Source organism: Sminthopsis crassicaudata, chromosome 4, assembly GCF_048593235.1.
Source record: "Sminthopsis crassicaudata isolate SCR6 chromosome 4, ASM4859323v1, whole genome shotgun sequence".
NCBI classification, from domain to species: domain Eukaryota; kingdom Metazoa; phylum Chordata; class Mammalia; order Dasyuromorphia; family Dasyuridae; genus Sminthopsis; species Sminthopsis crassicaudata.
The window spans coordinates 216,865,232-216,932,835 of NC_133620.1; the positions used below are offsets into that span (position 1 = coordinate 216,865,232).

General features: G+C 32.3%; 1 long non-coding RNA gene across 1 annotated transcript; it reads left to right on the plus strand.

Moving 5' to 3' along the window:
- Nucleotides 1-22,259: 22,259 nt before the first annotated feature.
- On the plus strand, nucleotides 22,260-58,965 carry LOC141541227 (uncharacterized). Its single transcript, XR_012481699.1, has 6 exons — nucleotides 22,260-22,403; nucleotides 22,920-23,013; nucleotides 35,172-35,360; nucleotides 46,926-46,997; nucleotides 57,063-57,106; nucleotides 58,463-58,965. It is a non-coding gene; the product is annotated as an uncharacterized LOC141541227 (long non-coding RNA).
- The last annotated feature ends 8,639 nt before the right edge of the window (nucleotides 58,966-67,604 follow it).

Here is a 67,604-nt window from a genome sequence, read left to right on the forward strand (position 1 = left end):
TTAAATTTTAGCTGAGAATTCATTTTCCACTAATCCTTTTTGATGGCTTTAATTGACCACCAAGCTATAGTGGTCTTCTACTGGAAAAGCAAAGAAAATAAACACAAGTTTAAGGATAAATACACATGTGATGAAAATATCTTAAACTGTATTTAGGACAGCTATAGTAAAATATTTTTTATAGTTGTTTGATCCTTTTTAAAATATCTTTAATGATTAGGTTTGTTATATGTAGAATATATATATTAAAAAGATCAATGTTTCTTCCCTTAAGTTCTAGGGTCTGGGAGCAAGGAGTATCTAAGGCTGGCCAGGGGTGGTCAGATAAGAGGTCTGTAAGGAGCCAAATAGAGAAATCAGGGCTAACTGTCTGGAGTAGAGAAAGCGTATACAGCAAAGATGAAATATTTCCTTTTTTCTGAAAAAAACTAAAGAAAGCTGTCAGTATATAACCAGGCTACATGAATAACAGACTATAATGACATATACAAAAGATTAAATTTAGTGTTGAAAATAAACTTACAGCAAACTTAATATGACATGAAACACTTAACATCATAATGATGCATAGTCATTACAAATATGGTAAGTATTTTACACTAAAGAAAAAATTACACTATTCTTATGGAAACAAAGCACTTCTGAGGTCAGATAGAAAAAGCAGGTGTGGAGAAAAGGGAGATGAAAATTCATAGAACCAGACCTCCCCTACTTCCATACTATTAATTGGGCAGGATTAGATTTTTTTTTTCTTCCAAAGTAGATCTAATCTTAAAAAGATTGCAGTCTCATTTGGAACCAAGGAAAACCTAACACTGTTGTCTGCAGCAGCTGCAGCTTATTTCATGTAGTGACCAAATCTGTCAAATAAAGGATCCCAGGACACAGGCTGCAGGGATTGCTCTTCAGCCCTTTAACGAAAAATTAAAAAAAAAAAAAAAAAGGTGGCTGACCTCTGAAAGATGGTCCTGTGATTTTTGACTAAAATGACAGGGTATGCCTCTTTATAATAAGCCACACAATCATTGAAAAGCTTTCTAGTGGTACTCTAACATCCAGAAGTTGTTGGAACCAGTGATGGTCTGGAAGGAAAAAAGAGGAAACTAGAAGAGCAGGATACAGAAATAACGTGTCCTAGAGAATATAATTGTCCGATTTAATCATGCTGCTTTCTTAACACGTAAGAATTAAGAAAATGGGAGTTGTGAGTAAATCAGTCTAATCCTCAATTACTAAGCATTTATTAAGCCCATACTATGTAACAGACACTGTGGGTTGGTAGTACAGGAAAATTCCTGTTCCCAAGGAGCTTATAGTCTAATAGGGAAGAGAAAAACAAATAACTATGTATAAATAAGATATAAACAGGATAAATTGGAGATGAAGGGTAAAGGAAGGAAAATGAGAAAGGAAAAGTCTTACTGTAGAAGATGGGATTTTAAGTGGGACTTCAAAGCTAGAAAAAGAACAATAACTAATTTAAGGACATAGAATATGGTGGGAGAGAATAACTCAGAGAGGATAGGGTAGACTAGGGTTAAGCAGCTGAAGAGCAGCATTAAGACATTATACTCATAGGCAGTAAAAGAAGGCAATTGAACTAGCACGGTGGAAATAGAGTATGAAAATGAAAGACCAAAGATACATTTGCTCTATGTTAAATTTTTGTCTGTGGTCAGCTTGCATTTCTTCCCTTCTTTCCATAAAACCTAGTAAGCTCCACTTAATTGTTGTTAGGTCCTACCCCTTAATTTCTCATTCTTGCCCTTTTCTTCCTGAAGAAGTAGAAATGGCTAATTCAGCTGCAGTGAGCACAGGCAAGAACAAACTGTGCTGGCCTTGCTAACTTGTGACCTACAAAAAGAACTTGCAAAAAAGGGGATTCAACATTCCCTCTGGTCATATATGAAGACCATTTAGGAGAAATAAAATGGGGATGTTTAGATTATCCATAATGGAAAAATAAAATTGATTAAATGCATATTATACAAATTATGGCATGCGGCTAGATAGGGACTCTTCCATCTGTGTAATCACAAGGCAACATCCATCTCCTGCTACCATTCTTATCTCCCCAACTGATGCAAAGAATTTAAATTGTAAAGAGTATCAGTTTACTCTTTCATCTCTTTCTATATTTCTTCCCCTAGAGAAAATTTTAAACACTGACTATTTATTTTCTAACATAAGCTCCAGTTTTACCAAGGCTAATCCCTCTAATTTTACAAAACAGTTCTATTTCATTGTGTTTCCTCCAAAAAATTTCACTTTCATTCATTCACCTTCTTCCACTCTGTCACTTGTTTTCAGTTTTTTCTTGACTACTAGTTCCTTCTCTGCTGCCAACAAATATGTCCTTGCCTTCTCCATCATCAAAAGATTCTTGCTTGATCCTTGCTGTCACCCTATATCTCTTCTGCCCTTTGTGGTTAAACTTCTTATAAAAACTTTCTAGAAGACTGTCTCCATTTTCTCTACTTTCACTCTTTTATTAAACCTTTACAATCTGACTTTTGATTTCAACCCTTCACTAAAACATCTTGCCAAATCCAATGACTTTTTCTCTATCTTCATTTTTATTGACCTCTGTAGCCATTGATACTCTTAGTCATCTTTTTTTTTTTTTTGAAACTTTCTTTCTTCATCTATTTTTTGATAACATTACTCTTTCTTAGTTTTTCCTCATACCCATTAGGCTACTTTTTTTTTTGGATTCTCATCTAGTTCAAATCCTCTGACTTGTTGGGATCTCATAAGATTCTTCCTAGTGACTCTTCTCTTTTTTCTCTCTACCACTTCACTTGGTGAGCTCATCAAGCTCCCATGGAATTAATTACTATCTCTTTGGCGATGATCCTTAAATTTACCTATCCTGCAGTGATCCTGTAGTAGTTGATCTTCAGTTCAATATGTTCAAAATTGAACCCAACACTTTTCCCCTAAACCATCCCCATTCTTTGTTTTTTGTGATTATAGAGAGTAATACCATCCTCCCAGCACTTTAGGCTTACAATAGATTCTCATCAACTCTCATCTCCTGTAGCCAATCTGTGGCCAAGGTTTGTTAATTTTACCTTTTCAATAACTCTTAAATTTTCTCCCCTATGTCCTCTGACATTGCTGTTAAAATACTGCAAGCCTTCATTGTCTTTCATCTGAATATTACAATAGCCTACTGATGAATCTGACAGTCTTTCTCTCCCCACCCTAGTCCATTCTCCATTCAGCCAACAAGATGATTTCAATAAACTTCAGTGTTTCTGTTACCACCAGATTAAATTGCAAAATCTTCTGTTTGACGTTCAAATTTCTTCATAACTTACACACTTTTTTGCCTTTCTATAAAAATATAGAAAACCTGGGTAATTTGTTAGCACACTGGAAAGAACACTAGTCATCAAATTGACTTGGGTATAAAACTTTACTTTAGTCCTTCTTTTATAAACTTGCATAAGAGTCATTCTTAACTTGTTTGACCTCAGTTTTCTTATCTGGAAAATATAAGGGTACAACTAGATGGACTCAGAGGTTTCTTCTATCTCTAAACTTATCATTTCATGAAGCAAAGCAAATCCAATATACATAATGACTACAACAAGAAAAAAAGGAAAGAACCTAAAATAAAAAGAACCTTCAAACTATGAAATTATAATGAACAAATGTGACCTGAAAAAAAAGTGCAAAACATGTGTCTCCCTCTTTAGAAGAGATGGTAGACTTTACTATTGCATTGTATATATTGTCAAACTTGGTTGATATGCTGATTAGTTTTGCTGAATTGGTATTTTAAAACTTGCTTTATTCTTTGTTATAAGAGATAGCTCTCTAGGGGGAGAAAAGGGGGAAGGATGTATTGGGAAATTAAGTTGATGTAAAAATAAAACTTAGCATTTTTTAAAAATAGGAAACAAAGCAATTTAACTCTTTATGGTTCTGTTTGGTAACTAGCACAGAAGCAGATCTTGTCTTACTGAGAAAGTCTGACAATACTGAGGCCTAAAGAGATAAATGATTTGTCTAATGGATTGAATTAGCAATACTAGAAAATAAAGCAATTGGCTACTTTTAAGGAAAGAAGTCTCATATATTTAAAAGGAGAATTGGAAGAGTAAGGGAAAGGAAGTGCTATGTGAGGAAATGAAAAAAATTGCAACTTTTTCCCTTGAGAATTCAAAATTCATAGTTTTCTATTTCTTAAACATAAATTCATTAATCCAGTCAACTGAAAAATAATCCAAACATACACAATGATGAATAACTTCAAATTTGTTTCAAATGTGACCTAAATTATTTTTCTTTTTCTAATTCAGAGTGTTAGGATTGGTTTGTTCAATGCTCAAACTCATGTCAGAATAAAGTTAATGTTGAATCCGGGTTTTTTTTGCAAAGCATTTTAAGGTCCTTTTGTTTTTATTGTTAAATATATTTGGGAAGTGAGAAGTGTGAAACAAACAGCATTCTTTATATTATCTTTGGATATGCTTAAGGGAGAAACTGAATAATCATTATTCTTAAGAAAAAATTATTTCTTAAGTTTCTATAATTATCGGGTACTATGCTCAGCACTGGGACTACAAAGAAAGGAAAAACAAAACAAAACCAAAACATCATCCCTGACCTTAAAGAGCTCTGTTTTAATAGGGAAGAAAAGATGCAAAACCTATATACATATAAAAAAAAATATATATATGTATATATATATATACATATATAATTTATATGAAGTAATTTTGCATGGAAGAGTTATTCAGTAAATATTTTAGTTGAAGTTTATCTCATACATTCACCCTTTACCATACATTGTAAATTGCTCATAGATGAATGTCGTATGAAGGCTCTGAATCACACTTGACTGGGCAATAGAAGACAGACAGCTGAAGCACTATCATCACACGTAGACCTGTAAGAAATCAGCACTACCCTTCCCTCTTCTCCCCCCCCCCCCTTCCCCATATCTATTTCTGAAATGTTGTCAAGTAAGGTCTTTCTCTGCCTCTAGCAACATTCTTCACCCCTCACCCTGGTCCCACACTTGACTAGTTGATAATCTGGAGAATATGTTGACCTACTCACCACAAAGTTGCCAAGCTTCAAAATCCTATTTGAACTGACATACGCAACACATTTCTGTAATTTTCAGCTAATGTTTGCATCCATGGAAATGTTTGACCCTTGCAAGACGTCAGTATAGAACCTTCACTAGAAAATTTGATTGTTGTTCCCCTGGGGAGTTACATAGAGAGTAAATCTGGCCTTGATGTATTTTTTATAACGATGAACTGCTGTCTTTGCTAAATTACCAATTTCTTGAGAGGGGTAAGGATAGGGGGTGGGGCAGGAGCCGGTACAAACTAGTTAAATATAAGTATCCTCTAAGCAGTTAGTGGCAAATATGCCCCATTTCTTTCATAAACTTTGCTTGAAAATGCCACCAATGCCAAATGCTGACTGAACAGAAAAGCTTCTGTTGAAGCTTTTGCTGTATTAGTTTGCAATTTATATTACAAGGGATTATGGGTTTGTGTTTTTTTATTCTTCTCATAGAATAAAGCAGTAAAATCCTAAGAAATCACAAGAAATAAAATGTTTACAAAAAGAAATAAAAATGAAAGATCTAAGAGCAAAAAAATTCCCTTTATCAAGTGAACCTCTAACTAGAGAACACTTTGAGTTTTCAAGGAGTTTAAGAATATTAATGTACTTGATGGTTACAAAAGCTGAAGAGGTTCCTTTTTTGGGGGGAACCTCTCTTTTCTCCATTCTCTCCATTCTCAGGTGGAGAATTACTCTATGTATATAATGCTACAACTGCTGTCCTTAAAAATCCTCTTGCAATTATTCCATATGTTCTGTTAATTTGTGTGTGTGTGTGTATTATCTCTCTGTTAGAAAGTAAACTTTTTGAGGTTAGAGACTTTCATTTTTGTCTCTTTGTTGAAAGTATCTAGCATAGCACCTTGCTCATAGTAAAAGCTTAATGAGTGATTGTTGATTGTTTTGTGGATTGATAAAGAATGCAGAAAAAACCCAATTTGTCATATATGCACCTTTGTAGCACAAATCTCTATCAATGTCTCAATTACAGAAGCTTCTCATGCCTAAGAACCTGTCATAGAATTAGGTGACAAAACTGTAAAAAGGGCTGTTACTGAGATTGAAGAACAAAAGACTGACCTGAAATTTGAATTTACTTTACACACCTGATCTATTTCTCCCAAGAGTTCTTGTTTCCTGATGAAGTGAGCTGTGAGGCACACCTATGATTTTCTGGGCTGCTGTCTCGGTGTTATGCATGTTGCCATTCTTATATTTCTCTTTAGCAATGATAAGAAGAAAAGCTACCTAGGGCTTAAGGCAAAGTGAGTAAAGGAAAGACGGAGGTTCAGATTAATAAACTCAGAGAATCTTTATTTCATGTTGCCTTCAAGCTCTCTAAACCCCTGGGTTGGATCTGCTGCAGCAGTAATGAGATGAACATATGTTTCATTTGACTCTGTGCTTGAATTTGGTGATGTATCAAGCAGGGTTTCAAAGAATGCAGTATCTATATATTTGCTTGCACAGTCTGATTCTTTCAGACATAACCTTACTGTGGTCAAACCCTTGGGTCTGTGAGCCTAAAAAATAATCATTTAATAATTTTGCTTGTTTTGATGCAGAAAAAGAGAGAGGCAAAGCAAACTCTATGCTAGAATATTTTTTGTCAATTTTGCAATGACATCTAGAAGTATATTTAATACACACTGAAGTATAAGATCAAAAACTATTCCCTAAGAGATAAATGGCCAAAGGATATGAATAGTTTATGAAAATAATTTCAAACTATTAATAACCATAAAAAGGATGCTCTAAATCACTAAAATAAGAGAAATGCAAATCAAAATAACCCTGAGGTTTTATTTTGTACCTAACAAATTGTCAAAGATAACAAAAAAAATGATAATAGTTAATGATGGGGGAGGATTGTGAGTCATCCAATAAGCATTTATTATGTATCCACTACAACAAGCAATAGGCTAAGCTCTGGGGATACAAAGAAAGGCAAAAGACAGTTTCTGCTTTCAAAGAGCTCATGATCTAATGAGGTAGTTAATATAAAAGATCAGCCATGATGTTCTGGTGAATTCATAACAGGAAAAAAATTCATATCAGGAAAAAAAACCACATGCACACATACACACACACACAACACACACACATATATAAAACATTTAAAATTTTTAATATGTATTATTAACATTTTCACCATCATGTTCATAAGTCCAGTTAACAAAAAGGAACAAATCAAACTGATTTTTAATATTTGCTTCCAAGGTATAAATGCTTACCCTAGAAATTTAACAATCACTTCTTGTGACTTGGTTCAACTGCTTTCAGCAAAACTCTAAATCAACTATGCACTATGTTTTATGAAAAGGTGAAGAAAAATAATTTCTGGATAACTAATCATCTTATTAATTGTCTAATTGACTAAAGAGGTCAGTGACACTCTTTAATGCCAAAGATCCATTCCTCATGGACCCATTCAAAGCTTATATGATTTTGGAAGAGTGTTCCTGAGGCTGGCGATTGATTCTGATTGATTAACAAGTAATGAGAGAGGATGAATATTATAATGAGAGATGGATCTATTCTACACTCTGGACTTCTGATCTTATCTTCTACTTCTAAATCACTCCCAGCCCAGAGCAATCTAATCAAAGAATTTATCCCCAACCAACCCTGAATAGAACACTTTGGGCTTCCCCAACTGGCTGGGATCTGAATAAAATAGAGGAGAAAGTTAATTTAATCTCATTCTCAGCAATGTCTTTCAGATGCTGGCTTGACCTAGTAGGGAATAAAGTTTTAGAAGGACAAATCCTGTGGTTCCCCAATATTAAAAATTATTTAATAACAATCTGTTTCAGTATGCAAATTAGTAATTATCAATAAGGAGAAACATTAAGGAACATCAGGAAAAGTTTATAATAAAGTATGTTATTTTATTTGGGACTTGAAGACAATCCCTTTCCAGGGAAACCAGGAAGTACAGATGAAGAGAGACAGGTACATTAATGTGATTTTTCTTGGAGCTATAATTTTATTATAACCATTTTGGAAAGCAATTTAAAATGATGCAAATAAAGCAGCTAAATGTCCATAAGTTTGACCTAGAGATTTCATTGCTAGGCATATATACACCAACGAGATTGTTGATAAGAAGAAATGCTCCATATATATAGAAATATTTACCGCAACTTTCTTGTGCTAACAAAGAAAACAAGTTGGGATCAAATATCAATTGGGGATAAACTAAATGAATTGCAAAATATAAATGTAAAATATTGTTATATAAGAATCAATGAATACAATGAGTATGGAGAAAAATGTAAAACTTTATTTCCCTTTCTTCTCTTCCCCTCACTTCTTCCCCTTTCCTTCTCTCTTTTTTTTTAAAAAATATTTCTGTTTTTGCCTCACTCTTTTGTAGTTGTCACTCTTTGTTTTCCATTATAAATTAGATAGGATTCTGAGAAGGGGAGGGGAAGAATCCTGAAAAATGTATGTAAAGTCAAAATAAAAAGTCAGGACTAAAAATAATTTTAAACAAAGAATGTAAGTTCCTTGAGGGCAGGGATTAGTTCACTTAATGTATAATATATTCTTAGTTGTTTATTAAAGTTCCTGCTACATGTGCTTTTTTCCTTTCAAAAAAAAAAAAAGAATCCCATTATATATACATGATGGGACAGAGAGATATCTTAGTTAAAATCATTGGAAAGACTAGAGTAGAAGTTACAAGTAGCTCCTTTTAGTTTTCAAATATTTTAGTCCTAAGATTTGGTATCTTTTATCCACATGAATATTTTTTTCTTCCAATACATGGGATGCCATTCACTAGTTGATATGGTTCATATAATTTATCATCTGGTAGTCTTCTGGCAATAAGCAAGAACCTCTCTTATTTTCCCAATTTAGGCTGGTTTTCATCGCAGAGTTTTAGCTATATATTTTTTTTAGTACTTGAGTGGGATGGTTAAGGAGCAGAGGTCATCATATAGAGGAAAGTTTAGCCTATAGAAAGGAGTGGGGACAGGGACAGTGGACATTCTAAAGGCAGATGAAATTGCATTGGGAGGAAGAGCGTAGTATGTTCTCTAGTAAATCCAGTTTTCATCATATGTGGAAAAGCTAAGTTCTGGGAAAGGACTAGAATGGGTTATCCTAAAGAACAGCATTTTGTGTGAGGGATATTAAACAACACAGGGCAATGAAAAACTATGAAGTGGGACGGGGTGGTTGAAGGAATGATTTCTGGACTATGGTGGAGAGGAAGTACATCTCTTGATATTAGCATCATGAGTAATAAACACAGTTTGCAGACACAATTCATGGCTTTTCATAGATTTGAAAGCTTTTTAGCTAAGAAGGACCTACCAGAAATTCCATATTGCTTTATACTGTTAGAGAACAAATGTTTGCTACTATGCCACAAGTAAGCACCTCAGAGTAAGGCATTACAAGATGACAGACCTAAATGATGTGGAAAAAGACAAACTCAGTTTGAAGAAAAATAACTTTTCTTTGATAGTATTTGTTTTGGTTTTCTAGGATACAAAAAAAATCACAGGTTATTTTGAAAAGGGGGAAATTTTAACTCTGGTTTTGAGGGCTGTAGATAAGGGATTTAACCTCTCTGTACCCCTGTTTCTTTATCTGTAAGATGTGGATGATATTCTTTATGCTATGTACCTTTCAAGATTTTCTTGAGGCAAACACTTTTTAGATCACAAAGATATGTGTATTTTTTCTTTTCCCATTGGGATCATGAAGGCTTACCTTGACTTTTTTCCCCCTAAGGCAATTGGGGTTAAGTGACTTGCCCAGGATCACACAGCTAGGGCATGTTAAGTGTCTGAGACCAGATTTGAACTCAGGTCCTCCTGATTTCAGGGCTGGTATTCTATCCACTGCACCACCTAGCTGCCGAATTCCCTTGACTTTTAAAAATGAGTTCTTCCTTCTGCTTAGAAAGATAGCAGATGCTACAGCAATTCAAAAATATTCTATAAAAGCAATTCAAGGATCCACCACAATAGTGGTGACTGAGACTTAAACTATGCATTTTCATTTATATATAATTTATTATCTGATTTAAAATTACATTTGATTTAAAATTACAGGCACTACTACTGTCTACTCCAATTACAACTTCACCGTGCATTAGTTGAGTTGTGAATTGCTATGGTCAAAAAGTCAGCTTCCTATTTAAAATTTTTTAGAGATGAGCCTAATCTAAGCAAGCCTATCCTCTGATGAGAGACAGTTTTCACTAAACATGTGCTTGAAGCTTTTATAGTCAAGTAGAATATTTCAAAGTTGTCACTTTATGAACATATTCTCCTTGAATTGTACAAATAGCTTACATTGATAAAGTACATTCTATTTGACTAAGCATTTAATAAATATTATCTATTCATCCTTCCTAGTATTCATAATGGATATGTGCTATTATTTATCTTGTTGTACATAATAAGGAAACTGAGGATTAAAGACAAAGTAGCTTGCATATAGTCAGCCATCAGTTATATGTCAGAGGTTATATTCAACTCAGACCTCTCCTGACTCTAAAAGCCTTGCTCCTTGCACTAAACTATGTTTCCCTCAAGTCAGAAGAGTAAGATTTGTCAATTTGAATTAAGATTTAGGTCTGAAAAAGTTTGAAATTATCCTAAAACTTGAGAAATAAAAAACATTGTAAAACATTTTACATTTTAGCACTACCCCCTCCCCATAGATGGGATCATAAAAAAAAAAAAGAAACATCTGAACAGCAATACCATTTCAGAACATTAAACAAAATTTGCTTGTCAAATCAGCATCACACCTCATCAGAACAGATGGGAACATAGAATATATTTGGTGATGAAAATTACTACTATTACTTAGCTTTTACAGAATTTTTTAAAAAGTAGATCTGAACTTGGAATTCAGAGAAGATCCAATCATTTGGGATTTTTGGGAGGTACATTAACTCTCTTATACCACTAGGCTTCCATTTCATCTACTAAAAGGAATAATTTACTAAATGGACACAAGTGGCTCCTAAAACAGTTTGCCCTGTTGGAGAGGAAGATTTCCCACCCCCTTTTATCAGTAAAATGAAGACCAGTTAATGACTTGAAGTTATTAAAATAGTATCTTCCTTTTAGAATTTGAGGGTCCTATTCTGTCCAAGAATATGTGAAGATTGCAGAACGAACTTGGAAAAATGTAACATGACAGCAAGCAAACACCAAAGTTTGCACGTTAAAAAGGTCCAAATTAAATGTAAGTTTCTTCACTTGTTCTGGTTTTCCATCTGGGAGATAGCACTGATAATGTGCTACTGGCTTCATGCATTATTAACTAATTAATTAGTTCCTACACTTTGAAAATCTTTGAAATTAAACCTGCTTATGTAAAAGAGCTAAATTTGCAGTTTAAGGGAAGAAAGCACTCAGACCCACATTGGCATTTGCCTTTGCTTTCCTTATAATTATAGCTTTGATCCCATTTAAATTTCAAGGCATTTACACAACAACATACTCATACATCCTTTGGAAAATGTCCCCTTAGGAATTGAAATGTATTTGTTATTATACTCTACCTTTGAGGAAAACACGTTTTGAACTTAATTTACTCCAATAGGTCAGGAGCTCAGCCAGGGAATGAATGTTATTAGGTATGGAAGAAGTAGAAATCATGAGGTTATATATCTATTCATGCATTTATAGATAGATTGATTGACTATAAAGGGTGCTCTGTATACTAAGAAACAAGCTTTCTTTAGAAAAGCTTTTCTAAAATCTTTAAACTACCTAAGAGGAGAAAGAAAACATCCAGCTTTGCTAATGTTAGTTAACTATAAGAACATGTAATAAGACCAACTAGAAGACAACACACTATTATTTGCTGTTTTAAAAGCTTATTACATGATCAAAGAAGGCTTTGTCCTGTCTGCTACTGGAATTTCAGGTTGGCATTGCAAGAACTTGACATGCACATATAATTATATCTTTTAAAACAAAAGCAATAAATTCATTCCTAAGAGTTAGAAGAAAAAAAAAAAACACTGTGCTCAAAACCAGTTGTTTAGACAAACTATTCTTCCTAATTAACAAAAGAACCACAAACCACATTAACAAAACCACAGCCATGCAATAAAGAAAATCTGTGATTCCTTGTGCCCCCAGGGTCGTCTTCCAGACTTCTCCAAATCACTATAATTAAGAATCAATTGACAACTTAACTTCTCATTGGCTATTATTGCCTTGCAAAAATTATTGAATCAATTAACAGGCCTAATATAAGGCTCAAATTTAAAGGGGACATATAAAAGCCATTGCACAAATCTCCCTGAAAACGATGGTATTTTGGCAATTAAGGGAAAAACACACATGCACACCAAGCTTATTAAATTGCATTACCCTAGATATTTCTGCAGTTTTACTGTTAAAAAAAAAAAGTAAGATGGTTTTAAAATCCACAATAAAACCTCCATTTTGGGAAATGGTAAATTTGTTACCTGAACTATACCTGTTTGTTGTTATATTTGTATATGTTATAAGTGTTTAATTATACAATTATGGAGGTTTTGGGGGCTGTGAATGGAAGAGATAATAAAAAGATTGTGGTGTATAAATATATGTGTATATATATATATGTGTGTGTGTGTGTGTGTGTGTGCAATACATATATATATATATATGTATAAACACATGCAAATGTAAACATATATTTGTATCTATACATCTCTCTTATTTCTCTCTCTCTGTCTCTCTGTCTCCATCTCTTCCTCTTTAAAGCTTGCTTCATAACAGCTCAGATACCACCAACTATAAGGGCCCTTTCTTGATTTTCCTCATCTCTATCCTAATAGTATGACTTACTTCTTCCTAGATTCTTTTTCTAGTACCTTATATATAATGTATATTTTATATATATATTTTATATAGTTATCTATGTATATCATAAAATATACCTTGATACTCTGCTTCTACAGCCAATAATATAAGCATCTGGAAGGCAAAGATGTTTTTCCTTGTGTTCTTTATTATTATTTTGAGAATCTAGAGTATTATTTGTATGTAGATTATGTTAATTAATCTTTGTTAAGCTAATTTGAATTTCCAGAATGACTATATACATTGGCAAGTAGAGCTCTTCTACATAGGGACAATTGCTTACAAGAATATTCAATCATCTCACTGTATCAATTTGAAAAGTATTTGAAACACTGGATAGGAAGGTACATCAGTGGCAATTGAATGGTCAGTAGTTCAACTAGTAGCTTCTTGGTGTAATTTTGTCTTAACCACCTCTGAGAATAGAATTGGATTTTCAACCAAATAAAGCAGATTCTAATTTCCCTTCAGAAGCCATTGATTTTTCTACCTCAAAATTCTTCCATTGATGTAACTTACAAAATATTGTAATAGTATTTAAAGTAAATTGGCTTTGGAGTCAAAAAAATACCTGGATTCAAATTTCTTTTACATAATTACCAATTATATGACCATAAAAGTCAAATCAATCAATCAAGATGCATTCATTAAGTGTCCTGAACTATATTCTATTTGTTAAGGAATGAAACAAACTGTGTACTTAAACATTTTACATGTTAGAAGATTAGGCATTTTCTTTCTCTGTTTTTATTGCATTAAATATTTTCTCTTTTGTGTTTTTTTGGTCTTTTTAAAAAGCATTTCCTCCCAATATTTGCACATATTTCCTGATTTGTCATGCTGTACAAGAAAAATCATATTTAAAAGGGGAAAAACATGCAAAAGAAAAAAAGCAAACAAACAATAACAACAACAACAAAAAGTGAATATACTATTCAGTTATCCACATTCAGTGCCCATAATGCTCTCTCTACATGCAGATTACTCTTTCCATCACAAAGTCATTGAAATTGCCTTGAAAAACCTCATTGTTGAAAAGATTCAAGCCCATCACAGTCGATGGACTTGTTTTGATCTTAATTTACTCCATCTTTTGATTATATTATCTTGTTTCTACTCACTTCACTTAGCATCAAGTCATGTAAGTCTTCCCAGGCTTTTCTGAAATCAGTCTGCTCATCATTTCTTATAGAACAATAATATCCTATTACATTAACATACCATAACTTATTCAGCCATTTCCCTACTTATGGGCATGCACTCAGTTTCCAGTTCCTTGCTACTACAAAAAAGAGCTATTACAAACATTTTGTACATGTAGGTCCTTTTCCCTATGTTATAATATCTTTGGGATACAGGCCCAGTAGAGACACTAGTAGTAGATCAAAGAGTATGCACAATTTGATAATCCTTAGCATAGCAAATTGCTCTCCAGAATGGTTGGATCAGTTCACAACTCCACCAACAATGTTTTAGTGCCCCAGTTTTCCCACACTCCCTCTAGCATTCATTTTTAGCTTTTCCTTTCATGTTAGCCAATCTGAAAGGTGTGAAGTGATAACTTAGGGTTGTCTTAATTTGTATTTCTTTAATCAATAGTGATTTAGAACATTTTTTCATAAAATTAGAAATGATTTTAATTTATTCATCTGAAAATTGTCTTCATATCACTTGGGCTTTTATCAATTGAGAAATGGATTGCATTTTTTATGTTTGAGTCAATTCCCCATATATTTTAGAAACGAGGCCTTAACCAGAAACATTAGATATAAAATCCCCTCCTCCCCCTCCCAATTTTCTGCTTCTCTTATACTTTTGGCTGCATTGGTTTTGTTTCTACAAAACCTTTTTGATTTAATGTAATCAAATTTTTATATTTTGCATTTCATAATGTTCTCTATTTCTTCTTTGGCCATGAATTCCTCCCTTCTTCACAAATCTGAGAGATAGACTCTTCCTTGTTCTCCTAATTTGCTTATAGTATCATCCTTTATGTCTAAATAATGAACCCATTTTGATCTTATCTTGATACAGAGTTTTAGGTATTGATCAATGCTTAGTTTTTGTCATACTGTTTTCAAGTTTTCTCCACATATTTTGTCAAATTGTAAGTTCTTATCCAAGAAGATGGAATTTGAAGGTTTTTCAAATACTAGATTACTATAGTCATTGACTATGGTATCTTGTGAACCTAACTTATTTCACTGATACACTATTCTATTTCTTAGCTAGTACCCAATTGTTTTGATGACTGCTGCTTTATAATATAGTTTTAGGTCTGGTACAGCTAGGCCACCTTCCTTTGCATTTTTTTTTCATTAATTTCCTTGAAATTCTTGATCTTTTGTTCTTTCAGATGAATTTTGTTATTATTTTTATCTAGCTCTATAAAGTGAAGTCTTGTAAGTTTGACTGGTATGTCACTGAATAGGTAGATTAATTTAGGTAGGATTGTCATTTTTATTATATTAGCTTGACCTACTTATGAACATTTGATATTTTTCTAATTGTTTAAATCTAACTCTATTTGTGTGAAATGTGTTTTGTAATTGTGTTCATATAGTTATTGGCTTTGTCTTGGCAGGTAGACACTCAATATTTTATGCTAGCTACAGTTATTTTAAATGGGATTTCTATTTCTATCTCTTCCTGTTGGACTTTGTTGGTAACATATGAAAATGCTGATGATTTTTGCCATTTTATTAAAGAGTGATAATTTTGTTTCCCCATTACCTATTTTAATTTCTTCAATTTCTTTTTCTTCTCTTACTTCTAAAGCTAACATTTATAGTACATTATTGAATAGTAGCAGTGATCATTCATCCCTGATCTTATTGGGAATACTTCTAGTTTACCTCCCTTACATAAATTTAACATTCATTTTCAAAAGATTTTGAATTTCAAGTTTTTTCTTTCTCCCTCCTCTCCTCTATTATGAAAATGGTAGGAAATATGATATAGGTTATATATCTGCTATTAAGTAAAATATTTCCATATTAGTCTAAATTGTAAAAGAAAAAATGGATCAAAAGAAAAAAAACCATGAAAATAATAAAGCAAATGAAAAAAGTATGCTTTGATTTGTATTCAGAGTCCATCAGCTGTAGATAGCATTTTCCTTCTTGCATAATTTGTACTTGTCTTGCATCATTGTGTTGCTGAGAAGAGCTGATTCATTCATACTTTGTCACCATACAATGTTGCTGATCCTATGTACAATTTTTTCCTGGTTCTTCTCATCAGTTTTATAAATGCCTGTCTAGGTTTCTCTGAAACTTGCCTTTTTATCATTTATTATTGCATGATACTATTCCATTACTTTCATATACCACAGCTTCTCAATTGATGATGGGCAACCCTTCAATTTCCAAAATTTTGCCACCATGAAAAAGGGTGCTATAAATAATTTTGCACAGGTGGGTTCTCATGTTTTTTATGATTACTTTGGAATACAAACATAGTAGTAGTATCGCTGGATGTATAGTTTGGTTGCCGTTTGTGTATAATTCTAAATTTCTCTCCAGATTGATTGGATCAGTTTACAAGTCCATCAATATATATTAGTGTGCTAATTTTTTTCCAAAATTTCTCCAATATTTATTATTTTCTGTTACAGGAGCAGCCTGCTGGATATTATGGGAGCCACTTGCTAGTGGCTGCTGGGGATCCAACTCAGACTAGCAGAAAGGATTTCTCCATGTGAGAGGATGATAATAATAATACAAGGCAACTGAGAGGTAGTTACATTCTCTGACCTCTCTCCTCTTCCTTCTTGCCTCCAATTTATTTCATTCCCAATCCAAAAGGAACATCTGTGTAAGTAAAGGCTTCTTTTCTACTCCTTCAGATCTTATGATTCACAGTTGTGGAGGCTCTCAGAGAATTGACTTGCCCCTTCACTTAGGCATGGTCCTTAACAATTTCCCCTTTTTATTTTATGAGAGTGTGATTATTTTTCCCCCACAGCATGATCAGTAAGTTTATGCATTGGTTGTTATCTAAGTTCACATGCTAAGGTATCTGAGTCCACATGCCAGGGAGTACAAACAGCACTATTATAGGTGTTGAAGCTTTTGAGACAAAGTTTCAAATGGAGAAGAGGAGTATAGTCAGAACAGGCATTTTTCATAAGTCTCTCATCAATCTCCTGGCTCAGCCCTATGTTGTTGGCCCATTTAATTACCCTGACTAAAAAAGTCCTGCTGGATCTCTTCTCCCTTTCCTTCCTTGCTGGCAACTGAAAGAACTCTGGGAGGATCTTACTCACAAATACTTTCAAGTCCTGCTGCTTCTTTATTTCTTGTGTTTCTTATGTCCCATGTTCAGGTGCCATATGTTGTGATATGGGAGCCACAAGCCAGGGGCTGCTGGAGGTCTAACTCAGACCTATAGAATGGATCTCTTCATGTGACAGAATGGTGATGATACAAGAAGACTGAGAGGCAGTTCTCTGACCTCTCTCCTCTTCCCTCTTGCCTCCAATTTATTTCATTCCCAATCCACAAGGAACATTTGTGTTAGTAAAGGCTGCTTTGCAAGTGTTATGATTCACAGCTGTGAAGGCTCTTGGAGAATTGACCTGCCTCTTCACTTAGTCATGGTTCTTAACAATTTTCCTTTTCTGACATATTAGCCAATCTGATAGGTATAAAGTACTATCTTAAAGTTGTTTTAATTTGCATTTCTCTAATCAAAAGTGATTTAGAGTACTTCTTCATATGCTTATAGATAGGTCTGATTTCTTCATCTGAAAACTGGCTATTCATAATCCTTGTACTCTTATAAATATGACTCAGTTCTCTATATATTTTAGAAAGGCCTTTTTCTGCAACACTTGCTATAAAGATTGTTTCCCATTTTTGTGCTTTCCTTCTATTCTTAATTATATTTGTTTTGTTTATAAAAACACTTTTTATTTTAACATAACCAAAATTATTTAGTTTATAGTTTATAAAGTTCTTTATTGCTTGTGTGGTTCATGAATTCTCCCCTTTACCCAAGATATGGCAGATAGACTATTCCTTGATCTTCTAATTTACTTATGATGCAAATCATATAAGTATACACAAAACAATTACAAATATAACGTTTGCAAAATGAATGCAAGGTACTTTAGTTTTATTTTCTAATCAATAAAATGGAATCTCTAGTATTTCCTTTCTCAGGTCATGATAATCCTATGAAATAAAAGCTGACAATTTCTATGAATATAGCAGCTCTCAACACAAGTTCTTCATTCTCTTCATACTTCAATCACTTAAATAAGTTGATATAGGAGCAGAACTAAATTCTGCTTACTAAGGAATAAGAACTAAGTTAATACTACTAGAACTAAGTTTCTAGTAATAATAATAAATGAAAAATCCATATTGCTTAACTTTAAACATATTGCTTAATTAATATTTGTATTTCACATAAAATGTTTGGTTAAATGGTTCGCTGTATGAATCATAGGTTGTCAGTATAACCATAGTTTACGAATAAAAAATGTAAATTGGGCAAGTCTTTATTTTATAAAATAATTCTATGCCTAGTTAGCAGTGAACTGCCTCCGTGCATTTTAAATGATGTTTATTTTGTATAGTTTAAAACATTTATGATATGTATTTATTATATAAAATAAATCCCTACATGTTTATTTTCATCCCAGTAAGAAAATAAAGTGGTGATGGAAGAAATCTTTATTTTAATAATTTTATTTATATAATTATTATTATTTTAAACTTAGAACCTGTATTTACATATGTGTTATAAGCAAAAAAGTTCATCTTAAAAAGAAATTATTCTGAAGTATATATTAATTTCTATATTTTAGTTCAATGAATCTACATTCAGATGTAGAAACCTATAACCAACTTGTTCTCTGTGGCAATAAAACATTAATATGCAGGAATTTATTTTCTAACTCCAAGGGATATAACATTTGCTCTCAAAAGAATTTCTTTCTAAGAGATTTGTGATACAAGTATCAATGTACAGATAATTATCATTAATGTGCAAAACTACATACACTTTGGGGAAAATTTCCTTGGGGGGCAAATGGATCAATGAGAATGCTTTCCCAAGTATGTGAGCACACCCAGTCCATACACATAGTTATGCTTGTCGCCTTAAAATAACTCAACAGGCATATCTGAAAAAAGAAATAAAATCAGAGCTAGAGGAATACCAGAGACCATCTAGTCTTAATCTTCTCATTTTCTTGATAAAAAAACAGAACCTTTGATATTTTTGCTTTGATGTGTTGTTTATATAATGTATATAGAAGAATGTTACATGAATGTTACATGACATCTTTTGATGAAATCTCTAAAAACTAAAATCTACTATAAGACTTAATTTTGACAATGCACTCCATTATTATTATTATTATTATTATTATTATTATTATTATTGGAAATACCATTTTCAACATTATGGCACAATGATCATGCTTTACAAGTTGATATATCAGAAACATGTAAAAGAAAGATATGAACAGGCTAAGTTCAGGAAGTGTTATCTGAGGCCCAGTGATTCAGGGAAGGGATCGGTGACCATAGTATGAACTCTTTGAATAATAACAGGTTTAGAGGGATGATTTAATCACAATCCCTTGTTTTATAGATGAAGAAATCACCTGCCTTTGGTCCTTTAACCCAGATTATCTGACACTAAAACTTTTCACTGTCTTACATTCATAACAAAAAACTATTAAACCATGGTGGAAAATACAGTTAATATAAAAGGAAAATGATGTTGATTCTGGTATATTGGAATTAATATTGGAATTAATGTCTCTATGCCAAGAGGAATGATTAAATCTGCTGCAGCATTGTAAAAAACTATGAAGAAGATAGTAAAAGAAAAAGAAGGATATTTGGTTAAGTGATGACCAATGAAAACTTTGAAGCTGAAGAAGAACTTACTAGCACTGTTTAAACTGATGTGGGATTACTATTAAGGGAAATGTGTTTAGGGCATTTGCCAGAGAAGATAATTTTAGCTACAACATTGTATTTTAGGGAAATAAAACAAGAAGAAGGCTGCAAAAATTATAATTACCCATATCAAAATACTCAGGATATGAATTATAGCTTGAGAGAAAATGTATGGATTTGGAAATGAGTGGCTATATAATGTAGTAGATAAAGCTGCTAGTAGATAAGGAAGACTTGGGTTCAAATCTTGCCTCTGACCTATACTGCCTCTGTGATCTTAGGCACATCATTTAATTTTTGTTTGGCTCTACTTCTTAAGCTGTAAAATGGGGATAATATCGATATGTAATTTTTAGGATTATTTTGAGGATCAAATGAGGTAATATTTGTAAGCCATTTATCATAGTACCTGGCAAATTGTAGACATAAAAATGTTTATCTCTTACCAAATCCCCTAACCCCTCCCATATTGGAAAGTGTTTTCCCACGCCAACTTATTCCCAGATTTTTAATATGGAAGCATCCAGACTGATGCTTTAGTGATCTAGTTTATTGTGGTACATTCATATAAAGGTCATTCAGGTTTTAGAATCAGCCAATTATCCAAAAGCAGATAACCAAATTACTGAGGTAGCAATATTTTAAAAGTGTTGACAGATTAAAAAAATGTTCTTAATGGAAACCAGTCCTTGTTATCCTTCATTAATAAGAAAATCCCTATAAACCACAGAGGCAGTATTCCAAAAACTCCATTATGAACAGTGTAGGAAAGTTAACAGGCCTGAAAGTTGCATGCGTCTGCAAAATAATCCCTTAAGGTCCTTTCTCTTTTTTAAAATTTCAACTCATCATGAAGCACATTCAAAGAAAGAAAGAAAGTAAAAAAGAAGGAACAAAGAAAGTAAAAAAAAAAAAAGAAGGAAGGAAGGGAAGGAGGGAGGGAAAATAAAGTTGAAAAGAAAAAGAAAAAGAAAGAAAAATAAAGGAGCCAGAGAGAGGGAGAGAGAGAGGAAGGAAAAAAGGAAATTAAGATGCTTTTTGCAACTTGAAATTATGCTCAACACAAAACTAAAGAATGTATACCCTTATCTTTATTTCTGAACCCTATTTCTAAATGCCATCCTAATTTTAGAATACTGGAGTAATCCAGCAGCCAAAGAAATATAATTGTTTAAGCAATTTCTCTAAATAGTTAATGCAGGGCCTAAAGGTGCCTAATTTGTCCTTAGGATAGAATTTAAATGTTTGGATAATCTAGTTCATTATATTGTCATTTAAACTTGGAAATCTGCTGGGACCAACTTTAAAGAGTATGAGTTAGGAGGGGAAAGAGGGCAGTACTAGAGTCCATCTAGTTTTATAAGTAAGTGAATCAGTTAATGCTTAAAAATTAAAAAGGGTCCTTGCATTTTATGGTTACTGATATAGTTCTAAGCAGCACAGATTTCAATTGGAAATGCAGGCATACACAAGGGATGCATTAAGTAGGTTTCTGAAATAAAAGCATACACTATTAAGATTTTCATTGAATATAACAAAGCAATATCACAGGAGTCTGAAAAAATAATGTATATTCCAGAGGCACTGAAGAAAGACTCGGAATACATTGGCAAGCCAACTTATAAGTTTGGTTCATGGCCACCTTGCACAGTCAATTTCATTCAGTTTAATCCAATTCAATCAACATTTATTAACTGCCTATGATTTGCCAGGTACTTTGCTAAGTTCTGGTGACATAATTAATAAAAAGAAAGATAGTTCCTGCCCTTGTAAGAGGAGCTTACAATCTAACAGGGAAGATAACAAGAAAAAGGAGTTAGAAAAGTCTGTCTGAGAAGATACCAAGGGTGTCTGAGGTGGGGAGGAACATATTCCATGAAAATGAAACCAGTTAGAGTAGCAGATGAAAGTAGAATGAGCTGAGAATCTAATTTCTGCCATCTTTAAAGGAAAACGTTAGAAGGAGTTTGATACTCTGAAGGAAGCAATCTCAATCAGGGCTTTTGTTAGTGGCATGGTGGTGAGTTTTAAAATGTTGAATTTATCCTGGGAGGGCATATTATTTATAATCAGAGTAGCTGATGTGAAATGAAACAGATGACACTAGCAATTGTCTTTCCTGTGTCTTCTTGGAGTTCCAGGTTTCAGCAAATTGAGCCAAGTTCAATGTTGTGATAAACTTGATCTTTCCTGAAAACTCTGACCTATATGCAGAGAGGTGTAGTTCATAATGAAGAAGTAGTAAAGAAAAAAAAAACAGAAATGGAAATACCCTCGTACTCATTTATTATTAATCATTTTCTGTGCTTACTGTTGTTCCAAGAAGAAGGCATGTCTGATTATCTGATAGAACAATGGTCATCTTGGAATTCATATTGCGTCATAAGAAGGAACACACATAAACTGCTACAGAGAAGAATTTAAACAGAAATCTCAGCAGAGCTCAAATCTTCTCCCTCCTCCTTCCTCTTGTGGTTTTTCTTTCTAGAGCAGGAAGAGCATTACATTTATAACATATTGGACTAATTATTATGAGCTGAGTTTGAGCTTGACTGTAAGAGCCTCATTATATTGTGCTGTTTTGATTGTAAGAATGTTTTTGTTCAGATAGAAAAAAGTCATTTGAATTTTATTTGCTCCTTTAATATATATATATATATATATGTATATATATATATATATATATATATATATATATATATATATACATATATATATATATATATGGAGGATAACTAGATATCTATAGATCTAGAAGCAATTAAATTTTTGGGTAATTATTGGTTTTACTAGAGAACAAATTAAAAGTCTAGTCATGAACCCAAGAGCGAGAAGCAAAATAAGATTTTTATTACATACAGAAACAATAGTCAATAATAAAATAGTTGGTAACATTTATATATCTCTTTTAGATATCTATTTGGAACAACTCTATGAGTGGGTGCTGTTATTATCCCCATTTTATAGATGTGGAACCTGAGATAGACAGAGGGTTAAGTAATTTGTGGAGGGATACATTGCTTCTAAATGTCTGAGACAGGATTTAAACTAAACTCTTCCTGATTTCTAGAGAAAGCATGACAATGACTAGAGAATCTTCCTGGAAGCTCACAAGGTTTAGGTGTAAATTCCAGACCTGAAACATTCTGGCATTACAACCTTGGGTAAGTCTTTCAATATTTCAGTTCTCCAGGAAAAATCTGTAAAACCATGTTGTAAGATAGCTGCTCATCTGCATTGGGAGAGGTAGTTTACTCATCTAAGAGATTCTGATTTACATGAAATTTCAAGTCCAGTTCCCATCACCCATGGTTTCTGATTCTAATTCTAATGCACTACTATTCAACTTAGCTTGATGTAAAAGAAAATATTGAGTTAAGTTAAGTCATAATGTTTATATAAAGAAAAAAGCTATTTTGATTTGGGGGAAAAATCCTAAATTTAGTTTTCCTACCCATAAAATAATTAACTGGTAATCCTCAGATTTTTCTTGTGAATGAGGATGGGGATGATCAGGAAGAAATTAATATAGTCATAGAAATGAAATATAGTATTCCCTCTCTTCTCCACGTTTATGAAATAAGATCGTATTTATAAGATAGTTTTTCATAGTTTGGAGAACAATAATTTGGAGAAAATCCATTTCTCTTGTAATTGTAAGATTTTTTTCATTCATGTTGACCATCTGTGATTTTCACTTAGAATAATAGGACTTTACATTCAATATATTATGACATTTCTTGATTTTTGTTCAACTATCAGATTTGGATAGCATAAAGAAATCTGTTACATAGTCAATGAGACTGGAGTTCAGAAAGAAAGACTGTTCTAAATAGTATCGTTGGACCACGTCATACAAACTATAATTTTAATTACTTACCTTCTATTCAGAGCTAAGTTATACCAAGTGCTTTCAGAGTTCTTATTAAACCTATGCTAATTATGTGTTTAGAATTATAGTTTAACATTCATTTTTATAGACATATTTTTTATTTTATTAAAGCTTTTTATTACAAACCATATGCATAGGTAATTTTTCAACATCAACCTTTGTAAAATCTTCTATTCCAAATCTTCCCCTCCTTCCTCCCATCCCCTGCCCCAGATGACAGGTAGTCCAATACACAACATTCATTTTTTTCTTCCAAAAATGATTGTCCTGGCATCATATAAAAATTAAATCTTTTTAGCAGTCTTACTTTTTAAAATGCATCATCATAACTCTTAAGAACCTATGGATCATTATCTGAATTCTGATTTAGTCAAGGCAAATATTAGTTTCACATTAGCATCTACTCTGCTTACTTATTTGCTCTTGTAGATTGAGTGGCAACTGAGATAATATAATAAAAACCTGTAATTAACCCCCAATCCTTTTGTAAGATAACTTTGAAAGTGGGCAGCTTTGCCTGGATAACTGATTTGAATCAGTTTGAAAGGTCATATACTTTATAGCTTGTATGAAGAGAGATGCAAGAAATAATTTTTTCTTTTTTTTTTATTAATTTTTATAATTATAACATTTTTTGACAGTACATAAGCATAGGTAATTTTTTTTTACAACATTATCCCTTGTACTCCCTTCTGTCCCAATTTTTCCTCTCCTTCCCTCCACCCCCTCCCCTTGATGGCAGGCATTCCAATACATATTAAATATCTTATAGTATATCCTAGGTACAGTATATATGTGCAGAACCAAATTTTGTTGTTGTTGTTGCAAAGGAAGAATTGTATTCAGAAGGTAAAAATAATCTGGGAAGAAAAACAAAAAAACAAACAAACAAACAAAAAATGCTCACAGTTTATACTCATTTCCCAGTGTTCCTTTTCTGGATGTAGCTGATTCTGTCCATCATTGATCAATTGGAATTGGATTAGCTCTTCTCTATGTTGAAGATATCCACTTCCATCAGAATACATCCTCATACAGTATCATTGTTGAAGTGTATAATGATCTCCTAGTTCTGCTTGTTTCACTCAGCATCAGTTGATTCAAGTCTCTCCAAGCCTCTCTGTATTCCTCCTGTTGGTCATTTCTTACAGAACAATAATATTCCATAACATTCATATACCATAATTTACCCAACCATTCTTCAATTGATGGACATCCATTCATTTTCCAGTTTCTGGCCACTACAAAAAGGGCTGCCACAAACATTTTGGCACATACAGGTCCCTTTCCCTTCTTTAGTATTTCCTTGGGATATGAGCCCAGTAGTACCACTGTTGGGTCAAAGGGTATGGTGCAAGAAAGAATTGAGGAAAAAAGGAGGATTGGAAAAGGATTAGGTCCTCAGAATCCCATGTCAGGTCTACACAGCATATTTTTATCATTATGAAATTAGCAAATTCCCAGAACGTCAGAAACCCACTCTTAGGCAAATGTAAGTATAACCACCTTGTTACAAAGAGATGTATAAATCATTTTAGATGTACTTTTAGTTATCTAAAGTTTTAACTTTCCATATTACTATGAATAATCAAGGCCTAAGCATATACTAAAACTTTTTCCTCTTGAAAATGAGGAAATAAAAAGCAAAATTCTGCATTCTTTTTTATAAAGCCAAATGAGAAATAAGAAAGGAGAAATTCTAGATAAAAATTAGTAAAAAGAGATTGTCTATATTTCATGTGATATTATCTTGGTAAATGTTGCTCAAATTAATACCCAGATCTATTACTAAGTCATTGTGAGAAGACTCAAATTTCCCCAACACTTTTAGAACTATCATCTATATATTTGAAGGTTACCTCTCACTGCTTGTCTACTTTTTTTCTGAGGCCACAGATCCAAGGTAATATGAAAGTTTCCACTCTAGGAAAACTTTTTAGTTTTAACTATGTAAGAAATAAGCAGGTAAGTAAAGGAGATAAAGAGGAGAGGAAATTCCAACAAACCTATATCCCTTGAGAACTATTACATTTGTAATATTTCCTTTTAAAAGAAGTTATGTTTTACATATGTTCCAAATCAATCAAGGGTAAAATATTGTGTTCACAATTTGGACTAGCCAAAACCTTGTCATATTTCTCTAAATTTCCATTTTTTTCCTATATTGTCATGTATGGCTGTATATTAAATAATGTCCTAGAAATATTGACTATGATATTACCTTCACAGTGGGCTCCCAAGGGGATCAGACTAGGGCAAAACAATTAGCTTTGTTCAGGCACCATTCCACAAACACTGCTAGAAGAGGTATTTCCCAGGAGGATGCTTTTGAAAAGAAAGGTAACCTCTTTTGCATCTGCATGTCTATTTGACTTCCAGAACTCTGGGTTTTTCATTCAGAGTGATATAGAAACTCCCCTTGGTTTTACCTGTCTTATGGTATTTCTTCTCTTGAAATTTCACTGGGGACTAGCATTTAAAATTCCTTGGATTAAAAACTCATTTTAATTTTTTTCTGCATTTAAAACAATTTATTTGACATATATTTACTGTAGCTGCTTACTTTATATGATGAAGAAAACACTGACAGGCAAAAGAAGATGAAATAAAATACTAATGATGATTTATTGAATGAATAAATGATTCTCCATTTAGAGAAATGCAATTATAGTACTATTATTGCACATTGAGACACAGTATGCTGAACAAAGTAGCATTTCCTAGACTTTTTTCAAAGAGGGGAATCATTCAGGCAAAGCTCTCAATAAAACGGTAGTTTTTAATGAAGAAAATTAACATGTCAGTCAGTACCAATACATAGGGAAAATTAAAGCATACCTCAAAATGCATTATTGCAGAAACAAGAATATTTCCAAATTATATTATGAGAAGTATGAGCTCTGTGTAATTTGGTAGTAAAAAGATAAGAGGCATGATATGCACTAAAGTTTAATAAAACTTCACTTATTTATTTATAATAAAATGGAATACCATGCTTCACCTTGGTGTGGAGATAATTCTAGCTTTCCAAAGGTTGTACTTGCAGAATGCAATTGTTAATATTTCTCCTTTTTATAAAGATTTCTCCAAAAATTGCAAAATGCTTAAACCGATTGTAATATGTGAATGTAAAATAAAATCACTAATTTTTTTAGGAATGCTTGATAATGAAAATTTAGGAAAATTCAGGGAGGGAAATATATGAATGCTCCAGAGTGAAGCAAATAGAAATATAAATACAAAATGATTACAATAAAGTAAATAGAACACTTGCTCTTCTCCCAGAAGATTCCAATTTAATGCTGTACAGTAATGATGGCCACTCTTAGTTATAGGGAATAGAAAATGGGTCTCTCTCTCTCTCTCTCTCTCTCTCTCTCTCTCTCTCTCTCTCTCTCTCTCTCTCTCTCTCTCCCTCTCTCCCTCTCTCCCTCTCTCTCTCGCTCTCTCTCTCGCTCTCGCTCACACTCTATTTTGCTCTTCTTCAGAAGGTGAGGGGATGATGGTTTGAGGATGTCATATATACTTTCAGACAGCTAATATTTTTGCTAAAAATATTTTTTTCCTTTTTTTTTTGGTTTTTGTTTTCAAACATGGCTTCCTAGGGGAACAAATACATTTGGAAATGAATATGATGCAAAAAATAAAATATACTAATACATATATTTAAAAGAAAAAATTATAGAGGTTTTACTCATAGAACAATGGCAAAATTAGTCTATTATCCTGCAGGTAGCATAAGTAAGCTGAAAGATATTTATCATTTAGAAGGCTGGCTGTTGGGTATTAAGTATTTTGGATACAAATCTTTTCAAGGTAATAAATACACTTACTACAAGGTTCATAACTACTGAATCATCAATTTAGACCTTAAAGATGCCTAAGAATCCATGGAGTCCAATTCTTTCATTTTACAGATAAGGAAACTAAGACCAAGAGTAATTAAATGATTCCCCTAAGGTCAAAAAACTATTAAGTAGCAGAACAGAATCAGAATGTGACTCTAAATTTTATGTCATAATATCTCCTTATGTGTATGGAATTATTTTAGATGTTGGAAACTGGAAAAAAAGTGAAAATAAAATGGTCTTACCCTTAAGGAGGCAATTTGGAAAACAAAACAAAACAAAACAACAATAACAAAACAGCATTTGACTAGGGAAGCAAAGAGACTGTGTTCAAATCCCACTTCTGACATCTGGTGTGTGGGACCATATATAACTCACTTAACTTGTCTTGAACTTTGGTATCTTCACCTGAAAAATGGCACAGTAACTTTAAACTTAGCTCTTAAGATCACTATGCTGATCAAACAAAATAAGGCACATGAAATATTTTGTAGACTTTAAAGTTCTCTATAAATGTGAAGCATAGAAGGGGTTATAGTCTGTGTCAGTGTAGCATGTACTTATACTGGTAAAATCAGAAGTGTTTTGAAGTATTGAAAAAAAAGAAAAATAGGAGGCAATGTGATACATAATAAGAAAAATGAAAAAAAAAACCTGCCGCACTTATTTATTCTCTCAAATGTGTTCCTATACACTATACAATAAGTATTAAGGGAACAATTGGTTATGGTTCTCTATCTACACTGAAAAACAATAATAATTGAAGACTGCCATCCAAATAATTCAGATAAGTATATTGTTTAAAGTATCTGGGTAAGGAATCTAAAACTGTTTGTGACTCCTTTCGTCAATTCACTTTGTAAGTAGAGATAGTCTTAGATAATTATAGATTAGTCATTTAGAATGAACAAACTAATGTTGGAAATTTCATTAATGATAAGTAAGTTTGTTGTTTTAATGTTTTAATGAAATATAAGAGGAATGATAAACTATAATGGCTAGAATCAGACTCAGAGGCCAATCTGAGTTCAAATCCCACATCTGTTGTTTGAGCAAAACATTTAACTTCCTTGGGCCTCAGTTTCCTCATCTCTAGAATTAGAGCCTTGCAGTTGCTAGCTTCTAAGAGCCTTTCCAGCTTTTCCAGGACTTTATTGGATGATTTGAAATCAAGGGAGAAAATTATATATAATTACCAAAATCTTATATTAGTAATCAAACCAGGAGAGCATAATGAAATTTGGCTTAAAGTATTGTTTGATATTTGTGATGATTTTGATTTGTTCTCTCAGTCCCAATTTATCAGTAATGGTGGTATAATATTTACCAATGAGGGTTATAATATTAAATGAGATACATGCAAATTGTTTTTTACAATATTTTCAGCAATAAAGTGAAATTCCACTGTAATATTTTTGTTATTGCTATTTCTTCATCTCTTTGATTTTTACCTTGAGTTTGCCAAAATAATTTCATGTGTCTGTCAAAGTAAAAAATGCTAAGAAATATTCATTACAGGAAAAATAATTAATCATATTGTAAGTTAACTCATCTCAATTATAAACTTTACTTTTTATAATTTAATATTTTCTAAGTTGAAATGTTATATTAAGTTGTTATTAAACTAAATATTATAATGTAAGATAATAGATTGGCAAAACTCAAACCCAGTTCCTTTTTTTAAAAACCAATATTACTAATGTAGACCCACAATTTCTGATTTAACCCTCCACTGCAAGAAGAGATAGGAGATTATGCATTTTTTCCAAATTCATTACATTTAATTGATTTGATTGAAGAAATTCTTTTAAAATAAAACAAATCAAAATCACCAGCAAATATCAAATAATACTTTAATTTAAGCCTAATTTCATTGTGTTCTTCTGGTGTGATTACTAATATAAGGTCTTGATAATTATATATAATTTTCTCCCTTGATTTAGTGATTAAATTCCTGGTACAAAAAAGGAAAGAAAATATTCACACATACATGTTATTATGTAAAGAATGAGAAAGAGACCAAAAAAATTAGATCACATCTTTGCTGTCAGGACATAGATATGAGGGCAGATAAATGGGTGATTTATGCAATATGTGCACACATACATACACCACAAAAATCTTTAAAAAGATTTTCATTTTTATTCCCCCAAATAACTGAGGTAAAATAAGGAATAACAGTTTACATTTAGATTAAGCTTTTAAGATTCTCCTTCTCTGTTGCCTTTTGAGGTAAGTAGCACAAGTATTATTATACCTATTGTATGGATATTGAGAAAGCTTGTAATCTCTGACCAAAATTAACCAATATGTTAGGGTTGGAAACTAGAATACTTTTCTTTATACTCCTTTTCTTCTGTACCTGCTACCTCTGATAAATACTTTCTGTTAAACTAAGCTTGGCCTATTTTTACTGCATAGTGAAGAATAAACCATGTATAAAATTCATGAAAGTAAGAACCACTTTGCAATTCTTTTTTTTTTCCATCTTCAAATACATTTTTACCTTTTCCCTGATAGCCTTTAAAAGGGAATATTTATTTTATGTGTATCAATCTAGTTGGCAAATATTATTTACAAAATACGCATCCCATACATTCAGATTAAACTATATAGTGAAAAATATCACTACCACCACTCCTTTTTGTGAACTTTGAAACATTTAAATTCTACCACTTTGCTCTCATGCAAAGAGAAAGAAAATGGGTGCCCTTAGAGATAGCTGCTGTCAGGGCTGGTTTTAGGAAAGTTCATGTCACATAGTAACACTTTCATATTATATTGTAATAGCTGCTTTCAAGAGATATGATTGATTAGGGCTTACTAAAAATTCCAGTGTCAGTTGCAGCATCAAAAGCAACAATTCTCTTGAATTTGTAAGAAAAACAGTCAAACCTTCAGGTTTCTGTATTCGTTTTTTCTTTTCATGAGAATGAGAGGTGCTGCTTACTGTCTCCTGTGAATGCATTGCTGTGAAATGGCTTCACTTGTCATCCTTAGATTTATCCCCTTTCTTTCCATATACAAATCCTTTTTTCACATATTTCTGTCTCTATATTTGTCTTTCTCTATCTTTCTTTGTTTCTCTTTCCCTTTTTCTTTCTCTCCCTTCCTCCCTCTTTCTCTCTCTCACTCTTTTTCTCTCTCTGTCTCTCTCTCTGTCTCTGTCTCTCTGTGTCTCTGTCTCTGTCTCTGTCTATCTATATCTATATATACATATATATATATATGTATATATATATATATATATATATATATATATATATATATATATATATATATATATGGAGAGAGAGAGAGAGTTATATCTCCTTTGCTAACTTTCCAAAGAACTAAAGATTTAAAAATTAAGCTCCGAGAACAGCTTCTGTGTTTATCATTTTCACTATGTTCATGCTATATTAGACTCAAACATAATTTCATGAAAATTATTTGCACAAACAGCTTTGTAAATATCTTATATCCTTAAAATTTGTGTAAATTTTAATTGACTCAGTGAATGAACATAAATCATCTCTGAGAAGTGACTTTTGGTATTAAAATCCCTTAAGGTCATTTTATGCATATATGAAGATAGTAAAGCTGCTGCTGGCCATTAAAATTGTGTTTTCTTTTCTTTTCATTTCAATCAAAAATGAAAACATTAAGGTCTTACTCTGTATAAGAGATTGGGTCAAGAACCAAAGATGTAAAGACTAAAAAATAAAAAATAGCCATGGGCCTTCAATGTATTTATATTCTTCTAGAAGAAGAAATATGTAAAGAAACATATTAAGTACAACATAATTTGAGGAGGAAAAGAATGCTGACCACAAGGGAAATCAGGAAAGACTTTGCATAGGATATAGCTTGCTTGAACCTTAAAGAAATCTAAGATAACAGTGATAAAAAGAGGAAGTGAATTGAAAGGGATTGTGCAGAAGTATAGAGGTAAGTGAAAAAAAAAAACATTTGGGGCAATGTAAGTAGTTTGTTCATTATTATTGTTGAACCTCAAATAATAAGTTTTGTAAAGAAAATTGTGGCATCAGCATAATTTTTACACTTTAATTTTTGTCTTCATTTTTCATGGCAGATTCAATGATTAATTGTATTCTGTAGCCTGTCACTAATTAAAACATCAGGCCAAAAAAGTTGTTGGCTGGTGTAGAAATATATCAAATGGTATAAGCCAAACCACACGTTTCTAATGTAAAATGAAAATTGCTAATAAGATAGCAGGTAATTTAGCAGAATGTTATGTACTGGTCTATTAGTGACTGTCATTGTGTATTAATGAATTTGATCACTAATGACATGATAAATAAAAACTAAGAAGGCAAAAATTGTTAGTATGATGAAACAGAAAATTGCCAGTAGGATAAATCTGTCCTATTTAATTATTGAGTTTGATTTTTATTCAGGTGAAATAAATTTGACAAAACAATGAGACTTTTGGATCAAGTATTCAATATACCTTATTTCATTAGAGAAAAAAACAAAACAAAACAAAATAAACCTAGAATAATCAAGTAAATAACCCACAAGATCAAATACAAAAAATTCAGTGGCACAAAGGAGAGATTTTGCTCTCTAAAATACTACTACAACAACAAAAATTCTGTACTGACAAAGGTAAATCTTCCAATGGCTTTAATTTATAAATAATGATGATAATAATAAATATTTGATACTAATACTGATATCTTGAAGGGGATTTAATGGACTTATGCCCAAATTCCTACCTTTTCCAGAAGAAGAAAACCCACTAAAGGACACTGTACTTTATATGAATTCAATAAATCATTTTCTAAAGGTCATTTCATGAGCCGAGGAAAGAAGCCTCTGAGGTGCTTGGCTGAAGAAAAGTGCCCTTCATACCTTCTAAGGATTAACTCCTAGAAAGAAGCAAGTTTGATAAAAAACAAATGTATGATGGTAAGCATTGGTACTAAGCATTATAAAATCATTGCAAATTTAGCCTGATAAAATAAATCTATTTATTAGTTTACCCTTTACTTATCAAAAGGTTAATTTTTCTTTAAATGTTTGACATTACTTTAGAATTCTTTTTAAATTACCCTTTAACTCTGGATATAAGTGATTGTTTGAAGTTGAAACTTGTTTTATTATTTTTATTCAAATATGAAATTAAACAGGTTCAAAATTCATGAGTTGAAAGTAAGTTCTTAGCTTGGTAAATTTAAGGTTTAGGTTGGAGAAATTAATTTACATTCTATTTGATCAAAGAAAACATTAATTAAGACTTTTCAGATGTATGATCCATGGTATAATACCCAAAATGGAGTTTGTATTTTGAGTAATAGTTAGCATATTGTTTATGCTTAGTCAGTGTTTATTAAAACTTAGTCCAGACTGTCTTGTGGAAAATAATGTATGATCAAAGATCCTGGGTTTATAGCATATTTTTTAATGAAACAAATGCAATAGAAAGTAAGAAAGATAATGAAATGAATCTTGCCTCCTGGGTCATAAAAAAACAAACCTCAAAACATCTCAATGACATTGTTCTTTAATATATATCTTCAGCTTAAAAATTACAGAAGCAAAATTAAGAAGTTTTAAGGGCTTTATCACAGGGTACCAAATTTAAGAGATTCTGGTAGGTATTCAGAGGCTTGGATGTAAGAAATCAGGAAGATTTGGACTGAACTGAGATGCCAATTAGTAAGTCAGAGAATCAATAAATATTTTAAAAGCAATAACTACTTGCCACATACTATGCTAAGTGCTGGGGAAACAAAAAAAATTAATACTCTTAGAAAGCTGGATAACCCTTAAGTTTCCTCATTTATAAAATGATGTGCTTGGGCTCATGGCCACTAATGTCCCTTACACCTTTTAGATCCCTAACACTAAAGTTTCCATTCTAAGACACTGTTTCTCTGAATGCCTCCAAGGAAAGTGATACGGAGGAGAAAAGATTCCAGGCAAATAATACAAATATTTTCATACTTTCCTGATGATAATATCCCCAGGAACCTTTGGAGTTCTTCAGAAAATCGTTTTTCTTTTGGGTGAAGATGTGCCACATAGGGCAATGGGATTTCAAATAAAAGATTTAAGGACTGAGAAGGAGCAGGGTAGAAAAGTAGTTAAAAAAAAAGGAAAGAAGTAATGAAGGGATGAGGTTACAAGACAAGAATACCTCCAGTCCTATAACTATATTTGAACATTCAAATTCATTATATATTAATTTTTTTGCAGAGGTCATTCACTCTATCACCATAGTATTGGATTGGAAGGAATTTTAATGATTAGCATTTCCAGTCTCTTCATTTTACAGGCACATAATCCCACATCTATGTCTTTAAACTTTAATTTCTCAAATGTTCCAATTATTGTCTAATTTAGGGTTGTGTGGACAAGTGGATTCCTACTACAATACCCTGTAAATGTGGTGATATGGCATCCACTAACATAGTCTCCAATAACAGGTAGCGTCCTGCCTTCTCAGGTAGTTTATTCTCCATTGGAGAACTCAGAAAGTTTTTCTTTATACTGAACAGAATATTTCCTCTGTAACTTCTACATTTTGCTCTTAGCTTTGCCTTGTGGGGTGAATCAGAATAAGCTGAATCTTTCTTCCAGATGTCAGCTCTTCACATATTTGGAGACATTTTTCTCTCCTTTCTAAAGTCTTCTCTCCTCCAGGCTAAGGGTTGCTCCTTGAGGGCAAGACCTATTCCATTTTTCATCTTTGTTTTTCTATCACTTTGGACACTACCATACACATGGTTAAGTATATTTAATAAAAGTTTATGAATTTTAATTCCTTCTAAAACACAATTTTCATCATGACTAGCATTGGTACTTATATAGGAATATAGAAATAACTTTTAAAGAATATTTTATTCTTCCTACTTTACCTATTCCAATGAAGAAATAAATACTTAGCATGGTTGCTGGCATAAATTTTAATTGTTGATTTAATGTTTTGACAACAAATAATTATTTCTAAATATGGAAATACATAAAGTGAAGAAGGGCACTGTCTTGACCTCAAGGAGATTGCAGTCTAATGAGAGGAAGTGATTAGTCAAGTAACAGGGAAATGTTGACTCAAGAAGGGTGTTTTAATATGGGGAGAAACAATTGTAAGATTGATTTGCTTATTTGTCCTAAAGTCAGAGATGGAATAGGTTATATTTGCGCAAAGCAAAATGGTAAGGAGGTATGGGAAGAAGTCTGGATCTGGCTCAAGGAAGATGCAGTGGACCAGATGAATTCTTACCACTTAGGAGAGCATGATCCTAGGGCTTATTGATGTTTTTAATCAGTCATGAATGTTTGCTGACTTTTGCATCGTTTTAGAATTTTAGAACTGGTAGCAACCTTGGGAGATTGTTTAGTACAAGGCTACTTAAACTTTTTATAATTGTGACCCATTTTTGGCTCACGAACTTTTAATGAGATTTATAAGTATACATAAATATAGGGTATATAGGTATATAAAATAGTTATACAAATCAAACAATTAGTTACCTATGCCTCAGTTCCTTTTTTCTCTAAAATGAAGGAATTGAGCTTTATAATCTCTTAAATTCACACCCCTCCTTTTTTTCCCTCTTCTGTTTTTCAGGGAGCTCCAGATTTATATTTTATTGGTTTAGGAATTCCTTATGCAGAAATACCTTCCACTGATATCATCCAAATTCATCTGTAACTTGAAGCTTTGAGAGTTGCTTGGGGCCACTGAGAGGTTAAGAGCAACAGTGATACAATGAATATACACATTGAAGAAATCATAGATTCATCAGACTAATTGGAGGTATTTAAATAAAAAGGCACCAAAAACAAACTGAAAAATTTTGCCTTTCTCTACTGAATTGTTTTTAAATAAAGAGAAGGGGCCAAGAATGGATGATTAAGATACATAAAATAATAATAACATTTCCATGTATAATATTAACTTAGCATCCAGCTTTCCAAAATGTTTCAGCACAATTATTTTAAGAAATAACCTCCCCAAAAACTCTTGCTGTTCAAAATAAATGATTGAGACATAGACCTGATTAATATTTAGCATGACTCTATAAGTCTACTAAGTGTTTATATTAATTTTATAATTTTGTATTAATTCATAGATTGAAAGATTATCCTTTGTCTTATAAGAAAACTAGGATCTTAAACAATAAATCTTTATTTTTTAAAAATTGAGCAGTAGTGTACATTTGAAAAATATTTAGGCAACACGAGTTCTCTCAACATTGTGAATGATTTTATTATTTAATGGATATTAATTAGCTTGGCAGTGATTATGATGAATTCATCAGCTGTCCACATGTTTCCTGCCATAATTTATTCTAATTCTTCCTTAAACTCCATTACTTGATATAAATGGTCCATCTGAAGAAGCTCATTGATTGATGCAGGTGATTTGTACAGTCAGTGCTGCCATAACTTTGGCTTTATTTGAGAACATAAAATAGATTAAAGCCATGCCAATATACCACCAGGAAGAGATTTTTATTTTGTTAAAATTTGAATTATATTGTTTCTATCATAGTTCTTTCTTTAATTTCTACCTAAATCCATGATTATTCTTTCTTCCTTGCCTCTTACGCTTCAGAGTTGCCTGGACCACTAAGAATTGTTATGACATGCCCATGGCCACAAATTGAGAATGTATTAGATATTGGTCTAGGACCCATTCTAAGATCAACCTGTACCCATTATAGAAGGCTGTCTCTTCTCCTACATTATAGGGTCATGCAATCAACTTTTTCGGGGTATTATCAGCTGGTAAATCAAATTTAGTTCATTGGCTAAGAACTTTTTTCTACTCTTGCCTACTCTTGGTATTTTCGCCTTGTTGTTATTATTGTTTGATTTTTTTTTCTTTCTAGTGATTTTTTCCCCTGTTGATCTGATTTTTCTTGCACAGTATGATCAATATGGAAATATGTTTAGAAGAATTGCACATGTTTAATCTATATTGGATTGCTTGCTGTCTATGGGTTGGGAGGAGGAATAAAAATGAAATACAAGGTTCTGAAAGTAGAAAACTATCTTTGCATGTATTTAGAAAATAAAATATTATTAAAAAATTCTCACTTAATCTGAGCATCCCTACTCTGATATATTTCCTCCAACTTTCAAATAAACTACCTGAGAAATCTATCTGTTCTAGGTGCCTTCATTTCATTGACTCTCATTCTCTTTAATAAGGCTTCTAATCACTTCTTGAAGCTGGTATATCTCACATTCCTTTGAAATGGTCCAACCAAGAAAAATAGATGGCAATGATGACTTTGTTGAGTAAAGTTATATACAACCTCACAAAATGATCACTTTCCTTTTTTGAAACAAATTACTAAAATAATAACTTCTATATACTTATAGGAAAATGTGTCACAGACAATTTGAAACTGTTTTTAATTCACTACCTTAGTAAATACTCTTTTCCAAAAATACTTAAAATTGGTGGAGTACATAATTCTCAATAATTGAGATAATTGAACTAATGGCATTAGAAAATCCCCCTCACCTCAGTTTGTATAACTTTGGGGAGATGAAGGCAGCCTATTTCTGGGAACTTGACTCACCTCTGAGAATGGAAGTTTGTCAGTATTCAGCACTTGTATGGGCTGCATATCTATTTCATGAGAAAAAAAAAAAAACTATAGAATAGAGTATACATGCTGCCATTAATGACATGGTGGGATATACTGGAAAGCACACTGCATTCCAAGCTAGTAGTGATTGGATTCAAATCCTACCCCTTGAGCTAAAGTCCAATCTTAGATACTTAGTCTGAGATCCTGGGCAAGTCACTTAGCCTCTATTTTTGTTAATCAAGGAGAAAAGGAAATTCTTCCTGTTTCTTTGCCAGGAAAATTCAGTGGGTAGTATGGTCCATGGGGTCATGAAGAATGGGACACACACACACACATATGTATATTTGTTTTGCTTTGTTTTTTCTCAATAGTATTTTATTTTTCAAAATATAACTATAGATAGTTTTCAACATTCATTTTATAAAACTTTGTGTTCCAAATTTTTCTCTCTCCCTTATCTTCTCCCCTGCCTAAGAGAGCAAGCAATCTAATATAGCTTAAACATGTACAGTTCTTTTAAACATACTTTCATATTTGTCATGTTATGAAAGAAAAAATCAGATAAAAAAGGTGGGAGGAAACATGAGAAAAAAAACAAGCAAACAAACAATAAAAAAGGGAAAACATTATGTTTCGATCCACATTCAATCTCCATTGTTTTCTCTCTGGATGTGGATGGCATTTTTCATCCCAAGTCTATTGGAATTGTGTTGAATCACCTCATTGTTGAAAAGAGCCAAATCCATCACAATTGATGATCAATCACATAATCTAATTGTTATTGTGTACAATGTTCTCTTAGTTCTGTTCATTTTTCTTTTTTTTTTAAATTTAATTTTTATTTTATTTTATAACTTTTTTTTTTGACAGTACATATGCATGGGTTATTTTTTACAACATTATCCCTTGCACGTACTTCTATTCAGATTTTTTTCCCTTCCTCCCCCAACCCCCTCCCCCAGATGGCAGGCAGTCTTATACATGTTAAATATATTACAGTATATTCTAGATACAATATATGTGTGTAGAACCGAATTTCTTGTTGCACAGGAAGAATTGGATTCAGAAGGTAAAAATAACAGTTTACACTCATTTCCCAGTGTTCCTTTTCTGGATGTAGCTGATTCTGTCCATCATTGATCAATTGGAATTGGATTAGCTCTTCTCTATGTTGAAGATATCCACTTCCATCAGCATACATCCTCGTACAGTATCATTGTTGAAGTGTATAATGATCTTCTGGTTCTGCTCATTTCACTCAGCATCAGTTGATGTAAGTCTCTCCAAGCCTCTCTGTATTTCTCCTGTTGGTCATTTCTTATAGAACAATAATATTCTATAACATTCATATACCATAATTTACCCAACCATTCTCCAATCGATGGACATCCATTCATTTTCCAGTTTCTACCACTATGAAAAGGGCTGCCACAAACATTTTGGCACATACAGGTCCCTTTCCCTTCTTTAGTATTTCCTTGGGATATAAGCCCAGTAGTAGTATGGCTGGGTCAAAGGGTATGCACATTTTGATAACTTTTTGGGCATAATTCCAGATTGTTCTCCAGAATGGTTGGATTCTTTCACAACTCCACCAACAATGCATCAGGGTCCCAGTTTTCCCACAGCCCCTCCAACATTCATCCTTATTTGTTCCGACAGGAACATCTTAGCCAATCTGACAGATGTGTAATGATATCTCAGAGTTGTCTTAATTTGCATTTCTCTGATCAATAGTGATTTGGAACACTCTTTCATATGAATGGAAATAGTTTTAATTTCATCATCTGAAAATTGTCTGTTCATATCCTTTGACCATTTATCAACTGGAGAATGGCTTGATTTCTTATAAATTAAAGTCAATTCTCTGTATATTTTGGAGATGAGGCCTTTATCAGAACCTTTAACTGTAAAAAATGTTTTCCCAATTTGTTACGTCCCTTCTAATCGTGTTTACATTAGTTTTGTTTGTGCAGAAACTTTTTAATTTGGTGTAATCAAAATTTTCTATTTTGTGATCAATAATGGTCTCTAGTTCTCCCTTGGACACAAACTCCTTCCTCCTCCACAAGTCTGAGAGGTAAACCATCCCATGTTCCTCCACTTTATTTATGATTTCGTTCTTTATGCCTAAATCTTGGACCCATTTTGATCTAATCTTAGTATGTGGTGTTAAATGAGGGTCCATGCCTAGTTTCTGCCATACTAATTTCCAGTTTTCCCAGCAGTTTTTGTCAAATAGTGAATTCTTATCCCAAAATTTGGGATCTTTGGGTTTGTCAAACACTAGATTGCTATTTTTATTCACTGTCTTGCCCTGTGAACCTAACCTATGCCACTGATCAACTAGTCTATTTCTTAGCCAATACCAAATGGTTTTGGTGACTGTTGCTTTATAATATAGTTCTAGATCAGGTACCGATAGACCACCTTCACTTAATTTTTTTTTTTCATTACTTCCCTTGAAATTCTCGACCTTTTGTTGCTCCATATGAATTCTGTTGCTATTTTTTCTAGGTTATTTAAATAGTTTCTTGGAAGTCTGATTGGTATAGCACTAAATAAATTGATTAGTTTAGGGAGTATTGTCATCTTAATTATATTCGCTTGGCCTATCCAAGAGCACTGAATGTCTTTCCAATTATTTAAATCTGACTTTATTTTTGTGGCAAGTGTTTTGTAATTTTGCTCATATAATTCCTGACTCTCCTTTGGTAGATATATTCCCAAATATTTTATACTATCGACCGTTATTTTGAATGGAATTTCTCTTTGTATCTCTTGCTCTTGGATTGTGTTGGTAATGTATAAAAATGCTGAGGATTTATGTGGATTTATTTTGTATCCTGCAACTTTGCTAAAATTCTGAATTATTTCTAATAGCTTTTTAGCAGAGTCTTTGGGGTTCTCTAAGTATGCCATCATGTCATCTGTGAAAAGTGATAATTTGATTTCCTCATTTACTACTCTAATTCCTTGAATCTCTTTCTCAGCTCTTATTGCCAAGGCTAGAGTTTCTAGTACTATATTGAAAAGTAATGGTGATAGTGGGCAACCTTGTTTCACTCCTGATCTTACAGGGAAAGGTTCTAGTTTATCGCCATTACATATGATGTTTACTGAAGGTTTTAAATATATGCTCCTTATTATTTTAAGGAATAGTCCATTTATTCCTATACTCTCAAACGTTTTTAGTAGGAATGGATGTTGGATTTTATCAAATGCTTTTTCTGCATCTATTGAGATGATCATATGGTTTTTATTAATTTGATTATTAATATGGTCAATTATACTAATAGTTTTCCTAATATTAAACCAGCCCTGCATTCCTAGTATAAATCCCACTTGGTCATAGTGTATTATCCTGGGGATGATTTTCTGAAGTTTATTTGCTAATATCTTATTTAAGATTTTAGCATCAATATTCATTAAGGAAATTGGTCTATAGTTTTCTTTCTCAGTTTTCGATCTACCTGGTTTAGGTATCAGTACCATGTCTGTGTCATAGAAGGAATTTGGTAGGACTCCTTCAATCCCTATTTTTTCAAATAGTTTACATAGCATTGGAGTTAGTTGTTCTTTAAATGTTTGGTAGAATTCACCTGTAAATCCATCTGGTCCTGGGGACTTTTTCTTAGGAAGTTGGTTAATAGCTTGGTCTATTTCTTTTTCTGAGATGGGACTATTTAGACTATTTACTTCTTCCTCTGTTAATCTGGGCAAGCTATATTTTTGAAGGTATTCTTCCATTTCATTTAAGTTATAGAATTTATCGGCATAAAGTTGAGCAAAGTAGCTCCTAACTATTGTTCTAATTTCCTCTTCATTAGTGGTGAGTTCACCCTTTTCATTTTCAAGACTTAACAATTTGCTTTTTCTCTTTCCTTTTTTAAATCAGGTTTACTAAGGGTTTGTCTATTTTGTTGGTTTTTTCATAGAAGCAACTCTTAGTTTTATTAATTAATTCAATAGTTTTTTTTTACTTTCAATTTTATTAATCTCACCTTTTATTTTTTGAATTTCAAGTTTTGTGTTTGTCTGGGGGTTTTTAATTTGTTCCTTTTCTAGCAATTTGAGTTGTAAGCCCAATTCGTTGGCCCTCTCTTTCTCTATTTTATGCAAGTAGGCCTGTAGAGATATAAAACTTCCCCTTATTACTGTTTTGGCTGTATCCCACACATTTTGGTATGATGTCTCATTATTGTCATTTTCTTGGGTGAAGTTATTAATTATGTCTATGATTTGCTGTTTTACCCAATCATTCTTTAGTATAAGATTATTTAGTTTCCAATTATTTTTTGGTCTATTTTCCCCTGGCTTTTTATTAAATGTAATTTTGATTGCATTATGGTCTGAAAAGGATGCATTTACTATTTCTGCCTTACTGCATTTGATTTTGAGGTTTTTATGCCCTAGTATATGATCAATTTTTGTATAGGTTCCATGAACTGCTGAGAAGAAGGTATATTCCTTTCTGTCTCCATTTAGCTTTCGCCAAAGATCTATCATATCAAACTTTTCTAGTATTCTATTTACCTCTTTGACTTCTTATTTATTTTGTGGTTTGATTTATCTAATTCTGAGAGTGCAAGGTTGAAATCTCCCACTATTATAGTTTTGCTATCTATTTCCTCTTGCAGCTCTCTTAATTTTTCTTTTAAGAATTTAGATGCTGCATCACTTGGTGGATATATGTTTAATATTGATACTGCTTCCTTATTGATGCTGCCCTTTAGCAGGATATCAAATTTTTTTTTTTTTTGCTTGATCTGAGATGAGGATAGCTACTCCTGCTTTTTTGGTTTTGCCTGAAGCATAACAGATTCTGCTCCACCCTTTTACTTTTAGTTTGAATGTATCACCCTGTTTCAGGTGTGTTTCCTGTAAACAACATATAGTAGGATTCTGACTTTTAATCCAGTCTGCTAACTGCTTCCTCTTTATGAGGCAGTTTGCCCCATTCACATTTATGGTTATAAGGACTAATTCTATATTGCTTGCCATCCTATTAACCCCTGCTTATGCTTTTCCCCTTTCCTTCCCTCTTACCCCCCTACCCAGTATTAAACCAGTGAACACCACTTGCTTTTCACAGCCCTCCCTTTTTAGGATCCCTCCCCCACTTTAAAGATCCTCCCCTTATTTTACCCCTTTCCCTCGTAATTTCTGTATTCTCTTCCCCTTAGCTTACTCCTTCCCTTTCACTTTTCAATGAAGTGGAAGAAGTTTCACCATAAATCGAATATCTCAATACATACTATGTTCATCTCCCTCCTTTCTTTCTCTCAGATATAATAGGTTACCTTTGCCTCTTCATGAGATGTAGTACCACCACTTTACACTTTTTTATGATATAATTTCCTTTCCACCTCTAGTTTCTAAGACAAATTTTACATATGTTCTTTACATATTTTTTTGGCAGAAGTATAGTTCTCAAGATTTCTTTTTACCTTTTTAGAAATCTCTTGAGTTCTGTATTTGAAGATCAAACCTTTTATGTAGGTCTGGTTTTTTCATCAAAAATAGATGGAAATCATTTATTTCGTTAAATGTCCATCTTCTTCCCTGGAAAACGATGCTCATTCTTGCTGGGTAAGTTATTCTTGGCTGCATACCAAGTTCCTTAGCCTTTTGGAATATCATGTTCCAGGCCCTTCGTTCTTTTAATGTGGACACTGCTAGATCTTGGTTTATCCTTATTGTGGATCCTCCATATCTGAATTGCTTTTTTCTAGCAGCTTCCAATATCTTTTCCTTTGTCTGATGGTTCTTGAACTTGGCCACTATATTTCTTGGCATTTTAATTTTAGGGTCCCTTTCAGTAGGTGATCGATGGATTTTTTCAATGTCTATTTTACCCTCTGTTTCCAAATGTCTGGGCAGTTCTCTTTGATAATTTCCTCGAAAATGGTGTCCAAGCTCTTTTTTTCCTCCCATTTTTCAGGGAGTCCGATTATTCTCAAATTGTCTCTCCTGGATCTGTTTTCCAGGTCTGTTGTCTTTCTAGTAAGGTCCTTGACATTCTTTTCAATTGTTTCATTTCTCTGATTTTGCTTGACTACCTCTTGGTTTCTCTTTGAGTCATTCATTCCTACTTGTTCCAGTCTAATTTTCAATGATGTATTTTCTTCACTCACTTTTTTTTATATCTCTTTGTAATTGTCCAATTGAGTTTTTATCTTCTATGGAATTTTTTTCCATTTTATCCATTTTATTTTTTAGAGAGCTGTTTTCTTTTTCCAGCTCACTAATCCTGTTTTCCTTGGAGTTGTTTACCTTTTCCAGCTCAATAATCTTGTTTCTCAATGATTTGATTTCTTTATCCACTCTCTCTTTGAATGCATGGGATGACTTCTCCAGGCTCTCTTGCCAAGCTTCCCTTTCCTTTTCCCATTTCTCTTCCAGCTCTCTTGTGAGAGCCTTTTTGATTTCCTCTATGAGATTCTTTTGTATTGAGGAGCAGCTCATATCCCCCTTAGGGGATTCCTCTGGGGACAGTCTGTTTTTAGTCTCCTCAGTGTTTGAAGTCTGGTCTCTCTCCATACAAAAGCTGTCAATGGTTAGAGCCCTTTTGAATTTTTTGTTCATTTTGTCAGAGTAGGAATCAAAGAAAACAAATTGACAAGAGAAACAATAGGTCTGTTTTTGGGGGGATGGGGCTGGATGGTGTTAATGGGCTTCCTCTACAGACTGGGGGTAGGGAAGCAGAGAACCACTAACAGAACAGCAATGACTGTACTGAGTCTGCGCTCTGAGGCTCTGAGAATGCACTGAGTCAGTCCAAGTTGGGGTTGGGGGTGGCCGGGTTCTGAGAAATGCTGGCTTTCTGGGGTTTTAATCTTCACCTCCGGTGTTTACACCCTCTCTGCTGATCCTAGCTTGCTGCAAAGAGGGAGTATCCACACTGGGGAAAAAGTCTTTTTCCCAGAAACGGCAGAGATCATACCCCTCCCCCTCTGGTCTGAGCTGTGTGAGCTGCCTGTCTCGCTCTGGCTTGCCTGCTCTCAGTCTGTGCCCAGTCTGATTGACCCTCCCCCGAGCAAACACAGACCTTTTTTGGCAACTTTCAAGGATGTCTTCTCTTGGTAATTATTTGTGGATTTCTTTCTGGGTCAAGCATTAAGTCTGAGGCTTGTCATGAAGTAAGTTCTGAGAGAAAATGAGGAGCTCAAGCAGCTGTCTGCCTCCACACAGCCATCTTGGCCGGAAACCTCTTAGTTCTGTTCAGCATTAGTTCATAGAAGTCTTTACAGACTTTACTGGTCAACCTGCTCATCATTTCTTATAGAGCAGTAATATTCCTTTATATTCATATACTATAACTTATTAAGCTATTCCCCAAATGATGAGCATCCACTCAACTTCCAATTCTTTGTAACCACAAAAAGGGCTGCTACACATGTTTTGTACATGTGGGTCCTTTTCATTCATACAGACTCAGTAGTAAGACTGCTGGATCAAAGTAACCCTTTGAGCATAGTGTGGAATATAACTATTGAAGGAACAATAACAACAAATCTTCTTTACCATAGGTGGCTAAGTGGCTCAGTAGATAGAGTTCTAATCCTGGAGAAAAGAAAATATATCTACATATCACTTAGTATACTTAAAAGAATTTGAGGAGAAAAGCCAAGAACCTCTGGGAAGTTACTTTAGGGAAGCTGGGTCAAGTCACCAATCATTAACTAAGTACTTACTGTGTCCTCTTGTTGCTTATCAATCCTTAAATGTTAAATTTTCAGTGTATCTTGAAATCATCAAGCATTACAAATCTGGGGTTGATTTATTGTTTTATTGATTATTTAAACTTTAGAAAGTGAAAATGAACATGTTTCTGATTCAGATTACTTGTAAAACTTTATTATGTGTCCTTTCTCCCCCAAGAAAGCCAGTTGTTAAATATTTACCAGCATATTCCTGCTCATAGCTAAATAAGAAACCTTCCACAGTATTCTTGACAAAAGGTTCTATAGCCTCCACTTGAATATCATCAGAAATGAAAAGCTCACTATCTTCCATTCAGTCTATATCATTTTACCATTTTCACATAGATCAAAATATTAGGATTTTTTTCTCTCTAAGATTATTTTTTACTTTGTCTCTTTTGTCTCTCTGTTTCTTTCTGTCTCTCTTTTTTAATCTCTCCATCTCTGTCTCTCAGTCTGTGCCTGTTTCTTTCTCAGATTTTTTTTCATTTTAGGCTAAATTTTATACCATATGACAATCTAACAAATATTTGAGCCTCTTTGTTCTGCAAATTTTTTTTCCATATATATATATATATTTTTTTTTTTCATATCTTTAGGTACTTCCCAGTCCTTCACCTTTCTGCTCTTGTATTCCTGGTCTCTAAATACTGTCTATACTATTAGTGTCCTTCCTAGAATGTGGCAACATGCAATTGAATATAATCCTAGAAATGATCTCTTATCATGACAGAGAGGATAATGCCCTTCTCTTATTCTTGACATCATGGTTATCTTAATGCTACATAAGATGATAGGAATTTTGTTATTGTTTTTTACTTTCTGTTTGTTTGCTATATCATACAATCATGTGTGAAAGAGCTTTCTACTCTCTGGAATAGAATCTCTATCTTTTTTTTTTTTTTTTTTTTTTTTTACATATTCAGCTATTTACTTCTCCCTTCTTTTATTAAAATTTATTAATAACAATAATAGCTAGTATTTCTATAACATTTTAAGTTTCACAGAGCATGTTTTACTTTATTTTATCCTCACCACAAAATATGAGAGGGAGGTATTCATTTTTGTTCCTATTTTACAGAGGAGAAAAATGCAGGCAGATAGAGGTTAAATGACTTGTCCAGGGTCATACAGCTAAAATCTTTGACACTATTTTGAGCTCAGAACTTAATGATTTCAAATCCACTGTACCATCAAACTTCCTTCTATAGTAATAGGAGAATAAGTAGCTCTGAATTTCTAGCTATAAAACAGAAGTTTAAATTTGAATCTGAATCTCATAAAATCTGTCAATCCTTGGGCTTGCTACATCCTGGGACTCAGTTCCCTCCCAAGCAAAATTAGAAATATGGAAACATTGTATATGATCTGTTAAGGTTTGATCTAGTTCTAAGTGTCTAAAAAATCGTTACCTGAATCTGATCCCTTTCTGAAAGAATAAGTTACTTGAGCCCTAACTCAATTTATTTTAATTAAAATCACTTAACAGTGTCACAGCTGTATTGAAATTCTGGTTCTGGGTGAAATAAGCATTACCTATGCATTCATTCCCTTAAGGGAGAAATTCTAGACACTTTGTTAAATTTTGTATAAATGAAACAGCAGTATAATAAGGAATAACATAAATGTTTCGAAAATTTATATTGTGTAAAGAGCATTCAATGTTTTTCATTTTCTAGGGAGCTCTTGCAAACACTGAAATGTATCTGTGATCTTGTCAATATGGATCCTATCTCACTCTTCTATGTGACTATTGTCTATATGCCACCCATTGTGCTGGAGGTTTTTCCTATCTACTTTTCCTTTTGTAACACAGAGGAAAAAGATATCAGTAAAGAAAAAGTATTTAACATTACTTAGTATATATTATTATTGGTATCCTTGAACCAAGCTTGGCCATTACAATTGAGATCTGGTATCTTAGGTTTATTTTAATTTAAATTGTTATGTTTAAGTGTATTGTTCTATTGGTTCTGGTTACTTCCTTTGGTTTGAATCTATACAATCTTATTATGTGACTGAATTCGTTCTAATTTCTTACAGCACAGAGATGTCATGTTATGTTCACAGGTTCATAAACCATTGCCTGATCAATGAATGCCTACTTGGAATCATAAATTCAGAACTAGAAGGACCTTAAAGGTATTTTATAATTGAATGAAACATAAACAAAAATATAGAATGGCTTACTTAAGATCATATATGGGATAGAGGCAGGATTTGAATTAAAGTTCTCTGCTTCCAAAGTAATATTCTTTCTATTCTTACATATTTCTTTCATTTCACTTCCAATTTTTTTTTGCTATCACGAAAAATTGTTTAGAATATTTTGCTATATATAAGACTAATGTTTTTGTCAAGTAAGAAAAACAAATGAGGTAATTTTCTTTTGCTTTGATTTTATGGAAGTTGAAAAAGGAATACTATTAGTTGAGGACAAGCAGTGACCAGAAGATCACATTTGTTGGATTACAATAGAATATTCTCATTTATAAAGACCAGGTAAATTTCAGTTAGATTATTACAATTTTATAAACATATTTATAAAATTTCACTCCTGATTTTACCTATGATAACCTAATTTTTTGGAGATTAGTGTTATTAATCTTTATATAATTAACAAATTATTAGTAAGAACTGCTGATCTTTATCTGGAGAATAAAAGAATAATACTAGAATAGAGAAGTTTAGCAAGAACAATATGAAACATGCCACCTGTACATGATTAAAATTTAGGAATCTGCCTCAGAGCTCTTTTCCCCTATTTTCTTTTTACATATACATTTAATTCTTTTCAATTTTGTACCAAATTCTTTCCACCTCCAAAGAACAAAGAAAAGCCTGAGAGAGAAAACCAATTAAATAACTATTTCCAGTTTACTTGAAAGACACATGAGTTTGCATATGAAATTGGCTTCATTTCTTAAGACATCATTTGAAAGTTTTTTTTTTGTTTATTTTCTGATCCTCAGAAAAAGTCCCACAATGCCAAGAAGTATAGAAAGTGACTTGAACCAACTCCAAAGAACAACTGAAAAAAAAAAAACATAAATCATCTTAAAACAATTCAAAAAGAATAGTTTATCATAAACAAAAGAATTCTGTCCCATTGGAGAGATGTCATAATTTTACTGCATTATTATACAAGGGTTGGTGAATGCCAAATATTCATATTTAATTCATAACTTTCAGAAAATTTTTGGAAAACAAGCTCTTGAATACTGAAATTTAAATGCTGATGTAGATTTTGGCTAAGAGTAAGATTTATTTTTAAATGGTTTATATGTTGTTTGTACGCTTTTAGCTATAGATTAAGCCAATTCTCTTCTTTTTAATCAATAAAATGAATAACAGCCCATTCAGAGACATTGGCTGGAGAACTCTATTTTCTTTTCCACCCTGCCATATAATCATCACTTCTATGATTGTTGAAAGAAATCATGACTTTACTATTCTATTTACATTTCTTGGGTTATGTCTGAGGATTTATGTCAAATCTTCAGTGAGTTAATTAGAGAAATAGAGAAGCAGCATATTCTGAGAATTAATCAACTATGATTGATTATTTACTATGTGAGGTGTAAAATTCAATAGTGTGATACTTCAATACTTTTTTTCATATGATTCATTTGATTGCATCATGGCCCAAATAAAATGCACATTTGTATGTAAAAAAAAACATATGTTTACATGTATGTTTGTATTTTTGTCATATGGACACAGTTGAATGGGTTTAAAATTGATGTATGTGAGTACATAGAATTTGGAAAGCATGTTTTTGGATAGGGTTCATGATAGCATTCAAAAATCAGACATGATGCAAAGAAGTCTTGATTTCAATCCTGACTCAAATACTCCACTTAATTTGCAACCATTACAAAATCATTTCACTATTCATTATCACAGTTTTTACACTGGTAGAATGGATGTAATAATTCTATTTATCTCTTGGAGGTTTTGAGAACTATGTATAGTAGTAATTTGCTTTTTACCTCTTCAAATTATGTTGTCTACTTTTAAAGGAAGTATATTCCAACACATATTTGGAGACCAGCAATGATTATCATGAATATGATCATGATCATTGTCTTCTTTTCTCCCTCTTACACAGACACCATCACAATCATGGTTACTATTATCATCTTACCTTAAGTTTAAATACCAGGAGAGAATCCTGGTTTGGGTGAATGTTTTGTACTAAGGGTCTTAAAATACACTCTTATTCACTTTCTAAAAGCTCAGTGAAATTGACTGGTTCATTGATAATGCAGAACCCCTCTTTGGGGAATTGTGATCAACAATATCAGAAAATAACCTGACAGAAACCTTGAGAACTTCTCAGTAGAATAAAAGAATCTATCCTCTGGAACACCAAACCACAAATTATAATGTAGTTCAAAGGAATGAAAAATGATTTTATACAACAATAAAATTGTATTTATCCAAAAGAAAAATCAAACTGAGAACAAATTAAAGCCACTAGATGAGACTAAATATACATATATAAAAAATCTAGGCTGGAGGCAAAAAATCTTTGACAGTGTTCAGGGGTTGATTTTCTCAATGAATATCAGAAATGCAAATGGATACCAAATGCTTCAGGGAATCAGAAATTATTAATAGGGGAAAAATTGTGATAATCCCACCCAGTTTTTTCAAATGAGATCTGCAATTATCCAAAATAGTTTAGTCTAAAAATTTGCATAGAGGAAGAAAATAATAATAAGAAGAATGTTTTCTATGTAGTCAATCATATGCAGTAATATTGACAATACACAAAGCTGGTCCATTATTCTATGAATATTAAATGGACATTGTACACAATGAACCAGGCCTGCAGGTGGATAAGAGGAGAGCAGACAGGTTCATTTTGGGAAATTGGACATTGTTTTTAATGACACAAAGTCCCAACTTTTTAAATAGCATTTTATTTCAGATAAATCTGTGAAACACTGACTTCATCATGTGGAATTCATATCAGATCATCCAAGAGACAATAAAAACATGACAGGTGTGAGCAGATTTTATAGTATAGTACCAAGAAAAATGTGTATAGAAAACAGCTTAAAATAAACTATCAAGGATTTTTTTTAGAAATGAAGAGGGGAAGAACAAGGGGGAAATGATTGTTTGACTGCTTTTATGTCTATGAAAAGCCAAGAGTTAGTCAGTCAATAACCATTTATTAAGCACTTACTTTGCTCAAAGCATAGGTTGAGTGTTAAAAATACCAATTTAAAAAAAAACCTGTTTCTGCACTCAAAGAATTTATATTCTAATGGAGGAAAACAATTATATAAAAGGAAGCTGAAAAGTGGGTGTATGGTTGAAAGATATAGCCTGCATTGGGCCAGTAGGGAGATTAATATAGTTGTTAAAAATAATTAAAATGTTGATATTTTGTGCATCTATATGAGATCTCTCTATCTATCTGTCTCTATCTCTTTACACACACAAACACACACACACATCGACACACACACACATCTGCCCTTTGCTCTATCATAATTTTTGGAGGCATAAAACATGTACATTTGTTCTAAGAACATATCACTCTAATTTTAAACTTCCCCATTCCCATAATCTCTAACACTATTTCTTGTACTTTAGCAACCAACCAGACTTGTTTCAACTTGGAATTCACCATCATTTAAAACTGATCCACTTCCCAAAATCTATAACTCTGAAAAATTCCCCTGACTATTTTTTTTAATCACCAACTCCCATTCTTCCTGACATTCCCTGTCTCTGGCCCTTGATTCCTCTCTATTCTTTGAATTTGCTAAACCTTCTTTCACCCCTTTCCAGTGTTAACCATGTAATCAATTACTATAGTGAAATGTTTAACTCAATTACCTGTGTATCTCTTTTATCCTAGATCTTTTATATTTATTGTGGTCAACTTGAATTTCCATGATCTGGCTCTTAAACTTTGATCATTGTGTAGTTGAATGTTTCTGGAGAAAAATCACAGAATCATGCTAAATGAGTGGATTCTATTCAATTTAAAAAAAGATGTCCTAGGTAGAACCCTATGTATCTGTTGCATTTCCCCTGTTATAGGTCATTGTCCTAAGCAATTAGAATACCAAAACAAATATAAGGTGATCCCTGCTCTCAAGGAGATTACATTTCTACTGTAAGGAAATAATATAAAGTGGAAAAGTAATATTAAATATGTACAAAATGAATTCTGTTTTTCCAGGTAGTACTATCTAGTGAAAGAATTAAGAAATATCTTTGAGCAAGGTGGGGAATGTCCAACTCTACAATCATTTACATAATCAACCACAAGTGATAATGAACTAAAAGCTAGGTACAACAAACTCCTAGGGTTTGAGTTTAATAAAATGATAATTTATATATATATATGTATATATATATAATTATATATTTATATGTATAAATATATAGTTTTATAAATTATATATGATAATACATATATATATATGTATATGGAATTTATTATAAATATCCAAATGTCCTTGGCAGAAAAAAAGGTTTCTCAACTCTGCCTGAGTAAGAGGTAGCCCTTAGCTACTTAAACTTTAAAGCTTTTTATGACTTATTTCTAACTTTCTTTCTAATACTTTCCAACTACATTGATCTTTTTACTGTTCCAATAAAAATCTATCTCCTATCTCCATTCCTTTGCAGAAACAATATATCATCACCAGAATGCATTCTCATTTCACTTATGCCCCTTAAAATTCCTTGTTTCCTTCAAAACTGCTTAAAAATGATTGTATTAATGAAATTTTCCTAATACATTAAATGAAAGTAGTTCTTCCCTTTCCTTAAATTTAACTTTTCTGTTTGTTAGCTTTGGGGAAATGTTTTGCATATTTATAGAAAAGGGATTTGAGAGCTGACAAGTCTCCTGGAAGTTTTAGTTCAAAGAACCTACAACTCTAACAATGATACTCACAACTGCCTGACTTTCAGTGTTACACCTAGGATAACCTCTCCAGCATAATATAAACGAATTCAGGGAAAGGGCCATTTAATTTTTGCCTTTTTTATTCCCCACAGCAAGCAAATAAACACTAAGTAAATAATTATTAGTAGAGAACAATTTGAAAAAAAAATATTTTCCTCAACTAGACCTTCAGTGTTTCAGAGTAACTTTAATTTTCTCTCATTGCTTCCTTAATATATTCTACACAATGACTTTTCTAAATCTTTTACATATTTAAACTTTCAACTATACTCCCTTGCCTCCTTACTTTAAGTAGCTGATTATTCTACTATATTAGTAGGAATACTTAGGCATCCAACTTTAATTTCCTCATTTAATTCCTCCATGCCTCAACTTCTCAATGTTCTTATCTACTGGCTCCTCTGATATTAGAGTAGATTCTTATATTTTTCTTTTAAAAATTAAGGTGGTCCCATTTCTTTTTCTTTCATTTGTTATCTTAATATATTAACCATCTTCAGCTCATGTTCAATCCTTTTCTGTTTGTGACTCCTTTTCATCGGAGTACAAGCATGCCCAGTTCTCTCACAGCTTAAAAAATACCTTCTCTAACACCTCCAGCCTCTCAAGAGTTTAGATTCTTCATATTCTGATCTCATTATTCTTCAAACCCATGCAATTTAGGATGTTGCAAATGTGACTAAGGACTTTCTTCTTGATAAATCCAGGTATTATCCCTTCATTCAGTTGCTCTTTATCACATACTAAATCACTTATAAAATCTGATTGTTGTGTTGAAGACTGAATTTTACCTTTCTGGCCCTACTTCTTAATTCTTTACAAATATTCTATTCTCAAATCAAAGTAGGTTATCATACTCCACTTTTGTCTGGCACCCTCTTGCCTTGATGAATGGAATGGTTTTCTCTATCTCCAGCCATTCATAGAATTAAAACCATTTACAACCACTGTAAAGCAAAAAACCTTCTTCTTTTTCAAGGCCTGACTCAGGAATCAAGACTTCTTCCATGAAGCCTGGTCAGGGACTGGTTTTCATTTTTTGCCTTTTTTTATTTTTAGCATATAACATGATTCCTTCCTGATAATAGGTGCATAATAAAAACTTTCTGTCAAGGATAGATGATAAGAATACACTCTTTCTCTCCTTGACAACAGTCATATCTAATTTTTGTGATCCCATTTTTTTTTTTTTTGTTTCTTTGTTTCTTTGTTTGTTTGGTTTTTTTGAAAAGAAACTGGAATGGTTTGAGATTTTCTTCTCCAGCTCATTTTATAGGTGCAGAAACTGACAAAATCATAATTAATTGACTTGTGACTTGATCAGGGTCACACAGCTAGTAAGTATCTAAGGCTGCTCAGGTCTTCCTGACTCAAGGCCATCAATTGTCTCTATTTTTCTCCTTACCCATACTTTTCAGAATTCTTACTTACGATCATTACACTACTACTACCATAAGCACTACTACTACAACTACTACTACTACTACTACTACTACTACTACTACTACTTTAATGACCACCTCTACTACTACTGCTACTATTACTATTACTACCACTACTACTACTAGTAGTAACTACTATAACCACCAGTACTACTACTACTACTATAGGAAACTAAAGTTTCCATTAAATTTCATTTCAGTGGAATACCTTCCTGCAATTCCAGCTAATATTCTCTTGCATTTACTTATCTTTATTGCCTTGCATTTTTTTATCTTTTAAATGTTACAATTTTAGAATGCTATCATCTTGAAAATAAGGGTAATTTAAAAAAAAAATCTCTGTGTCCCCAGAACAATGCCTTGAATATAGTAGAATTTCAATACGTGCATGTTGAATTGAATTAAATAAATTTGAAACCCTAACCCTGACCCCTGATGTAAGAAACTTTGCAGGGGGAAAGGGGGGAGATATTCCTTTTGAATTTATTTCAATTTCCTTTTTATCACAATTATTTTTGTTCTTCCCTTTCTCCTAGTTAGATTTGAAACTCCTTGAGAGCACTTAGCATAGTGCCTTCAATACAGTAAGCACTTAATAAATTAGATGAGAAAGTGAATCAATTTATATATAACAATTACTTAGCAACTACCAATACATTTTTAAAGGGGACTAATTTAACATATCTTATAAGTAGAAATTATCGAAATATTTTTTACAAGTAAAATTATCTTATTCAATCACTTTGTATTTTTCCTTTTTCTCTATCATACTCTACTTTTCATTATACTATCCATATATATATATATATCAATTTATCCCTGGTAGCATGTATTTTTTTTTAGGGTAGGCATTGTAAATTTTTCTTTTTATATAACCAGGACTTAGCACAGTATTTTGTTCATTATAAGTACTTAATATATGTATCAAATTGAATTTGTTGAATTGTCTTTTAAACAATTACATTCGAGTTTTATTTTTATAATCTCATTTTAGGAAAGAAGAATAGGGGATTTTCTAGTTTTCTGTCAATTACTACACTTTCAGTTTTATATATATATATATATATGTATATATATATATATATATATATACATACACATGTTTCTATCCATCTATATGCATTTGTAGAGGAACAAGGATGTTTTTAGCACTTGTTCATACAAACATGATATATGTATATATATATATATATATATACATATATGCACATAAATGTGTATGTGTATTTATGTGTATATATATATATTATATTAAAATATGTATTCACATACAAATATTTGAATTGGAAATTCGATGAAGCCCTGAAGATAATAGCTCTATACAAAAATTCAATGATTTTTTAAACTCTAGACTTTGTGTATGTGCCAACATAAAACTGACACATGGCACCAATGTCCTTTGGGGTATCACTTTTTGAATTAGGTAATATTTGATGAAAATAGGATCTAAACTGCAGAACTTAATAATTTTGTTTTTTCATTTTTTTCTTATCTATCTTGAATGTAGTAATTATAATATATCTCACTATGATTCATATACATACATAACACACATATATATTTATATTTATATTTGAATTTAATTATCTTTGAATAAAGCTCAAATTACACACTCATTTAAAGTATGTATTGAGAGATGTTGTCCACAATTGTTATTATTTTAAGGTTCTATAATGAAATCATTTAAAAACTATTAAATACATTTATACAGGCTGTTTCCATTATGACAAATTTCTTTTTATGAACCTTCTCTACTTAAGTATTACTTTAAAAGACCTTTGGTCATGTTTCATGGAACCTAAAATACATAATGCCGTCTCAGAGAGCACATTTAAATGGCATCTTAACCTCTGGGGCCTCTAAAGGGGGAAACATGTTATTAAATGTTATAAAATATGAGGTGCCATTTCAGATCTTGGGACTTTCAGAAGACTTGAAGTTCAACAACATTTTTCCAAACTGCAATTTTCCAGTATCTGTAAAAGCTTTTCTAATTGAATGTGGCTTAGCCAAGTGACCTCCTATGATGCTATGAACTTTTCCCTAAACAAATTACTTTGCTTTTGAGCTGATGTTAAAGAAATATCTTGCACCATAATTATTATTTTTCAGTTCTAAATTAGGCTTCCTAAAATATTAGCTCTTTTCTTATTTAAAATTTTAATAAAGCCATACTTTGGTTAAACCATTGCCTAAATATTAATGAGAGTAGAAGAATACTGTGAGTGAATTTCTATCTGAAAAATACCATCTAATAAACAACATTATTGAGAATATATGAACATAATCTCTAAATAAATATATTGAAACTTCTATATTCATTGAGGGTACTGTTGTTCTATAATTTAATTGTGCTAATATATAGGTAGGTAAATTATTCACTCAGCATGGCACATTAAAGATTAGGTTAGCCTAGGAATAAAGCAGATCTGAATTCAAGTCTTATCTATGAGAGATAAGATGCTAGATGAATTATCCATGGACTAATCACCTAATCCCTTAATTATTATTATTATTTTTTTAACATAGCTTTTTATTGACAGAACATATGCATGGGTACTTTTTACAACATTGTCCCTTTCACTCACTTCTATTTCAACTTTTCCCTTCCCTCCTTCCACCCCCTCTCCTAGATGGCAAGTAATCTCATCATACATGTTAAACATGTTAATCCCTTAATTCTTTAGGAAATTTTCATGACATGTCTTTGTGAATGATTTGCCAATCTGTCTCTTAGAGGAAGTTTCCTTCAGTGATTAAATAACAGATCTAAAGTGGAGGAAATGTTTTGCAAAAAGGCAAGGGAAGGCAACAAACATTTACTAAAGCAGGTAATGGACCTATGGACCAGGTGCAATAATAAGCATTTGCTTAAAATTCTTAAAGACTTATGCTCTTGGCAGATATATTATGATAATAATAATAATATAGACAGGAGGTCCTTAAACTGATATTTCAAAGAGTTCATGAACTTGTATCCAGAAAAAAAATCTTCATTTTAATATTATTGGTTTTCTTTGAAATTTTATATATTTTGTTTTATATATTTAAATATTATTTTGAGAAGTGAAAAGGGGGGCCATAGACTTCACATGTCTGTCAAAGGACTCCATGACACAGAAAAGCATTAACAATTTCTGGTACAAAAAATTTATTTTCTTAAAGTCTTTGTTCTTATAATCAAAGATCAGGTAAAAATACCAATTCTTCCTCCTTATATTTCACTTTACAATGAAAAGAAAATGGAATAGCCTTATAAAATTACCATCCAAAAGCTAATCACATATGTTGCAAGTGATATTTTATGTATTTTGTGATATCAGCTTTTTTCCCTCAAAATACTCTTTCTTACAAGTATCCCAATTACATTGGTTTTCAAAAACTATGTAGCTACAGAATAAATGGAACAAGTCAGGAAAAAGAATACAGAGTATTGGTTCCAATATGAAAACAAGGAAGAAAGAATTGTAACAGCTGTAACACAAAGATGACAGTGAGAATTGAAAGCAGACTCATATAAATATATTTGTACAGTAATAGGCATATTTGATGCCATTTTTCATACTGTACACTCAGAGGTATACTTTTATTTTAAATTGTCAACTCAATAAATAAATTGAACATAAGAAATAATTTACATTACCCAAGCTAAAATTAGCAATGGAATAGTAGTGTAATATTGCTTAGCATGGCCTGCAGTTAATAGAAAATATGGTAATGCAAGCATCTTGGGTGTCATTCCTAGTCTAAATTCTGTTTAGTAAATAATAATAACTATCTTCTCTTTTCTCATCACAAAATTCTTTTTATTTGCTTAATTTTTAGATTGAGTTTCAAGTCAAGAATTCTGCTTCTACAATTGATACAAGGTATTTTTAAGGGTGTCTAAAAAGCAGAATTTGAATTCCTCTGCATGATAAAGGTGCAACTTATATTGGTTTTCTGTTTGTTTGTCCAATATTGTACCCTTAAATATCATTTAACCCTTTCCCCTCTTTGAACCCTGGAGCTTGGTTAATCAAATATAACCCCTTGAGGTTTCTCCATGAGGTCAACTGGTAGAAAAACGGATGATAGATAGTGCATCCTTGTAATTGTGATTCTATTGTCAAGATTTGGGGAAAGCTCTTTAGACTATTTCAGATATCTTGACTCTATTTCCAATATAGAGTTACATTTTTTGTTTCCTCAAAACAGCATTATGACAATGCTTCTTTATTTGTTTGTTTGCTTTTTGGATTAGAGAGAAATAAAGGGGGGGTAAGCACAGTGCTTTTAAAGAGAAATCTGTAAAAGTTATAAAATCCACCAGTAGGACAGCAATTTACCTGTCAAGAGTTCTTAGTCTAGTGCTTATTTTTTTTAAGTTTTTTAGATAGTTTATATCCATTGACGTAATGGACCATTTTATGTCCTGCTGAAATAATATCTAGAGTATTGTGTTTAGTCCTGAGCACCATATTTTAGGAGGGATATTGACAAAATGGAAAATGTGTAGAGGAAAGCAACCAAGATAGAGTTATGTCTTGATATCATGCTATATGAGCTCTATAAACTCAAGATACTTAATTTTTATATTTAAGCTGAGGAGAGAAGACAGGGGGAGGATATGTGGTATAATTGAAGAGCTGACATGCCTGTAAGCTTTAGGTACTAATAAATACATAAAAGCAATAAAAGACTTATCAATCATTGGGGTGGACACTAGAACAGCACTGAGTCTGGGATCAGAAAGACTGGAGTTCAAATCTTGTCTCAGACACTGGACTGTGAGACCCTGATTAAGTTTGTCATTTTAGTCAGTCTAACCTACTGCAGAATTGGACACAACTTAATGATTTAAAAAAAAATTAGTCAAATCACAAGCTGAGGGAGCTTTTTAGAAGAGATATAATGATTTTCATCTCCATCTCAAATGCCCTTCCTCTTTCCGAACAATATGAACCAATATGAACTTTTGATCTGACTGGTGGTGACACTTGAAGGAGACACCAAGGGATATTTGGTCACTTAAGTACTCATGTTCTCTGTGACCATTCCATGAAAATATAGAATTCTGGATTCAGTGTTCAAGAATTTGAGAAGGAAATCACTACCACTATGTAGTAAGTCTAGTAAGAGCTGATGGTATTTAAGTAGGTTCCTTTTCCCACTTGTCATTTAAAATTAAAAAAAAAAAAGTTTGATTTGGAAAAACCTTTTTTTTTTTCTCTCTTTAAAAACAGACGGAGAAAATGGCATCTTGCAAGAAGAAAAGTCAAAGTCTAACACTAATCTTACAAATCCATCAAAATTTTTAATTTTCTTTTAAGTTAAATGTAAATTGTCAATTATATTATTTCAGGTCATTCTGTAAAGGAAAGCAAAATTAGAGGGCTGAATGGCAATGGTGGCACATGAGTTAAAAGAGTTATGGCATTTCAAGATTTTTAAGATTTTAAACACTGAGCTTGGGAAAATGTTTGAATAACAATTTGTTGGCAGTTTATTAGAGGAGATTCTTGTTCATATATAGGTGAGCATAAATAGCCTCTGAAAGTGTACTCTAAATCTGAGATGCAAAGATTATGTGAAATATTATGTCTTTTTAAAATTAATTTCAGTAATTCAGTGGAAATACCTAAGATCTAAAAAAGTCATTCTTGGAACTGAAATCTGTAACATTTAAAACAGTAGTAAGTCTTTGAATGTTCATTGTACACTATCTGAATAAATATATGATAAGTGGGATTTTACAGTTATGGAAAGTAATCAATTTCTAACCATTATATAGTACTTTAAAGTTTGCCAAAGCTTTGAATATATTTTCTCATTTGATTTCTACAACAATCTGTAAGTTAAGTGTTTTTTATTATTTTCATGTTATATATGAGGAAAATGAGACTAAGAGGTTGAATGGTTTGCCCAGAATCACTTAACTAATAAGTGTCTGAAATAGTTTTGAAAGTCATTTGCACAAGTTTTCTCAATTTCTGATCAGTCTTATTTCTGTTACGAGAGCTCAACTTCTAGGGCCAGGAGTTCTCAAACTATGGCCTGTGGGCCAGATGCGGCCCACTGAGGATGTTTATGCGGCCTTCCAGATTATGGCAAATGGGCTGAGGGACAGAGACAGAGTGTGCGTTTTTGTTTTTACTATAATCCAGCCCTCCAACAGTCTGAGGGAGAGTGAACTGGCCCCTATTTAAAAAGTTTGAGGACCACTGTTAGGCACTCACTTCTGTGCTAAATGGAGATACAAAGGCTACAGTTAGGATATCTTGATACTGCTTTTAGTAATTTTCTTTCTCTTCTGTAGCACTGAATTAGAACTGACTTATGCTATGTTCATATCCAAATGATAATTTTGCCATTAACCTTTCATTCTTTATTGCTTAATTTGTAGTGTTGAACACTATTATATTCTTAGGTATTAAATTTCATATCACATTCTATAATATCCTGTCTCATCTCATGGTAGGATTATTAGATTTAAATTTTTAACTTAAATTCCTTATTCTATTTATACTTACTTTTGAATTATTGGTGCATTTAATTTTTTCTTGTTTCTATTGCAAGTTCTTCGAATTCACTAAATATTTTTTATTTATTTATTTATTTTTTTTTTAGGCTAGGCTTAAGTGACTTGGTCACACAGCTAGGACGTGTTAAGTGTCTGAGACCAGATTTGAACTCGGGTCCTCCTGAATTCAAGGCTGGTGCTCTATCCACTGTGCCACATAGCTGCCCCTCACTAAATATTTTCTATAATCCCCTCTCCCCCAAGGAATGTATTTTCCTTTTGCTGTAATGAATATTATCTAACATTAAAAAAATCTCGTGTAATACATGCTTTATGTGGTTGCTTTGATTTCCCCTTACTTAATTCATTTTTTCTCTTTAATATTTTGACATTTTAAAGCAAATTATTGTTGTTCATATTGTACACTCTAAGTATATGAGTATTATGAGCTTCTTGAAAACACGGACTGCTTCAGTTTTATTTGAGTATCTTCAGTGCCTAGGTCACAATGTCTTTAGCACAGTTGTCATTCATAAATGAATAAATTGAAATGATTCTAATTGAATGTTAACAATTTATATATGAGGTAAGTGAATTACTATTTTATATAGAGTGACATTTGAATTCATATTTTGTACTGCTCACAGTTTTTGGTTCTGACTAAATTCAGGTGCTCAAAATACTTAAAATATTTAAATTTAACAAAAATGTAAGGTGATTACTGTAAGAAAAGCATATATATATATAATGTACACATCATATAGACATGCATACATACAAACATCATATATACACATGACTCCATGTATACACATCACTTATATATATCCACATCATATATGCCTATATATGCATATACAATACATATATATATATATATATACATATGCACATGTATGTATGTGTGTCTATATGTATGGCTACATATATATGTATATGTTGTAGCTCAATTTGACTTTTTTTTTTTTTTTGATGAGGCAATTGGGGTTGGGACTTGCTTAGATTTTAATGCAGGTATTCTTGACTTCATTGCTGGTTCTCTATCCACTGTGATATCTATCTGTCCATTATCTAGCTCATTAAAAGCATGCTAACATACTAACACTGAATGATTAAGTGAAAAAATAAGTGAAAAACTCACATTGATAGCTTTTTGTAACAGGAGTTGACTGATATACAAATATAGTTTTCGTGTAAGAGGAGTGTGGTGGAAATATCAGGATCTGGCAACTGAATCTCAAGGAAGAAACTAAGATTAGATATAGACATTCATGAGATATTAGCATAGAGATTATCATTAAACTCATTGTACCTCATAAGGTCTCAGGAGACAACATAAAGAGAAAAGATTAGTAGGGTTTAAGACATAGGCTAGAGACAAAGATTGAATGCATGAAATGGGTAATGAACTGAAAAGAAAAAGGGATGGTGAAAGAATGATAAGATAGTTAGGAGAATCAGCAGAGAGTACCATCACATAAATTTAGATGAGGGCATCCAGGGGATAACTATATTAATACTGTCAAATGTATCAGTTGGATTGAGAAGAATGAAGACATAGAAAAGATCAGATCTGCTAATTAAGAGCTTTGGTAACTTTGGCAAAGATAATTTAAACTGAGTAATTATGTTAGGAGACGGATTACAAATAGTTAAAAATCAGGTAAGAATTTTGCATGATTACACACTACTACATAGAATTCCCAATCCCTCTATTTTTGTCTTCCTGAATTTTTTATTTCCTTTACAGGCTAATTGTACTCTATTTCAAAGTTTGATTTTTTTTTTGTACAGCAAAATAACTGTTTGGACATGTATACATATATTGTATTTAACTTATACTTTAACATATTTAACATGTATTGGTCAACCTGCCATTTCGGGAAGGGGTGAGGGGAAATGGGGGATTATTTGAATCTTTTGGAAAGTTTTGCTACCATAGGATAGGAGTTGAAACCAATATGCCACTGTTTTCTATAGACTCATATTGTATTATTTAATTACTTCTATATTCCAAATAAAACAAAACAAAAGCCAATAAACAACCAAAGAAGTTTGTCCATGAGGGTTTTTTTTTTTGGTTTTTGTTTTTTTTTGGGGGGGTTCTTTTGTTGTTTTTTCGAGGAGATTATAGAGATTGGCCATTTTCTTTTCTAGTGGAATAAAGCAAACACAGGTTAAATGACTAGCCTATAGTCACATAGCTAATGAGTATCTGAATCCAAATTGCAACTCAATTCTTCCTGTTCCAGATCCCACACTCTATCCATTGTGCCACCTAGCTGCCAATCAGATCTCCAAGCAATTAGGTGGTATAGAGCAGAAAAAGCTTAAACGTTTTTTACTCACCACCTCTTTTCATCTGAGAAAATTTTACATAGTCCCAGATACATGCATATATAAAATAGGTACACAAATCAAACATTTAATTATGTCACACTTTTATTTCTCTTCAAATTTCATATTAATTATTACAAATAACAAAGCTTGATTTCCACTGTGTCCCTAGCTTGTAATCCAACCACCAAGACTTGTATGAGATTCCAATTTAATAATAAACATATTCCCACAGGATATAACTATATTTTCCATCTTATCAATATTTTCAAAAGAGATAAGATGACTGATATATATCTATATCTATATCTATACACACACACATATATATATATAAAACTAGAATGTTTTGCATATTTTAAAGTGATATTTTAAAAATTGTATTATATTAATGCTACCTACTAGTATTATATCTCCTCCTGCTACAGGAGTCACTTTTGCCAAAAGCAAATATGTGTATGTGTTCGGGTGGGGAAAGCCTTTCCTAAATTACTCCATCCACTCAAGCTATTGCCCTTTGACTCTGGGCTTTTCATCCAAGCTAGAAAAAACTATCCACTTCTCTTAGCAAAAATCAAACAATCGATTGTAAATTACATCTCCTGGTTTCATTTATAATGAGAACATTTATTTTTTATTATATCTTTTTATTTACAAGATATATGCATGACTAATTTTTCAGCATTGACAATTGCAAAACCCTTTGTTCCCATTTTTCCCCTCCTTCCCTTCACCTCCTCCCACAGATGGCAGGTTGACCAATACATGTTAAATATGTTAAAGTATAAGTCAAATACAATCTATGTATATATATATCCAAACAGTTATTTTGCTGTACAAAAAGAATCAGACTTTGAAATAGTGTACAATTAGCCTGTGAAGGAAATCAAAAATGTAGGCAGGCAAAAATAGAGGGATTAGGAATTCTATGTAGTGGTTCATAGTCATCTCTCAGAGTTCTTTCCCTGGGTGTAGCTGGTTCATTACTGCTCTATTGGAACTGATCTGGTTTATCTCATTTTTGAAGAGGGCCATGTCCATCAGAATTGATCATCATATAGTATTGTTGTTGAAGCATAATGATCGCCTGGTCCTGCTCATTTCACTCAGCATCAATTCATGTAAGTCTCTCCAGACCTTTCTGAAATCATCCTGCTGGTCATTTCTTACAGAACAATAATATTCCATAATATTGATATACCACAATTTATTCAGCAATTCTCCAATTGATGGGCATCCACTTAGTTTCCAGTTTCTGGCCACTACAAAGAGGGCTGCCACATTCTTGCACATACATGTCCCTTTCCCCAAAGAAATTGTTTTAAAAGGAGGAAGAAAAACTGTTTGGACAAAAATATTTATTGCAGCTCTTTTTGTTGAGTCAAAGAATTAGAAATTGAGGTGATATCTATCAATTATGGAATGAAATCAGAAATGATTGAAGGGGAATATTATTTTGATATAAGAAATGATGAGTGGGATGATTTCAGAAAAATGTGAAAAGACATGAACTGATACAAAGCAAAGTGAAGATCAGGAGAACATTGTACACAACAATAGTAATATTGTATGATAATCAATTGTAAATGAATTAGTTATTTTCAGCAATATAATGATCAAAGACAATTCCAAAGTACTCATGATGAAAGGTACAATGCATCATACAAAAAGAGTGATAGAGCCTGAAGGCAGATCAAAAAATACTATTTTCACTATCTGTTTTTTTGTGTGTTTTGTTTTGTTATTGTTTTCTTTCATAACATGACAAATATGAAAATGTTTTGCATGATTTCACATATATAATCTATATCAAATTATCATCTCAGTGAAAAGGGTAAGATGGGAGAGAGGGAGAGAATTTGCAATTTAAAATTTAAAAAATAGTTAAAATTGTTTTTCCATATAATTGTGGGAAAACAAAAAATATTATTTACAATAAAAAAGAAAGTATTTCATACAAAAGATGTTGGACATGAACTGTATTTACCAAGAATTTAAGAACCAATGATCAATATATTGTTGAACAGATGGTGCAGTGAGAAATGAGACAAAGTATAGGAATCAAAGCAAAATCTTGGGAAATTCTACCAGATGTTTACAGTACAATGATTGTGATCACAAGCCACTTAGCAATTCAGGAAGGGAGGTACCTTCTATTTCAGTGGGACATTTATTTTGTGAAAGGATGTTTAATGTCTATATGGGTATAATCAAATGTTCTACAAACATTAGAACATCTCAGATGGTAGATGTTGCTATTTTGTACAGCTCACATACAATAAATATGCATGATGGTGGGAAATATGTTAAGAAAGCCTTTACATTTGGAATCATTATCCTTGTTCCTGGATAATGTGGTTTTGAGGCTTCATAGCTGGATTTCCTGTACTTCTCAGGACATGATGACATATCCTATAAATATCTCATTGCTAGTAAAGCTGGAATAAGATTGTAGTAAGAAAAACTAATGGTATTGTATAAGTGAAGTGGGAAATGTGACTTGTATTTTGCCATTCTATCAAATGTTGAGTTTATGAACAAAATGTATTTGCTTTTTTCAGTCATACTTTTTATCACTTTCTGAATTAACCAATTCCTGAAAAATTGCTCTCTATTCCATATCTTATGCATTGATAGTGAAATTAGTATTTGCTAAATCTTAAGATGCCTTATGAAGATGAGTGCATCATTTATTAGCTATTCCTCAAAAGATTTATTTTTTTCTCTATAATAGAGAATTGCAAGCAATTTGATATTAGCAGAATAACAATTTAAGGATTTGAAGGGCTCTAAGATCCATAAGTTTGTCAAGACAGTGAGCTATCAGCACATATTGAGGGAACATTAACCTTAGACCTCCATGAAGGAGTAAAGGAAAAGGTCATTGAGAGTACTGTTTGAGAGATATGCCAATATTACTGTCCCAAACTTTATTTAAGATTTTTTCCCTTCTGAAAAGAATGTTTCCCAACTACAACATATCCTATGTGATCAGGTAGGCTTGCTGGAAAATTTTCAGTGATAGAGAACCCATTAATTCTCATGGTCATCCAATATTCTTTTAGATAGTTTCAATTGTTAGGAAGATTTGATTAACATTAAGGGAAAACTTTTTCCCAAGACAAAGATTTTGTCTTGGAATTGCTTTCTGTATTTACAGATAAATATTGAGAAGTAGTAAAAATTCTGAATTAAAGAATGGGAACATATCTGGTTTATTATCTATAGCATCCTATCTTCATCAGGATTTGTTTTAGAAGCTAATTCAAGGGAAAACAAGACATAAAGTATTAGGCAGTGAGTAAAATGTGCAAATTCAAATCCTGGCTTTTTTGAAACAAAGGTTTTATTGGAAGCCTTGCTATACTAATCTTGTCCTCATCCCTCCCTATTTAGAATTATTTTTGACAATCATTTGTCCTATAACATGTGTTGCATTACATTTTAGTTATTCACTTTTGTTTATAGCCTGTTTATATTTCAAAGTCCCTGGATTTAGAAACTAGGTATCTGACTTTTTTGCATCCTTATTTTCAAGTGCAAAAAGAAGAGCTCTCATAGGAACTGCTCAATAGATGGTTTTTTTTTTTGTTTGTTGATGATTTTTATGTTCTTTTAAATAAAGGACTATTAAAATTAAAAGATTATCATTATTGGATGCAATGTCTTCCCTTCCCCACACACAATCACTATTAGATGAGGAAAATGAGAATTAGAACTCATCAGTTCTTTTTTCATCTCTTCTACTCATTAGCTGTATGACTGTGGGCAATTAGTTTAGCCTCTTCGAGCCTTTCTTTTCCCATTTGTAAAACAGAAATAATAATATCTAGCTCATAGGGATACTGTGAAGCACAATTAATGTTTGTAAAGTGCTTTTTAACAACTTTAGTGTCATTGAAATGTAAAATAGTCTTAATTTAAATTTAAAAAATATTTATGCACAATAATTCACTTAATAAATATGGAAACTATTACACTTTTATGAATTTACTAGTATAAATTTGAATTGCAATGTTAAGATGTGTTTTAACTTGAAAATGATCTTTTCTCAATTGTGGTATTTTATATTCACATTTGTTTCCTCTTGAGAGTGAAATCTCATGTGATCCTCATATGTCAATAGCAATATTACAATAAATAGCAAGGAATGTCTGGGTTTGAACATTTTATACATGGCTAGTTTGCCATTACATACTTCTTTTCTGTAATTTATTTGGTAACTTTCATTTCCAATTTATGGAAAAAGTAACATTTATATTCATTTCAATTTTATCACTTATTTTACTCAGTATAAAGTAATTTCACTAAAACTTAGCTACTATGAAGGGGACTCTCTTCCTGGGGAGTTCAGAGATCTGAAATCCAAACTTGGAGTTCAAACTGAGGCAGGGAAGAGAAATAGAATGAGGTACACTGAATGATCAAAAGAGTCAATATGTTCATGGGATTGTAGTCAGTTAGTGAAAGCAGAGTAAAAGGAATTCACCTGAAGGGAGAACCCCTTAGCAAAATTAATGAGCCAGAGAGCAAATAAAGAGATAGAATTCCCTTGCTCAGGCAGTGTCAGGGTTTGTCATAATCTTTACTAAGTGTGATGTGGAGTCTCTGCAAGGTTGGGTTCTGGGAGCAGATTCTGATAGGATCAAGAATTGGCATTAAGGAGAGCTCTTGTTTTTTTCCGGCTACATTTTCTCTTAATGAGCAGTAGCTGTATTCTTTCTCCCTCCCTGATTCAGGGATATGGATATAATTTTATATATTAACTCGTAATATTGTAATACACATATAATTTACACATACACACATAGATATGTATACATATATATGCACATGTATGTGTATCTAAAACAAATGCTAAAGCAATATCAATCAAAATCAATATATATGTATATATGATTAGAGGACTTATTAAATAATAGTATATACTTGTATGTATTATGTATGTGAAGATAAATCAATACATCAGTAAACTGATTTTTGTGTTGATTCTATGCATTCAACTTGATTACAACCCATCTGGAACTTGATAGATACCTTATAGGTGTGCAGTTAAGGACAAGAGATACACATAATTTTGTAAATTATTCATGGCATGTCACTGAATCTTGTTTGGGTTTCCATTAGTATCTTGTATATTTCTAATTCTATTTCGTCTATTATCAAAAGGCATGTGAACAGAAATACAGCTAATGTTAATGCTAACTTAAGTTGAATGTAATTAAAAAGGGGAAAAGAAGAAAGGGCATAAGCATTTTCATGTTACTTATTATGTGCTAGGTATTTTGTTAACTGCTTTTACAGATATGATCCCATGTATTCCTCAGAACAACTCTGTAAAGTACTTGCTGTCATTATTTTGCTATTGAGGAAACTATAGCAAATGGAGGTTAAATCAGTTGTCTATAGTCACATAGCTTGTGTCTGAAACTAGACTTGAACTCAATTATTCCCAATTCCAAGTCTAGTAATCAGCTAGTTTTGTCTTTTCTTTCTCACAAAAATAATGTAATGCATTCCAAAGAAAA